Source organism: Schistocerca cancellata, chromosome 3 (assembly GCF_023864275.1).
Source record: "Schistocerca cancellata isolate TAMUIC-IGC-003103 chromosome 3, iqSchCanc2.1, whole genome shotgun sequence".
Lineage (NCBI taxonomy): Eukaryota > Metazoa > Arthropoda > Insecta > Orthoptera > Acrididae > Schistocerca > Schistocerca cancellata.
In genome coordinates this window covers 455501382-455573470 of record NC_064628.1, presented here as the reverse complement: position 1 = coordinate 455573470, position 72089 = coordinate 455501382, and positions in this window count along the sequence as shown.

The window sequence follows — 72089 nt, the reverse complement described above, 5'->3', positions numbered from 1 at the left end:
GATGAAACGACTGTGGAAGCATTACGGAAGGTGAGATGCACTATCGGCACAGCAACAGTGGTAGCATTAATGGAAGAAGTCTCGCCTGAAAAGGTGGGGATGCCTTGGACGAGGATGCAATCAATAAGACCCCAACGCCAGATGGATTATCAGTCGAGTTGTAGCGGACCATACGTGACTTCATGTTGCTCTTTTGGGTTACAATGCTCCATGAACTCATGTCCTCGGACAGACTTTGCTACCACTTTCGTCGAACGACTTCTTATACCGGTACACAAGCTACTGGGAGTGCAATTGGTCAATTACTATCGGCTACTTACAATGCTGAACGCCAGCTACAAGATCTTCGCCAGTCTTTTGACAGGCTGCATTAAGATGACATGGCCTTTTGGCAGCAGCAAGCGCAGATCCATGTCAACAGACAGACAGTGGTTCTAATACCCATTAAGAGTTCTCTATGACAAGGTTTCTCTCTTTCTATTTATATGCAATCGGCTCATGCCACTCCTCTGGGGTCTCAACTGGAGGCTGTCTGGCATCACCCTATGGGACATCATCTTATGCTGTAGGGCGCATGCCAACGACGTGTTTCTACTGGTTCATTCGATCGAGCGATGAGGGCAAGCTGTGGACAGTGTTCCAAACATCAACAAATCGGCGGCCCTGGATATTGCGTGTATATTCAGGCTGGGTGCAGTAGCCCTCCTTCCACCAGCTGCTGAACTGAGATATTTGGAAGACACATCTACGAACAACCTGTACAGAATTGTCGTGGCAAACCATCGATGGTTACTGCAGATTGTGACAAAATCTACTCCAAGGCTTGAACCAGCTGCAACGTATGGAATATCTGAACATCTACACGGCGTCAAAACTCAGTGACGTGGCACAGGTCCTCCTCCACCCTCCCCCCCTCCCCACCACCCGCTGGCGGCGATAGGTCGCACACTTCAGGCGGCTTATGGTTATTTCCTATCCACAGACACATGCTTAAAATACGATACTCCCCCCCCCCGCTCCCCCCCCCCCCCTCCTGCGTGACAGATGGCTGGTACTACTTAAGGTCTGGGCATGGGCATCTGCCCTCTGTATGAGAAATATATGGAAACAATGGATCAGTCAAAACACCTCCCTCACGGGGCGTCTATTTTAGGTTCGACGCCTGCTTCTCACATCCCAACTTTGGTACACATGACGACACAGCTCTCCCAAGTGTCAATATTCATTATCGAATACAGCTATGTGATCTCCCCGCGACGCGCCCAATGGAGGTAAGAGATTTTTACACCACCCTTCTGCAGGGGGTGTGCATACCGTCGTAGAAAGCAAGTACCGAGTGCGCGACCTCATATCAAGTCACTAACAAAAAGTATACTCCGAGACATCAGGTCCAAACTGTCAGATAAACGGACTCCCCCTTTGACCTGATTGTTGCCCCCTGGCCACCAATGAACATCGCTTCACATGAGTGTAGTCGTCCGCCGTAACGCGGCTAATGCGGAATATGTTAATGGTTCAAATGGCTCTGAGCACTATGGGACTTAACATCTGAGGTCATCAGTCCCCTAGAACTTAGAACTACTTAAACCTAACTAACCTAAGGACATCACACATATCAATGCCCGAGGCAGTATTCGAACCTGCGACCGTAGCAGTCGCGCGGTTCCAGACTGTAGCACCTAGAACCGCTTGGCCACTCCGGCCGGCGGAAGATCTTATCTTGTTACCCCTGCGTCATCTGACGTGATTGAACTTTGGTTATTTTGTGGTACATGCAAAATGCTCGTAACGCCATCCAACGCACACCGCGATGCTGTACACTCTTCACAAATTATTTATGCACTGTTTTCGTTATCTCCGTCCTCATTCGCAGCTGGGGAGTGCCAGGCTCAGTTAGAAGTTCCATGTAGCATCACATTGAATTGTAAGCAGCGAGGAAGGAAAGAGACTGGTTTATTCATGGAAAGTTGTATACAGAGGCATTTGAAAAGCAGAATGCGTCTGTTGTAGATCTTAGATGGCATCTTTGGAGATGGAAAACGCCAATGACACTGGACAAGAAAAATCAGATTCACCATTTGTTAAGATTCTTTTAGCTGAAGTAGCATAAGTAATGTGCAAATTCATTATTGTTCGTCCTCTTAAAAATGTTTCTGTAACATTAAGTCTTATAGGATTTCCATCTGCTTACGTTTACAAATTATAGTCATGTGATTACAAACTAATAAAAAGAACAAGAAATTAATACAAAATTTAAAATTATAGCGAGAACAGGGGGTAGCGTCTTTGGCTAGTAGTCGAAACGGCCTTGATCCCTGGTTCGAACCTGCTACTGCTACAATTGTGAATAAAAATCGCCAGCGATGGCAACCGAACACTTTCGCCATAATAAATCACCCTTGACCTACCAAAGGCCTTGTCAAAGAAGAGAGAGGAGTGGATAAAGGTTCACGGTGTGGTGTCACCGCCAGACACCGCACTTGCTAGGTGGTAGCCTTTAAATCGGCCGCGGTCCATTAGTATAAGTCGGACCCGCGTGTCGCCACTGTCAGCGATTGCAGACCGAGCGCCGCCACACGGCAGGTCTAGTCTAGAGAGACTCCCTAGCACTCGCCCCAGTGGTACAGCCGACTCTGCTAGCGATGGTTCACTGACTACAGACGCTCTCATTCGCAGAGACGACAGTTTAGCATAGCCTTCAGCTACGTCATTTGCCACGACCTAGCAAGGCGCCATATTCAGTTACTATACTGAACAGATAATATTGTGAGTCATGTACCGACAAGAGCGACGTTCATCATTAATGGATTAAAGTTAAGTATCAAACTAATGATATCCTCTTTCTGAATTCTAATTCCTTGTCATGTTCCAGACCTCACGTCAGTATAGTTCTTCCCTCCTCACACCAGCCTGCGTGAGCTAAAACGCGTGCATTTCGGCTCGCACTAGTAACACGGTGTTGGCCTTTCTGCCAACCCAACACACGGCACTGTCTTACCCTTTGGGATGTAAACTGCCCATAAAAGGAGGAAGATTCAGCAATGATCATTGGCATGAGAGCGCAGCTTATCGATAAGTGCATTGTCGTACCATTTCTGGAGCGACCGATATTATTTCCGGGTCGTCGTGTGTCTGGCAGTCAGTTGGAGACGGACCAGGAGTGCAGTCGGGTACGGAGCAGTGTCGGTGGACGAAGTCGGGGGAGTGAGTCGGCAGAGTCAGTCGGAAGGCAGACAGTCGCATGTTAGTCAGTCGGCTCTGAGTATCAGTCGCTTTTGGGTTGTAGACTGAGTCGGGTTCGTCGTTACTCGGCTGTTGGACGAGTTAGTAGTCAGTAGCAGGCAGGTCCCCACGGTACAAGTATGCCCCAGGACGGTGGTCGACGCAGACGGAAGGCCGTTGGTCGGTCAGTCGGCTGGTCGTCGGATGGCGACATGTGGTCTGCTGAGCACTGACACCAGTATCAGTCGGGGAAGAGTTGGCGGCCAGCAACGGTCGGGTCCGTATGGTGTGAGTATTCGCCGGGACCGCTATTGGCGAAAGTGGGCTGCATTTGGTCGTTTGCTCGGCCGGTCGTTTCAGTCGACGACGTTTTGGATCCTCAGAACGAACACCATTTTCCGAGTCGGGATGTAGTTGGACCATGTTGGATCGTTGGAACTGAGCAGCGACGTAGTCTCCACAGCGCGAAGCCAGGCTCGGGCTCTCGGCGGAGGACACGCGCTGTTGCATTTGGAGACGCTAGCTGTGTGAGCGACTTTTCGCTTTCTTCCGAAGCAGGATCCTCAAGTTGAGTAATTAGTTACCTGTTCTTAAAACTCGACTGTTGCGATTTGTTCGTTATTTGTGGATTCTTGTTTCCTCAGCCGTTGACGCGTGTGATAACAAATCGTGTGTTTTCTTGCGAAGAATCTGCAGCCTCCCGTAGTGACGTGACAGTTGTGACTTGTGTTTTCGGTATTCTTTTAAACTTGTCTTTAGTGGTGTTTGATGCCTTGATCTTGGTAAGGCCGAGTTGGAAGTTATTGGTGTCTTGGTTTCCTCTTCATCAGCCCATATTTTCCACTATCTGTGCAGTTGGATCTGACCATTGGAAATCGGTCAGGTTGTCGGTCGGTCGTGAACCGTCTCTAGGTTGTGTTGCCTTCCGATTAAAGGTTGTCGGTCTGGCTGCCTGTCTCACTTAAGCGTGCGTTAGTGGTACCTTCCCAGGCCGATCACTGGAACCTTCTGAGCACCGCTCCTTCTGTTTTACATAGTGATTTCCTTTTCAGTCTTAAGTACTCCGTGTGGCCTTCAGCCGAGTTTTAGTTTATTAAAATTGCAAGGCTTTTCTTCTTAGGCCTTAATCCTTAAAAAAAAGAAAAAGAAAATTGTTTCTTGTTTGGTATGTGTTCTTCAACCGAGTTTCACCCTTCAATATTAAAATTGAGAATTCGTTGTGTCTAAGCCTTAAGCTGTAAATTGGTTTCAAGTTGGTATGTGGCCTTCAGCTGAGTTTTCAGCCTTTTCAAATCAAAAGTTGAAATATTTTGTCCAGGCCTTAAGCCGTAAGAAATATTTTCTAGTTTTTATGTGGCCTTCGGCCGAGAGTTATGTGAAGCAGTTTAGGATAAAGCCTTTAGCCCATTTTAGTTGAAATTTAGAAGCTCTTCTCTTTAGGCCTTAAGCCATAATTGTTTTCTGCATAGTGTGGCCTTCAACCGAGTTTTAATCTCTCTCAAATTAAAAATTCAAAATCCTTGTCTTGCCCTTAAGTCGTAAGATAGTTATTCTTTATTCTTTAATATTAGGCCTTCGGCCGAGTTTTACACGAAATATTTTAAGATAAGGCCTTCAGCCTTTTCGAATTGGAAGCTCTTCTTCCTAGGCTTTAAGCCGTTAATTTTTTTGTTGATATGCGGCCTTCAGCCGAGTTTTCAGCCTATTTAGATTAAACATTGAAAATCTTTGTCTCGGGTTTAAGCCGTAACACTATTGTTGATTGATGTGAGGCCTTCAGCCGAGTTCTCCGGGAAAAATTTAAGCTAAGGCTTACAGCCTATTTATATTGAAGATAAAAATTTTTTTTTCTAAAGAATTGAAACCTTCAGAAGAACTCCTGTACCTGAATTACTTGCTTAGGCCTTATGCCTTCGATTTTCGATGTGACCTTCAGCCGATCTAAATTAAATCGAAGGAGGTCTTTCGTTAAAATCTTGAGAGTTTTGATTCTTGCTTGTATGATTGTGTGTTTAAAAAAAAAATGGTTCAAATGGCTCTGAGCACTATGGGACTCAACTGCTGTGGTCATAAGTCCCCTAAAACTTAGAACTACTTAAACCTAACTAACCTAAAGACACCACACACGTCCATGCCCAAGGCAGGATTCGAACCTGCGACCGTAGCGGTCGCGCGGTTCCAGACTGGAGCGCCCAGAACCGCTCGGCCACTCCGGCCGGCTTGTGTGTTTTAAGATGTTTATATGTTGAGCCCAATTGACAGTAACTTATTTTGGCCCCTTTCCACAAGTGTAACCGCATCCGCTCTGTCCTGCTAGCCCAGGGATTTCAGATTCATTATGAATAGGAAGGGCAGAGAGTGAGATACTGTGAACAATCTAGTGGTAGGGTTGTTTTCATCAGATTTGGCAGAAAACCAAAGCAGACAACAACCGTTCAGGTACACATACCTACCTCGCAAGCAAAAGACGAAGAGATAGAGAAAATAAATGAAGATATTGAGCAGGTAGTTCAGCACGTAAAGGGAGACAGAAAGCTAATAGTCATCCTATCTGAGTCATGCGTAAATACTCTATTTCATTCCGAAAAGCCCGGCAACTAACTGCCCCAGGGAGTCATTACAAGTGAGATCAAATTTTTCCAGAAGATAGTCACACTTGCTGTATTCAGTGCCAAAACTGATAGTAGACATAGCCACTTGCTATGACCAACGACACTTTTCGCAGCGCCCAACGCATAGAGCTATAAGGTGACGGATTGCTAACAAATGTTACGCTGTGCGGCATTTCAGATCCCATTTTCCAGTTACCCACCACCATTACCGGAACCACAATTCCAAACGCCAGCTACTAGTATATTTACCTACCAGATCTGCGTTTCGAAATCCTGCCCAAAGAAATCCTGACTTTTGTAAACGCTACGTTAAACCCAACTCTTCTGGCTACTCTGTACCAGATCATACCAGCAGAAAATGCTCGTGTAACGATGCAGTATCTACTCGATCACATAACAAAAAATCGGAACGAATGATCTACCGACTTGTAACCCTAGGGACTAGCATATCAGCCGTATGCGTAAGTTTGAGCAGAGTAAATTTTGTGAAGTGCCACCTCAGTCGTAGATTTGCTCAAATCTCTCCTTTACGTACCTTCAGCCTGTGAGTATACAGCAGTCATACCTGGACCAGTGAAGATGTGACTCAGCCACAGTGGTCAATAATAAAATGTGAAAGAAAAAAAGAGGGGAAAAAGCAAAGAGGGGGACAGAAATTCAGTGCTAAGCATCGTAGGGAGAGATACTGTATCTATTGTAAAATAAAAAGAAAAAGAAGGATACGCCAAATTATTATTCAAGCAATGGAGAAACGTTGATAAATGTGAGTCTGAGTTCTAGCCAGACTAACAAAACAGGAATCCGGAGGACCGGATTAATCGATGGAGGGAGGAAATGTAACGGCTCAGACATCGACAGCATCCGAAACAATGACGCAGTTACCGGTGGAGGTCTTGCCAGCTCAGCAGCGTTAACAGACATCGACGCTTGAGCGTGATGGAGTCACGCGAACTCCCATCGCAAGAGCGACCGAACTACCGATAACACAACATCAGGCCGCTGACCCCGCTCCAGATGTTTCGACGTGCCCGCAATACAGGGGCCTTCTGCAACTGTTAGCACGTGGAAGTGGAATTTAAGCCAACAGGATCAGCCCATCCTCGAGTGTTCACAGCTGGGCCGTCCGATGACGCACAGCTCGTGTTGGTCGTCGCCGCACCTATGACACTGCCTCCGCCGGGCGGCGAACCAGCGACCGCTGCTAGTAATTTCCAAGAATGATTGTCTGTCGAAATCGCAGGGTCCAAACGACACATATCGAACATGCGATTGTAAATCGATCATGCGACACTCGTCGCGGGCGTTATGAGTATGTTTACGGTGGTCTCTACAGCAACGACAAAAGAAGAGCGTTAAAAAAATACTTGTAATTACAGAGGAGACGACTTACCTTACTCATCGTCGGTGTCGTCGTTATATGAAAGTCTACGTGACGCGTAAGACACAGGGATAATTCCCTTTTTGCCATAGCCTGGGTAAACTCTGCCAATATCATGCAACATATCGGCAGGGTGTCACTTGCGTTAACTTTTCCCAGCAAAAGCACGTTGTGGAAATAGAGATATCGTACTGAAACAAGTACAGTTCGTGTCTTTGTACTGGACGCCCTTCTCTTTTAATTGAAGACTTCGCAAATTTCCATAGCCGCTCGATATTCTACGTTTGCACGCTAGCATCATCCAAAACCACGAACTCTATAGAGTGGCCGGCCGCTGTGGCCTAGCGGATCTAGGCGCTTCAGTCCGGAACCGCGCTGCTGCTACGGTCGCAGGTTCGAATCCTGCGTCGGGCATGGATGTGTGTGATGTCCTTAGGTTAGTTAGGTTTAACTAGTTGTAAGTCTAGGGGACTGATGACCTCAGATGTTAAGTCTCATAGTGCTCAGAGCCATTTGAACCATCTACAGAGTGGTTCACGAACTCGTGGTCGAATCCTTCAGCATTCAGAGTCTTGTAGGACTGAAACCCGTACCAGGCAGCATGAAGTCCTTTATCAGACTCCTCGTCTCGGGACAATACTCTCACAACGAAACAGCTCTGGGACTCTCTTTCTATTCCACTGAATACCTAAAGATGATCGATTTCACTCTTTGAAGGTTGTACACTCTGGTTCTTCCTTCTAGCTGTATGAGGTTCGCCCACTTCCACAACTTTACTCGCTCCACCATTTGGTACACTGTCTTTTGTCACTACCACGTAACAGACTTCTCTGCAAAACCCGCAATAGTCACACACGGCATTAGCAGACAACTCAGTTTCCGATGCTGTTGCTTGCAACGTGTAGTCTCGAATCCAGCAAGATAGAAGAATTGCGCTGGTCTGGATGGATGATTTGGAAGAGTCGAAACGCCGGACTCGGTGGCCGAGAAGCTCTAGGCGCTTCAGTCCGGAACCGCGCGACTGCTATGGTCACAGGTTCGAATCCTGACTCGGGCATGGATTTGTGTGATGTCCTTAGGCTAGTTAGGTTTAAGTAGTTCTAAGTTCTAGGGACTAACGACTGCAGATGTTAACTCTCATAGTGCTCAGATCCATTTGAACCATTTGAAGAGTCGAACCACGTATTCTGACTGACACTCGTTCGTTTTCCGCGCTGTCCGCAATGAAATTGAAACGGTATTTCAGTACGAAACTCCTCTTACGGAATTTTACACACTTCGCACCACCACAGTCCGTACAGTCCCTCCTTTTGTCGTCCTATAGTACTCCATATTTGCGAGATAAAGTCATACAATTTTCTACGCTGGATAAGCATGAAATTAGATTTTTCCAGGTGAGAGAATCCGCCCAAGAAATATCAGGAACACCAGACATCACACTCACTATCGACAGAAATCGTCTGGGTTTCCCAAGCAATTCACAAATAATTCGCGGAGGAATGTAATTTAGAGCAACTAAAGGAACGACGGAAAACAGTTAAAAATGACGATCACAAATGATTGATCATAAAGCCCGCCACAAAACTCGCATGATCGATTTTCAATCGCATGTTCGATATGTGTCGTTTGGACCCTGCGACTTCGACAGTCAATCATTCTTGGAAATTACCAGGGACGCTGCATCGCTACCCCGCGCCACCTCGCAGCCGTCAGCCCCCATCCGCCCGCACGCTTTGCTTTATTTATTTCATTATTTACACGTCAAGTTGTGTAGGACCAAACAGAGGAGCAAATCTCCAAGGTAATTGAACCTATCAGTACATAAATTACAACGTAAAAGTAATAACAGATAAAAATAAAATGTTTGTGGACCCAAAAAACGTCAAGCCACAGGTTTAAGCAAATACAATAAAGAATAAAACATAAGGATCATCTTTAGTTTTCAAGGAACTCCTCGACACAATAAAGTGAGTGTCCCATGAGGAAACTCTTCAGTTTCGATTTGAAAGCGCGTGGATTACGGCTAATATTTTTGAATTCTTCTGGTAGCTTACTGAAAATGGTGCAGCAGTATACTGCACATCTTTCTGCACAAGAGTTAAGGCAGTTCGATGCAAACGCAGGTATGACTTTTGCCGAGTATTAACTGAGCGAAAGTTGCTTACTCTTGGAAATAAGCTGATATTGTTAACAAGAAACGACATTCAAGAATATATATATTCTGATGCCAGTGTCAAAATACACAGACTAGTGAACAGGGTCGCGAACTTAAACCACTTATTGCGCGAACCGCCCGTTTCTGAGCCAAAAATATCCTTTTAGAATGGGAAGAGTTACCCCAAAATATAATACAATACGACATAAGCGAATGAAAATAAGCAAAGTAGACTAATATTCGTGTCAAACGATTACTTACTTCAGATACTTTTCGAATAGTAACCGGCCCTCCGCTGCCCCGTATGGGAAACGCCTGCGTCGGTACGCACATACCGGTGCGTACGCGCGTACCTGTGACCGGTGTGCTGCAGTCCGAGGATAACCTCACGGAGTTTGCAGTCTGTCTGTTTCGGATGTGCTGGACCATGTCTTCTCGTGTTCAGCAATAAAGTGTTCTACCATCTGATTGGCTACGTTCTTTTCCCGCTCCATCAACCTCCAATAGGGAATCACTCGCCCTCACCTATACTTCAGTAAAACCCTTTTGCAGAACGTCAGCTGTTAGTAACGAAATCTACGTGCGCAAACTGTATAGTATTGCATTCTGTATGCACTGCACTTACGGCATTGTGTATTTAGCATTTCAACTGTACTGAGACGCAGATTGTATGGAATGGTTTAACAAACAGTTGTATCAGATTACAGAGTGCATAAAAAAATACTTGTTGCCAAACAAGCAGATGTTTACTACTGTGGAAGAGGACGAGACATTTTGAACAACAGAAGTTTGAGACATTTGCAATGAATGCTTCAAGCAGGTTGATGTGAAGTGAAGAGATGACATTCATTTTACATGCAAATTTCGTTCAGCAGGAGATGATAGAAGATGTAATTTAAATTGTACACATAATTTTATGGTGTCTGCTGCATTTAAAAAATCTATCGAATTACGATGTGCGCTGTGCACTTTATAACGAAGTGCCTCTGTGAACGAGTGGAAGAAGTAACTAAAATAAATATGGGCTATGTACTGTATATGTGTGTGTGTGTGTGTGTGTGTGTGTGTGTGTGTGTGTGTGTGGTATTAGTTCTTTCCCATGCGTCCAAAGGAACAGGCCAGACAACATTTTGATTCAGTAGCCATTATGAATTAAGACGTAAAATGCAATGAGTAATGATGATAATGGCCATGGGGTCCTATATTATAAGTTGAAAATTTGGGTCTGACGGGAGGCAGTTTGAGTGACCACTGTGTCCGGGTGGTTTTGTGGACAGGGCATCTGCCTAGTAAGCAGGAGATCCGAGTCTGAAGCCGAGTCTAGCACAAAGTTTCAGCTTTCTCCACTGATTTCAATCACTGCCACTTTGCAGTCAGTGTCTTTAATTCCTTTGTGAGGAAAGATTCCCTAAATCTGTTGCAGTGAGCCATCGTAGTGACATAAAATTTTACTTTAAAGATTCTGTCAAATGTCTGGTATGCTATCTAGAAAAGTCTCATATTTAATACCCGAAGAGTTGAAAATAACAACAGCTTACTTTGATCAACTAGAAAGGCAGCATATAACTGACAGATCCGTTTGGGTTGGATTGGTTGTTTGGCTGATTTGGGGGAGGAGATCCAAACAGCCATTTTGTTGGAGGAACAGTTACTGCCAACTGACCCATTCAAAAATTTACTGATCAGTGAAACAACATTCAAAGTATCGGATTACCATAGATTGTGCGAAGTATGGCGTTTATTTGAATGCAAGACTTAGGAGATTACTCCAATTTATACTTGAAAACCGAAATTTTGCATTTGGCTCATGTGTTTGAAAAATTCTCCACACTGTGTTTCAAAACATATGAACTAGATCCGGCCCTGTAATGGGACATCAAGCGTCTTGACGTGGGAAGTGTTTCAGAAAGCTACTAATGCAAACTGCAACTTATTATGAACATAGAAGAAGTGCAATTTTTTGAGCGTGTCATCAGAGGTGGTATAGTTCACTGCTCACAGAAAAAACGTATTAGCAAACAAAATTTTCATAGCTGACTGTGACGAAATTGAGCTTTACATTAAATGCAGTGTATACTGATGCGCCAAAGAAACTGGTATAGGCAAGCGTATTCAAATACAGAGATACGTAAACAGGCAGAATACGGCGCTGCGGTCTGCAACGGCTATGTAAGATAAAAAGTGTCTGGCGCAGTTGTTAATCGGTTACTGCTGCTACAATGGTCGGTTATTAAGGTTTAAGTGAATCTGAACGTGGTGTTATAGTCGGAACACGAGCGATGGCACGCAGCATCTCCGAGGTAGCGATGAAGTGGGGATTTTCTCATACGACCATTTCACGAGTGTATCGTGAATATCGGGAATCCGGTAAAACATCAAATCTCCGATATCGATGCGGCCGGAAAAAGCTGCTGTGAACAGGGGCAAACGACAAATGAATAGAAACATTCAACGTGACAGAAGTGCAACACTCCCGCAAATTGCTGCAGGTTTCAATACTGGGCCATCAACAAGTGTCAGCGTGTGAACCATTCAACGAATCATCATCGATATTAGCTCTCGGAGCCGAAGCCTCATTCGTGTCTTGTACCTTTTATGACTGCAGGACACAAGGCTTTACGCCTCCCCTGGGCCCGTCAACATGGTTCTAAGCACTGTGGGACAAAACATCTGAGGTCATCAGTCCCCTAGACTTAGAACTACTTAAACCTAACTAACCTAAGAACATCACACACATCCATGCCCGAGGCAGGATTCGAACCTCCGACCGTAACAGCAGCGCGGTTCCGGACTGAAGCGCCTAGGACCGCTCGGCCACAGCGGCCGGAGGGCCCGTCAACACAGACAATGGACTGTTGATAACTGGAAACATGTCGACTGGTCGGACGAGTCTCGTTTCGAATTGTATCGAGCGGATGGTCGTGTATGGGTATGGAGACAACCTCATGAATCCATGGACCCTGCATGTCGCCAGGGGACTTAAGCTGGGGCGTGTGCACTTGGAATGATATGGGACCCCTGATACGTCTGGATATGACTCTGACAGGTGACATGTACGTAAGTATCCTGTCTGATCACCGGCATCCTTTCATATTCCGACAGATTTGGGAAGTTCCAGCGGGACAATGTGACACCCCAAACGTCCAGAATTGCTACAGAGTGGTTCCAGGAACACTTCTCATTTTAAACACTTGCGCTACCCACCATACCCCTCAGACATGAACATTATGGGGCATATATGGGATGCCTTGCCACGTGCTGTTCAGAAGAGATCTTCACCCTCGTCCTCTTATGGATTTATGGACAGCCCTGCAGGATTCATAGTGTCAGTTCCAGCTCGCGGGGCCCCCACACGATATTGAACAGGTCTACCAGTTTCTTGGGCTCTTCACTGTATACATCGATGTTAAGTCTACACAACTGATCAATGTTGGGACCTATCGCTCTCTGATTCAGCATGGATGTCATGGACGGATTTCATATAATGTCCATACCCTGAATCAGAGGTAAGATACATTGTAGAAGTGGGTCTCAAGTATCCAAAAAATTACCATGAACTTCACTCGTTTTTACCATTACGTCCAGAGAAAATTCTATCACCACATAGTATCAACAATTCAGGAGTGCCAAAGAAGCTCATTTCCACATTATACAGCAAGAAAAACTTGGAGGTTCATTATAGAAACTTAAATCAGCGTTTGGAGAACAATATTATTCTACACGAAATTCACTGGATAAGAACGATTTCGAAAATATACTTTAAACACATGAGTAGTAGTGTTTTCGGCTAAACTTTGCAAAGTGGGCGAAAAATGAGAGATGCGAAACAAGTAACGCCCAGGAAAGGTAAATATGAAGCTACTGCTTTTATTAAAAGACCGGATTTAAAGTGCAACGTCGTTTTTCCTGAAGTTTGATTGCAGTTAAATTATGTAGGCTTCATATCGTTTTGTAAACCTATAGTTACTGGAATGGCTATTTTAGATGTTTCCAAGACACTGCTTGTAGATTTTCTTGTTTCTATATGTTGAATAAGTTTGAGTCAAAAAATGTTAAAATGTTTTACACAGACACAAATAGCCTAATTATCAAATGTCATTAAAATTATATGCATGGGTGGCCTGATTCTGTAATTTATCCTGCTAATAACATTCACAGCATCCTACAAATCAATAAAAAGAAAGTTGGTTTGTTTAAAGATGTCTCGTGAAATTATTGCAAAATTCATGCTGAGAGAAAAAACGTATGCTCTCGAAATGGGGACACAATACGTAATGCATAGAGTGAATAGCCTAAAGTGCTCAGCGGGAAAAGAGATTAGCGTTGGTGATGACCAGAAATGTGTGTTAAATGATACTGAAACGTCGACTGTGCAGCATATAATTTGTTCTAAGGTGCACAAAATTACGGACAAAAATCAATGAAAATAAGCACGTAGGCATTAGATGATAAATAAGTGTTTCACACTTCTGTATAAGGATTGTACGTGTGCTTGCTTCACTATCACTTGAAGGATGATGATGGCGAGTTATTTTATTGTAAATAACGTACACACCCAAAAACTACAAAAAATGCTGCGTGTGTGTGTGTGTGTGTGTGTGTGTGTGTGTGTGTGCGTACCCTGAGTGCACGCATTTCAGTTATCTTTAACATAGCGTCTATTCAATTGAAGTTCATGTATTTTTTATACTTGAAAATATTTTATATCGTTGGACTTGAAGAAATTTTATGCAATTCAGAGACAACTATCTTTGAATGTGACGGCATTTGTGGCAATTTAAGTGAAGCTTATATAATTTTTAGTATGGAAATACTGCATTCCAAGCGGTTGGCTACCTCATTCCAGTACTACGTGTAAGTGGCTGCAGAGGGGAGGGGTGAAGTGAGAGGTGGAGAGGATACGAAGTATAACAAGGATGAGTTCACCATATGTCATTTTTAAATTTCCCCGCTGTTACCAGCATCCTGCATTTTTTAAATTTCCAACCACCACTACCTTGTATTTTCAAATTTCCGGCCATCCGTCGTCTTGATGCCGTCATACGTTCAAGGTCATTGATTATGTCATTGCTCTGCCATACAGACAACCTTCATGGCTCCTCACAGGCGCTAGTCACTTGGGAAATGTTTCCGAATGCCCACCGTTTCGAAAGGATAATCAATTCACAGTTTATATGCGAGGGCCCTTTTACCTACAGACATCTGTAAAAGTTATCTCGTGAATGATAATGTTATGCCAAATAAATTTTGATTCTCGGTCTTTAGAGGAAAGAAGGAAATGAAGTCTGTCGCAAAACTTACGACATAGCTCCTACGTGCATTCGCCATTTCGAGTAACAAAAACATGAACTTACTTGAAATTTTAACCAAATTAATGGAACATCCTGTGTCAAACGCGTGCCAATAAATGTGGCCAGACGCTTTTATTTTGTTTTCATTAAGAGTGTATCTTTTTATTATTTACATTCTAACACTAAAAATATAAAATTGCGTTTCTGTGGAATTCTGTGGCGTTTTGTGCGAGAAGCGTTCGTCGTCAAATGTCCTGAAGGTTATTAATGTATGGTAGCCTCACGTTCCAGTACTTCCCGTTTTGTTGTTGAATACTTCTGTGTCTTTCAGTTCCTGGTTTCGTGTTCTTACCCTTCAGGATATGTAGCGGACATTAGACATTCTGGCAACATTCATAGAGCACGCAAAGTTGAGTTTGTGGTTGTTAAAAATTTAATTAAACCTAAAAGATCTGCATACAGGAAAAATATCATTTATTTAATAAATTTTATATTTAGGGAATTTACAGAATTTCATATTCAGATGAAAGGTCCATACCGATATCGGTTTTATGCGTTTCTGCCATGCGTTTTGCCTGTGTTGCACATAGCAGCAAAATTGTCTACTTCACAACAGACGCGGAAGTATATATGTTTAATACAGTATTATTGAGCTAAATCCATATACGTGGCAATTTTGTTCTTTATGTTACCTATCAATATCGTTTACTGCAACACGGGTTAAGTACATTTAGAAGCACCATGAATCACCACCTACAGCTCCGTGGTGTAAATGTATCTGTCCACCAAAATATGTGGGAGTAAAATCCTGTCGACGCATCGTGAAAAGAATATGTAACGAAATGAATTAGAATCAGCGAGATCAAATGACTACATCAATAGGAAAGAAATCAGTGGAGGTGTAGTGACATGAAATGTCACCTCTGAAATCTGTTTAGATATTCTATATCTCTAATGTGATAAATATGTGGTGATAATTAAAATTTGGGTCAGGTGGGAATCAAATCAGGATTCTCAGTTCCCCCGACCGGTCTCCTTAACTATTTGGCTACATGACAACAGGGAAACTTCCCGCTTTACTAAAATTTTCATTACTAGTTATACTTTCACCTACAACTTTTGGACACTACTGCCAGAAAGGTTCTCCCACGGAGCACTTAAATTTCCCAGAAATCAATATTGCTCTGAGATAGAAGTAAGCTTTGCTCTGCAAACCTTTCTCTGGCCCTTCTTCATTATTAATAAAGCTTTTGTAAGCCCTTGAAAGTAAGAGGTATCTTTCGGATTGGGTTGTAATAATCTGTTGACTGGACAACTCGCTTTAATATCTTGAAGGTAGTAGGTGTGCAATACGGGAATCAAAAGGTTATTAACACCTTGCACAGATAGCAGACTACAATAATGGGAATCGAAGGACACGAAAAGGAAGCAGTGGTTGAGAAGTGAGAAGGCAGTAAGACAGGTTTGTAGTCACTCTCCTATGTTATTGTACTCTGTGCAAGCTGTGAAAGATGTGAAGGAGAAATTTTGAAAGGGAATTAACGTTCAGGGAGAGAAAAAGAAGAACTAGAGTTTTTCTTATGATGTTATAATTTAGGTTAGTCCGCCCCCGGTAGTTGAGTGGTCAGTGTGACAGAATGTCTATCCTAAGGGCCCGGGTTCGATTCCCGGCTGGGTCGGAGATTTTCTCAGCTCAGGGACTAGTTGTTTTGTTGTCCTAATCATCATCATTTCATCCCCATCATCCCCATCGACGCCGAAGTGGCGTCAAAATGAAAGACTTGCACCCAGCAAACTGTCTACCCGATGGGAGGCCCTAGTCACACGACATTTACATTTTATTTTGGTCAGAGATGGCAAAGAACTGGAAGAGGAGTTGATCGGTAGAAATAGTACCTTACAAAAGATTACAAGGTGTATATGTATAAATCTACTAGAATGTAGTCGAATAAAATCAGGCTGTGCTGAGGAAGTTAGTAAATAAGAAGCTATAGTAGTAGATTACTTTTGTTATTAGGACAGGCAAATAACTGTCGATGACCGAAGTGGAGATGACATATAATACAAGAGTGAGAAACTAAGAATCCCAGGTGGACACAAATATTGATTATCATGACATAGCATCGCTATATATATTTCAGCGAGGGCATTTAATGTTATTTAATCTTCAGAAAAGAATCTGAAAAAAAACTTTGTTAACATGTAATACGAATTTATATCTTAGGAAATTTTCTGAATGTATTTTATCTGAAATGTAGCCTTGTATGGAAGTGAAAAGTGGACAAAAACCGTTCGGGAGAAAGAAAATAGAAGCTTTTTAAACGTGGTATTACAGAAGAACGCTGAGTGTTTGCTGGGTTAATGGAATAACTAATGCGGACGTACTGAATCAAATTAGGGCGAATAGAAATTTACGGCACAACTTGACTAAGTAAAGAATAGGCTGATACGTCACATCCTGATGGATCAAAGAATTGTAATGGAGTGAAGAGTGGAGGGTTACACACTGTAGAGGGATACCAAGCTAGAAGTATAGTAAGCAGGTTGAGATGGATGTAGGTTACATTAGTTATTGACAGATAAAGAGGCTTGCTCAGGATAGATTAGTGTGGTGAGCTGCATCAAACTTTTCCTCAGACTGATGACCGTCACATCAACGGCGAATTTTATATTAGTATATTGTAGATTTACAATATTTATTGCCCGTCGAGGAGTATACAAGAAGTACAAATCGAGTTATTACTGTCGATGACACGGAAATATTTAACAAAAACCGATTTCTATGCAAAGGAGGAGGGCAAGGCGCAGTACATAAGAGTGTGTATCTTGGAAACAACTGAAATCAGTGCAGATAAGCGATACTGTGCACGTACAATTTCGATGTGGAGATAAGGAAGATACTGTTCACTAGATAGCTCCAGCCATAAATAAATTCATTTATTTCTATAACGTCTGTTTTTTTAGCAATAAGTGCTGAGGATGCAGATCAGGAACAAGTGTTCAGTACGGCGGTTCATGATGGGCTTTTCTTCTTTTTGATGCCGACTGGTGAAGAAATATTACCCATGGGTAATACACATGATGTTACCAGTATTTTCGGCTAAGGATGTTTGTAATGTATTGTATTGTATGGAACTGGGGGCCTAGAAACGACGGAGAGGCTTCGTCCCCGCCGTAGCCACAACAGGCTACAGCAGTCCACACACCCCACCGCCGCCCCACACCGAACCCAGGGTTATTGTGCGGTTCGGCCCCCAGTGGATCCCACGGCAAGGTCTCACACCTGACGAGTGTAGCTCCAATGTCTGCGTGGTAGAGTAATTATGGTGTATGCGTAAGTGGAGAAAGTGTTTGCGAAGCAATCGCCGACATAGTGTAACTGAGGCGGAATAAGGGGAACCAGCCGCATTCGCCGAGACAGATGGAACACCGCCTTAAAATCCATCCACACACTGGCTGGGATACCAGACCTCAACACTGATCCGCCGGGTGGATTTGTGCTGGGGACCGGCACGCCTTCCACCCGGAAAGCAGTGCGTTAGATCACATGGCTAACCTGTGGTCTAAGAATGTTTAGTATTCCGTGAAGCGTATCATACTAGTGTTACTAAATGACAGTCCCTCGCTATGTTTTTCTCTCTGCACCAGAAGGGTAATCTGCGGACCTACTCTAGGGGTTTCGATATAGTTTTCACTAATAGATAGATTCACGATGAAGGTATATAATCTATTGGTACTACTCGATGCAAGTTTTCCGGCTATAGATACTTAGAGCTATACGTGCGAAGCCATAGATGACTGGGGTGAACAACTGCTGCGGTGATGTGTACGAGCGAAAATACGACTGTTGAGCAAATGAAACTTTCTGGCAGATTAAAACTGTGTGCCCGACCGAGACTCGAACTCGGGACTCTTGCCTTTCGCGGGCAAGTGCTCTACCATCTGAGCTACCGAAGCACGACTCACGCCCGGTACTCACAGCTTTACTTCTGCCAGCATCTCGTCTCCTACCTTCCAAACTTTACAGAAGCTCTCCTGCGAACCTTGCAGAACTAGCACTCCTGAAAGAAAGGATATTGCGGAGAGCTTCTGTAAAGTTTGGAAGGTAGAAGACGAGATCTGGCAGAAGTAAATCTGTGAGTACCGGGCGTGAGTCGTTCTTTGGTAGCTCAGATGGTAGAACACTTGCCCGCGAAAGGCAAAGGTCCCAAGTTCGAGTCTCGGTCGGGCACACAGTTTTAATCTGCCAGGAAGTTTCATATCAGCGCAAACTTCGCTGAAGAATGAAAATCTCATTCTGGAAACATCCCCCAGGCTGTGGCTAAGCCATGTCTTCGCAATATCCTTTCTTTCAGGAGTGCTAGTTCTGCAAGGTTCGCAGGATAGCTTCTGTAAAGTTTGGAAGGTAGGAGACGAGATACTGGCAGAAGTAAAGCTGTGAGTACCGGGCGTGAGTCGTGTTTCGGTAGCTCAGATGGTAGAGCACTTCCCCGCGAAAGGCAAAGGTCCCGAGTTCGAGTCTCGGTCGGGCACACAGTTTTAATCTGCCAGGAAGTTTCATATCAGCGCAAACTTCGCTGAAGAATGAAAATCTCATTCTGGAAACATCCCCCAGGCTGTGGCTAAGCCATGTCTTCGCAATATCCTTTCTTTCAGGAGTGCTAGTTCTGCAAGGTTCGCAGGATAGCTTCTGTAAAGTTTGGAAGGTAGGAGACGAGATACTGGCAGAAGTAAAGCTGTGAGTACCGGGCGTGAGTCGTGCTTCGGTAGCTCAGATGGTAGAGCACTTCCCCGCGAAAGGCAAAGGTCCCGAGTCCGAGTCTCGGTCGGGCACACAGTTTTAATCTGCCAGGATGTTTCATATCAGCGCAAACTCCGCTGCAGAGTGAAAATCCCATTCTGTTGAGCAAATGACTGTCCAGCTAAACCAATGGGCTACCAACAATATCTCATCAACGACCGTTCAGTGAATGTTGCTGCATGTGCGCACCTGCAACAGGCTCCCAGTTCATACACCCGTGCTGGAAGCTGTTTATCGACGAGGAAGGCTGGGTTTGCACGCCTGTACCGCAACTGGACGTCTGCTGATTTGCGATAGGTGGCCATTTCAGGTGTCACGTTTCACGCTCCCTCGGACAGATGGCGTGAAATATGTGAAAGTAAAAATCCTACAACAATCGTCGGCAGGATGAGAGTGCGTTCATGTCTGGGAAATGTGTACTCTGGGTGTTATCGTCGTTCTGGAACGCACAATGGGCCAACACAAGTATGCATCTATGGTTGGGGACCATGTCCATCCTTATATGTATTTTCTTTTTCCTCTGCACGAGGCATCTACCAGTAGAACAATGCAACGTCTCACACAAATTTCGCTGTACATGCGCGGCTTGAAGAGCGCCAGGATGGGTTTATCGAACTCCCCAGGCCATCAAACTTCTCGGATTTAAACCAAATCGAGAAACTGTGTGACCACCACGATGGGACTGTTCGTGTCATCAGTCCTCAACCGAGAGACCTCGTACAGCTGGTCTCGACACTGTGGTGGGTCTCTTCCAGAAACTCATTGACTCTCGCAGCGACCCGTACTGCAAAAACGCATGCTTTCTCTGGCAAAACTGAAGCTAAGATAGTAGTCATTGTAATTGGGATCACAAGACAAAGCCACTCGGTGAAAAGTTTCAGATATTATAGGTAAGATATAGCAATATGAATGTAGGTTGTGCCTTTCCAGGCACTGGTACAAACCCACAGTTTTACGGAAAACAAGACGAAGCTCATGAAACTGTCAGCCGCAATTAACTTCAACAAGAGTTGCGTCTGAGAAAGTGATGCTCCTTATTATGCACAAGTGAGAATAAGAGGATGTAACGCAATATGACAGGAAATAAAACGATATAGGGAAGAACCATGGCTAAAGTTGGAACTTAAATATTTGTATCAAAAGGGTGACTGGGTTTTAAAAAGATTTATTTAGACCATTTACAGTTAAGTAAACACGTACACAGAGACAATTTTATTGTATTGTTGTTGAAGAGAAGATGCAAACTCCGATCAATAATCATAAATAGAAACGACACAGACAGAAAAAAAATCGCAACATCAAAAAATAATTAATGTACAGAAATGAAATTTCGGGAATTAATTTGACTAGGTAACACATTTAAGTGATTAATATTGCAATATCACAGGTTAGTGCATGTGTGAGATACGCGATTGCGAATGTTGAATTTTGGAACATTAATAACCGGTGCAACCGCCATACTGTTGAATACAAGCACGAAAACGTCCAAGTATCGTGTTGCACAGGTGCTAGATGTCAGTTTTTGGGATGGAGTTCCATGCCTGATGCACTTGGTCGGTCAATATTTGAACGGCTAATGCTGTTCGTGAATGACGCTGGAATTGTCGTCGGATGATGTCCCAAATGTGATCATCTAGTGGCAGATCCGGAGATCGAGGAGGCCAAGGTAGCACGTCGAAACCGGTAAGTGGGCTACTGTTATCCTGTTGGAAAACACCCCCTGGAATGCTGTTCATAAACTGCAGCATAACAGGTCGAATCACTAGATTGAAGTTCATTTTTGCAGTCGGGTAGGTGCTCATGCTGCTATACGAAATCGCCACCAGTATGTCTAACATGCAGTCAAAATGGTTCAAATGGCTCTGAGCACTCTGGGACTTAACTGCTGTGGTCATCAGTCCCCTAGAACTTAGAACTACTTAAACCTAACTAACCTAAGGACATCACGCACATCCATTCCCGACGCAGGATTCGGACCTGCGACCGTAGCGGTCACGCGGCTCCAGACTGTAGCGCCTAGAACCGCATGGCCACTCCGGCCGGCTAACATGCAGTCAGGTAGGTTGCAGGCCCTCAACTGACCTCCTTCTAACCAACACACGGCCATCACTGGCACCGAGGCAGTACCAGCTTCCATCAGAAAACACAACAGACCTCCACCTCGTCCTCCAGTGGTGGTGGTTTGTGTTAGTGGAATATACGCTGTAGGCCATATGGCTTGGAGCTGTCCTTGAAGTAATTGGTTTGGAACAGCTCGTTGTGTCACTGTGGTGCCAACTGCTGCTCAGTTGCTGTTGCAGATCCAGTACGATGCGGCAGTGCCATACGCCAGACACGATGGTCTTACCTCTCGGTAGTGCCAGGTGGCAGTCCGGAACGGATGTCCTTGCGACCCCACATTCTCGTGACCACCGCTGCCTACAATCATGTGCAGTGGCTACATTCCTGCCAAGTCTTTCTGCTATAGTGCAAAGAGAACAGCTCTGCTAAACGACCTCGTTCAAACTCAGTGAGATATCGATAACGACGTCTTTGTCACCTTAAAGGCATTCTTGAGTAACATCAGCTCTTCATGTACCATCTCAAAGGTAACTAACGCTCACGACCTTTACAGTGTGTATTTAAAGAAAACCTGATTTGGATTTGCATCCTCATAGTGGCACTACTAGGAACTGGCGCAAAATCTGAACAGACATCATCTTTCAGACGTAGATATTCGCCTACCAAATGTTATCTCGTACAGCTGATTCTGGTCTTGCGAATTTTTTCCATCTGTGGATCTACAGTCTAACATAGACAAGACTTACTGCACGGGGTATATTACACACTTAGTAGTCACATATTCTCTGATACAGTTGTAAATCATACAGGTATTGATTAAAGTACCGAAGAATTCGTGTTGTTAAAAATAGGAACAAGTATGTTATAAACAAAACATTACAAAACAAGGCTATTAAAAACATACTAGTAGTAGAAAAGAGAAGATTTAATGTTGCAAGATTAACTAAAATACAACAGTATTAGCTTTCTAGCAGAGTTGCTGAGCTACCTGTCAATCAGTATGCTAAGGATTTAGAAATAAGCAACGGAAAGTCAGTTGAGGAGGAGAAAGTAGGATGTAATATTAACGTGAAAATGAGAGAACACGAAGCATTAATTATTAAGGTGGACAATAGGAAACAGCCATGCTGTCTTGTATGCTGACCAATGCATTATGAAAATAAGGGCGCTTTTAGAACAACGACATCGTGTAGTTGGCCAATGACCCAACATGGGCATGCACTAAGCAGACCAGAGTGTGCTAAAGGCACATGTATCTCACTTTTGTGCTCAACCGAAGATCCATAAACAGAATTTCCAATTACGCCAAGTGTTAACCACTGTATATAGGGAATTATGCGTATAAGTTTATCTCCAAATTGAATGAAATTTTTGTCAGGAAGCATGTTTTCTAACAAAAATTTGCCATCCTCGATCCATATGATTTGGTGAATAAAATTAAATAAATTCTTGCCCCAGTAGGCTATAAACGGACTTTGCTGTACAAAAACGATACACACACTAATGTGCCATTAGAGGAAGCTATTATGCTGGATGAAAAAGACTTTCTCACAGTACAAATGTACTCGTATGTCACTGGGAGAAATAGATGAATTTGTAAGATTTCTTGAGCTGGTACTGTCATACAACTATGAGGGGTGATCAATAAGCAATGCAACACAATTTGGGTTTATTCAGGATTCCAGTACACTATATTATTCTACAATCTTTTGGATAAAATACGCTATTTTTCAACCTAATATTTTTTCAATGCGATGGCCTTATGCCATTTTACTGTGAGGGTCTGAATACCTTCTAGTTGGTGTCAGAGCCAAAGTCTTGGTACATCAATAACCTTCCCGTCATTGATGTTCTACTACGCGTGGAGTGAATACTTCGTTCGGCCAAACAGATGGAAACTGGAAGGTGTGACATCCGGGTCGTAGGGCGGACGAAGTTTTGTAACCTCCTCTCGGGCGCACAGCATTACCAACAGAGACGTCCAACTGAGCGGAAATGGTTTGATTGTGATCCGACCATAACCTCAAATCAAAGTGTCCACGCATTCCAACATTGCAGGTGTCACAGCTGTGTGCGTCCAGCTTGTTGCAATGATGTCAGACGCCTCGCCCACTGACTAATCATGTTTCTGTTCACTGCCGTCTCTACGTAAACATTCCGGAAGTGCATATAAATATACACTCCTGGAAATTGAAATAAGAACACCGTGAATTCATTGTCCCAGGAAGGGGAAACTTTATTGACACATTCCTGGGGTCAGATACATCACATGATCACACTGACAGAACCACAGGCACATAGACACAGGCAACAGAGCATGCACAATGTCGGCACTAGTACAGTGTATATCCACCTTTCGCAGCAATGCAGGCTGCTATTCTCCCATGGAGACGATCGTAGAGATGCTGGATGTAGTCCTGTGGAACGGCTTGCCATGCCATTTCCACCTGGCGCCTCAGTAGGACCAGCGTTCGTGCTGGACGTGCAGACAGCGTGAGACGACGCTTCATCCAGTCCCAAACATGCTCAATGGGGGACAGATCCGGAGATCTTGCTGGCCAGGGTAGTTGACTTACACCTTCTAGAGCACGTTGGGTGGCACGGTATACATGCGGACGTGCATTTTCCTGTTGGAACAGCAAGTTCCCTTGCCGGTCTAGGAATGGTAGAACGATGGGTTCGATGACGGTTTGGATGTACCGTGCACTATTCAGTGTCCCCTCGACGATCACCAGTGGTGTATGGCCAGTGTAGGAGATCGCTCCCCACACCATGATGCCAGGTGTTGGCCCTGTGTGCCTCGGTCGTATGCAGTCCTGATTGTGGCGCTCACCTGAACGGCGCCAAACACGCATACGACCATCATTGGCACCAAGGCAGAAGCGACTCTCATCGCTGAAGACGACACGTCTCCATTCGTCCCTCCATTCACGCCTGTCGCGACACCACTGGAGGCGGGCTGCACGATGTTGGGGCGTGAGCGGAAGACGACCTAACGGTGTGCGGGACCGTAGCCCAGCTTCATGGAGACGGTTGCGAATGGTCCTCGCCGATACCCCAGGAGCAACAGTGTCCCTAATTTGCTGGGAAGTGGCGGTGCGGTCCCCTACGGCACTGCGTAGGATCCTACGGTCTTGGCGTGCATCCGTGCGTCGCTGCGGTCCGGTCCCAGGTCGACGGGCACGTGCACCTTCCGCCGACCACTGGCGACAACATCGATGTACTGTGGAGACCTCACGCCCCACGTGTTGAGCAATTCGGCGGTACGTCCACCCGGCCTCCCGCATGCCCACTATACGCCCTCGCTCAAAGTCCGTCAACTGCACATACGGTTCACGTCCACGCTGTCGCGGCATGCTACCAGTGCTAAAGACTGCGATGGAGCTCCGTATGCCACGGCAAACTGGCTGACACTGACGGCGGCGGTGCACAAATGCTGCGCAGCTAGCGCCATTCGACGGCCAACACCGCGGTTCCTGGTGTGTCCGCTGTGCCGTGCGTGTGATCATTGCTTGTACAGCCCTCTCGCAGTGTCCGGAGCAAGTATGACGGGTCTGACACATTGGTGTCAATGTGTTCTTTTTTCCATTTCCAGGAGTGTATGTGATGCTATGATTTTCCGACAAAAGAACCTCAATGACAGCTCTGGGCTTGGAATGCACCTGCGGTACAGGCGCCATTTTGTTGGCTACGTATAGCTTCGCCACCTATCAGAAATTCATGAACCTATAGAGGCTGAAGCGCAAATATTCCACGATGTCCCACAAAAAATTCCACATTTTCCAACCCAACTCAACGCATTGTTATAGGTACAGAATGACGTTTTTCTATAGCGTGGTTAATAGGTTAATTAAAATTCCGTTACAATATGAAGAGAGATAGATAGAGAGAGAGAGAGAGAGAGAGAGAGAGAGAGAGTGTATGAGACGCGCTGAACGACATTACTTTTAATAATGGGTTCCAACCTAATGTTGTTGACAATTATACATGATAATCATGAGAAAGAATTATGGCTTGTTGAATGAAATCCCACTCGATCGGAATGCAACCAAACAAAAGATCTTTTCCAGCATATGATACATTAGCCCAATTTCAATAATAGTGGTCCAAGCATTCCACAATTTGAATGTTGGAATCGGTTTCAAGAATAATATCACGTTAGCCAAATTACTAACACATTCAACAGAACATTACGATCCATCTTTGAAATCGGGAGTGTATCAGGTAATCTGCAGTAATTGTGATTGCCTGTACATAATCCGCACAGGGATAACGTTAATAAGAGGTGTCACAAACATGCGGCCCTTACCACCATTAGATACTCTACATTTAAAGAACATATGCGGACTGAAAAGCAAGCATTTACAAGCGTATAAAATAGTCTTAAAGTATTATACATTGTACACAGAGGAGTCACCATAGATATTCTAGTGAGATTTAGAGCTCTACATTATTTTACAAAAGGAATCCACCAATTTATTTAGTGAACAGTCTGAATCGAAGAATGGGCAATTCTTTGATTGCTTTCGCAACTTCGTTTGAGATTAACACATAGAGGTATAGCGGTGTTTTCAGTATTCCTGACACTACTGTGACTTGACTTTGTGATGTACATTGCCAGGAACAATTTTAGCCACATCCTTATAATTGTAAACAAAGTATGTATAGTTTTTATCTTTCATTTTACTGCGTTGTATTATGTACTACATTTTGTACAAAGCACAATGTACTACATTGTGTTTTATGTCTAAGATGTTGATACTTGATATCGAACTAACATTATATTTTGACCCCTTATAATCGTACCCAGCCACAGATCACTGTTAAAATTCTCTGTCCTTGCACAAATTTTGAAAGCTTCGAGAGGCATAAGATATACAAAAGAATAACTCTTTATCTCATTGTTGTTGTCAATGGCTCAAAGTCTTGTCTATAAGTACATTCTTGCAGCTGAAATTTCGATTTTGTATGTTACTGATGACTAAATAACTGATGAAGATTTGCCTGTATTATTCTTGAATTTTATTCTTTGTCACATCTTTCAACATCACACCGTTTTTACGTTTTCTACATTAAAAAATCAATAATTACATTGTTTGTGACAAACTTAGAAAATTTCTACTTCCATCAGAGGCATGCCCACCACTACTTACATTCTGCGGGACTCTCATTATTCCAAAGAGCTTACAAAGAAAGAGTTTGCATAATTTCTTTACCTAAGAAGAATCTTTGCTGAAATATATCGCTATTTTGTTAACCAATCTAGGAATAATTTTAATAATTAGCATTAGATTGTGCAATTAACAATATGAATTTGAAGTATGAGACAAATTTTGTAATTTCAATTATTTTTAAAAGAAGAGTAATTATAACTGTTAGTTATAACATGTAGATTATAATACATTAATTTCTTTTTTAAGCAGTTTAGCCTGAAATATAATACATCATATATAAAATCACATGAATTCTTTTAGTGAAACAACTGAGATAATTTTAACCTATGCAGTAATCGATAGTATACATGGTGTCGGTTATAGCTATAAAAAACAAAAGGTAATGTTAGAGGAGGGTGATTCATTATATCCTTCAGTTCTGAATTACTTTAAAAACAGAAAAAAATTTTTTTGTACCTCTTGATTTCTATATGGACCTATTTATTGTATATTTGAGGAAAAATGAAATTTTCATACTTGATTTGAAAAATAAAAAGTTGTCCATTTAATTTGATAACAGACCAGGGAGATAGTTGTGGATGCGAAATAAGAAGTCAACAGTTAAACATTTTAAGCATTATGTATTTTGGAAAATCTGTACCAAAGTCTAATTTTTATAAAATTCAGAAATCAATACCTAATATCAGTAATTTTCAACTAATGATATTATCATACATAAGACAATAAGTAAGTTGAACATAAACAGATAAAAAAAATTTACAAGTTTTTCATATGAAAACCCACAAAGCAATTTGCATCCTATTTTAGGCAGAGGTTAACATCAAATTTTGAACAAATTTTTTTCCCTTGACACGGATGTGTTTTTGTATCTGCCTCTATCTTTGCACTGATCGACATTTGGGAGGTGGTTTCACATTCAAGATAATAATCTTGAAATGAAACTTCCTCCAATGCATATCCCGTGAGTACCTGCTGTGTGATCAACACTTTGCAGTTATTTTTTCACATCCTGTCTTTGTGTCTTGGCAGCTGGAATGTTGTCAAGATTATCTTCCGTCTGATGTACTGATATCCCTATCAGAAACATCTCGTTATAACAACTGCAGGGTCTCCGTAATGTGATTTGGATTTGTTCTTTACATTTCTCCAGAAGCTCTATAAATTAAAGTTTCATCCGCCTCACGCTGTGTTATTTATATTACAACAGAATTTAATCCCGCACGCAGTGGCAAAATCAGAAACGTTTCGTCTATCGGTTGGCAAAATGGAACACCAAGACATAATCCGTCTTACGATACGGAAGCGGAGAACGTCAGCAGCGCAACTAGTGGCCTGACAGTGGATTTTGTATACGGGAAAACATGAAGCGAAAATCCGTATTTTTAATTCGAAATATTTTTCATTAATACTTTATCAGAGTGCCTCGTAGTTTAACAATAAATAAAGTGCCTGGAAACCGAAAAGTTTTTGTGACCTTTCAAATTACATATTTGAGAAATTTCAGTCAAAGACCAAGATTAACCTCTGTGAAATTTTGTAAGTGCTGTTGTGGCTGACCTTTGACTGCAAAAGTATTTGTAAAACCCAATTCTGCATTTGACCGTTTCAAGTAGAAATAATTGCGCCTTGACATAAGCTAAAACATAAAATCATCTAACATGACATGTCACAAAGGCTGTTTTCTTGACGTTGTGTTCCTCACTACAACTTTTGCATATGTTGCACTCTACGAATTGCATTGTCAGTACGTCGTCCATGCTCTGTTTTATTTTTGCATGCATCTGTAAAATTGTATGAAATAAGTGATTACATATACGTTTTTGTATCATATGTAACAGGAGCTGGGATAGCCGTACAGCGCTCTGTAGACATTTGTTCCTGCCTGAGAATCCGTGTGTGAACTGTTACATTTCAAGGGGATGTAAGTACATTCTCCGTTCTTTACTATATCTTACTTTGTACATCCGTTTTTGTACTTCCTCGCATTTAATGGAGAATTCCATGTTAACAGATTCTAAAAGAATTGATATTCAACTTTATTCCGTCTTGTCACGGATAGAGTAGGCAACGTATTTCAGCTTTGAATTATGTTCCTTCTCACTAATTAGCATACATGGTCGTCTTACTGACCAAGCCATTCTTTCTTAGAAATGCTAAAAGTGCAAAAGTAGTTACTCAAATGCGCTCGCACGATGTTAACAGGTACTCCATGGAATGCACTTAGCAGAAATCAATGTCCTACGTTTGTTCTTCCCCTCCAATGAAAATTTAAAAGCAAATAACACATACTCTGATGCTCTCGTCGTTGGGTCTACTAGTGAATGCTGTATTACTAGAGATCACTTAATGCAATACCAGTAACTACGGTGGAAGTACGTTCACACTGTACCAAACAATCCCAACTACAAATTTGCCCTTTGACAGAATATTTTTGCTGTATAGTAATATCTGGCACAATAACTATGTACTCGGTCACTAATACTACAAAACATGTTCAGTGACAAGAAGCAACAATATTCAAAGCAGAAAAACATACTCATTCCGTGACAAGGTGTAAAAATGTTCAATTACAGTTGCATCAAAAGCTGCTTATGTGGAAATCACCATTAAACGCGAGAAAGCATAAAAATGGATGCAACGAAAATAGAGTAGAATACAAACAACAAACTTATAACACAATTAAATCGAGCAGTTCGCATACGGATTCGTAGCCAGGAGCAAATGTCCAAAGAACGCTATGCTATAAAACCAGCTAATGCTTTACGTGAAATTAAAACAAATATGAAATCATTTACACCACATTATATTACCGATGCAAGCAAATGTCAAGCAGATTACGAGCAATATATTCATAATGCGAATCAAAAAGAGTAGCACTCTTACCCGAAGGCGATTAGGAACTCTGTGCTATTAAACGAGCTTCAGTTTTGAATGAAACCATAACAAATATGGAAGACTTTAAATCACCCAATAAGAAACTGAGACGATGGACTGATAAACTTGCAGCGCTCCAAGTTGCGTGGCAGCGAAAGCGAACCCAGGTCGTGTTACTTGAAGTCTCCATATGAGCTTCATCCCCGTGGTTGGCACGACGGCGCTACACACGGTATAAGTTGATGGGTGAAGTGGGAGGGGGGGGGGGAGGTTGTTGCAAGCTACTTATTTCCAGTTAGGTAAATGAGAAATATAAAGTGATACTATTGCGTATGTCTCCGGTCGAGTTAGGCTTGTCGTCATATTCCTACAAAGTATGCGGTTCCTGACGTACCGTACTTCGCGTGTTACACCACACGATATGCGTGATATGTTGTTACTCAATTATCTCAGTTCCATATAGGCATACGTTTGCAAAGTAGTCCTGTCGTTGTGCACAGCGGCTTTGTAAATCATAGATTTATTGACACATTATTGCAGGGATGGTTACTTTAGTTCTTCTGGATACTTACTTCATGTCGTTTAATGTAAGAGTAATGTAATAAACAGCTACAGACTTTATGCTCCTGCATGCGGCGTATTAACTGCCTGAGGAATGTGTAATAACGTCAATGTCGCATGTTAATACGGTAGTGTCTTGCTTCCCGTAACTTTTGTTTTTTCGTGCCCGCTGCTAATTTCACATTAATGCATGCGAGTCTGTTTTACGTGTATTTTTCATATATTTCCAAATATAGGTATCACCTTTCACCTGTACCAGATGTTGTAGGATTTATTTTATGTATTTCCTGTATTGTCTAATGCCGTATTAGTTATTACGTGTCGTCTAAGGGCACTATGAGAATATATGGTTTCTTTTGCCTACCAGAACTAGCGTATTATTGTCTTTGGGTCATCGAACGACGCATATCAAGATGTGCTTAGATTTACAGAGTCTCTTACAATATCACAGAAACGGCGCTAGTTCTGCAAATTCTCCTGTTCCAACGTTTCGAGCTCGTATCAAACGGTCAAGTGGGCAAAATGACTGACATCGAACGAATGGAGATGCCACTGGTTAGATCGGAACAGGAACTACGTTGTTGGAAGTGATACATTTTTATGTGCTACTAAGCATTTGTCTCATAGGTAGCTGAATTAGGTTTGGCGTTAATTGCGTGATGTCTGGCTACTAGTTGTACCATGTTTAATGAGTTAACACACGGATTTAGGTCGTGAATCGAGTTTACCTTTCTTACATGCCTTTGTATCATGGGGAGGGCTGTACTAGGCATTTCTGACCGATGATATCACAAGGGTTTTGTCTTGTAACCCTAACTGGCAATGGATGCAGACTTCAATTTAGTTTTATGAAAGAGTACTTAGACAGCTTCTAGGAGTTTTTCTGTACACCGTGTTGTTGTTGTTCGCGTTGTATTTTTACGTTTAGTGTTCCTTTAAAGCCATGTTTTCACTTTTTACCTTTGCTAGACATAAAAAAACTGAGGTTCTTAGACAGTTACTGTACTTCTGGATCGAAATTTGTTTGTATGTTTGCACATATCGAGGGTGAGATCCTTTGTACTTGTTCATGACAGTTGACTAAAATATTCGTTATCTACGATTAAATACTGCCACTGAGCAGCAGGATTGTTTTGCAGCCGTTTGTAATTTACATTTAAGTTTGTTACTGGACTAAACTATGATTAATGTACGGTTTTTTTAATATAACTGATAACGAGATTTTCTTAAGTGATTGGATTTGTCACACTGTTTAAGTTAAGAGTACTTGGTAGCACATGTTGTGGCACTGCTTTTTACTTTAAGGATGACTGTTGCACTGTAAAAATTGATGTACATAGAAGTCTGATGACGGTCACCGAAACTGGCCGCATGTGAATAAAAAGCTAATCACATCACAGGTGGTGTTTCCATTAATTCTGATACGAATTAATTATGTTGTTACCTTAAAAGGTTTCTGGTTGTGTCAACTCTGTTTAAGTTACCTGTGGACCTATAGAACATCTACATTATTACGAGAGTCATGCAGTAAGTATGGAGAGTAACTAAGCCCATCGTCATGCAGATAAAAGAGTAATGTAAATATCCAACCTTCGCACTTTCCAGCAGTTCGTTACTTGAAGTGGTGAGAAATCACGTATTATGGTGATACGATCTTTATTCGGTGCAGTGCACCTAGGTTTGATTTTCTTACAGCTGGTTCACGAACAAAACATCCAACTGATATCCCAACTATTAATAAATATTGTCGGCAGGATTCATACTGGCGACTTATAAGAGAGAAGACATATATTGTAGTTAAAGAAACTGTTCCTATTCTGCTGATTTTGGCTTACAGTAGTTTTCCCATAAAAATTTATGTGACTGCTAAATTGCGTTCTCAAAAGGATTAATACGAAGAAGCAATATGGAATGCGACGGCGGCGTGAAGTTAGTATTGTGTGAAATATGTAATTGTTGGCAGGATTCTAGGGAAGTGCAGTGTGTCTCTGAGGCAAACCACAGAAACGGTGCTAGTTCTGCAAATACCCCTGTTCAGACGTTTCGAGATCATATCAAATGGTCAAGTAGGCGAAAATGACTGAAATCTGATTTAGCAGAACAGAGCGGATCAGGTTGTGGAAAGCGGCCCAGGCCAGTCACTGTTAGTTACACAAGAACACAGACACAACTTTATTCCTCAAACCAATGCACAGTTTTCTCTTTAAAACAACAAAGGTCAATTCACGGCTGAGGGCCCAAGTAACTTTCCCAGAATAAGTTTAAATGATTGTTTTTAAAACACCAGGATTTAGAGTAACGGCTGAAGGCGTTACTTAAGTAAAATTACAATATCTTCTCGGCTAAAGGCGGAAATAATATTTCACATGAGCTAAGGAAATACTTTAAATCCAAGCATTTACAAATTCCAGCTAAAGGCCATATTAAGGAAAATTTAAGTTAATTCTTCGGCTGAAAGCCCAATAAAAAAACTTTCTTTACATAATAAAAGAGGGAATTCGAGGATAAGCTTTTACACCGTACAATAGAAAAGCATCTTAAGAAAACTTGAAGTATCTTGTCGGCTGAAGGCCCAAACAATTACTCAAGAATAATTAAAGACCACCTTAACATAAACATTTATAGAACACGGCTGAAGGCCGTTTCAAGAATTCAAGATAATTAAAGAGAAACCTTATTGGCAAGGATCTACATATTAAAGCCACAAATTCTGAAGCAAACGCGGCTGTAAGCATAAATACAGAGCAACAAGAATTTTAAATGAAACACGGCTGAAGGCCTAATCTTAAAGTTGTTATGAAGTTCGGCTGAAGGCCAAACACGAAACACAAAACAGACAATATTAATACACTCCTGGAGGCCTGGGACAGAACTTGCGCCCAAATAAAATAACAATCACAAACAACAAACAGTGGTGCTCAGAAGTGTTCTAAGGGTCGGCATGGGGAGAAAACTCTAACCGCAGTTTAGGTGAGACAGCCAGGAGTGACACTAAACTATCGGGTGGCAACACGAACTAGGGATGGCTGAGGAACCAACCAACAACCTAATCAATTCCCTCTGTCCTAAACGACCAACTGGCTACTCCAGTACGCAAACAGCAATTATCTACTCAGTGGAAATCAAAGAAGCTACACACGGTTCCACGTAAACACACTTGCACAAGAACTAGAACAATCGTAAAAGCAATCACTGTGGAACCACAAGGACGAATCAGTTCGACACACAGAGAGTTTCCACAAGCGGTCGGCGACCAAATACACGTCGGCAACGGTCGGGAGAGTCTTGGCTGTTCGAAGCTGACAGCAGCTCCAACCCGACTCAACTCGATGTGCGTTCGGAATTCGGAGGCACGGCGACCCGGGCACATTGGCTCTGACCGAACCATCCAGAGGTAACTCTTGCCCACTGGCCACGAAATCTCTGCACAAGAAACGCACCGACCCACGTCCGGCAAGATGACAAAGTGACGAGGCCCAGAAACGGTCGAAAGCCCAAATACACGTCGCCCGATGAGACGACCAACCGAACGAACCAACGGTCGTCCCGCTCCAATCTCCTTTCGTTGGACAGTTAATGAGTGTCGCCAGCGGTCGGCGAACACTGGCTGTTCGCATCTCGCTGGCGCTCCGTCCCCGACTTCACTGCTGCTGCGCCCCGACTGAGCTCCCAACTGAACTCCAGACACACGACGACCCGAAAATACTAGCGGTCGCTCCAGAGATAGTACGACGGTGCACTTATCGATAAGCGCTGCTGCTGCCACTCACGGGCAAGCAAACGAGCAACTTAGTGACGCCAGTAAATCGAATTAAAAGAAAAACGAGGCGACAGAACCATAAAAACAAAATGACGAGCATTAAACGGCATGACCGCGAGCCGCGTACGTCTTAATGACAAACATCGAACGAATGGAGAGGCCAATGGTTGGATCGAAACAGGCTGGTATAGCCCTCACTAAAGGGTAACATAAGTGCTCGAAATCGTTGGAAGAAGGACGGCGCAGTTCTCTCGAAATTCTTTTCTACAAATTTAGAAAACCTCTGTTCGAAGAAAACTACGATCACTAGCACTACATTACTACCTTATATCTCGCGTCGGAACAATAAAAAAGATTTGGGTTTTGAATGGGTTAAGATGGATATCGATTGTATTGGTACAAAGTACCCTTGTCCATGCACTTCATAGTTACTTGTAGGTGTGGACGTAGCTCTGAGTTTCAATCACTTTCACTAAGATTCGGTATTAATTCCTAGACCTTGTGTTTGTTACGCAGTCTATCGATTTACCATCTACATTTAAGTGCCATTCTTCCTCTGGAAATTGAGGATTATAACATTTGACGCACTGACTGACTGTAATGTACTCGAGGTTTTATTTTGTTTTCATTGCAAATAGTCCTGTTGTTTAGTCAGTGACTATAATATTGCTGTTATCAGAAAAGAGAATTTTTTGCTCAATACCAGAACTGGTAGGAAGGTTACTAATATACAGAATATCAGGAGCTGTGCTGGTCATAATTTTCTTTCCTGAGCAACCTGCATTGTAAATCCATTTTGGTTATGTTAAGTTCACAATTAAAAGTGTAGCTTTTCTTGAGGTTCGTATTCACTCTGCTCTTCGTGCCCTAGATGTAACCGTATTCCAAATGATTCTAGCTCATTTAGTCGAATCTATGCTCAATAATATCAAAAACGTCAGATATGTAAAACTACGCCAGTGGCACTCTCATGGAGAGCACCAAGTACCACTTTGTAAATTCTGCTGTGGCTGAGTCCACATTTCTGTATCTTTGTAACTCATGCCATTGGTCAAAAACTGGCATTTTCAGCCCATGGCTGTGTACAAAATATAGGTTGACTCTTACATAGACGATAACAGCAATCAGCCACTTTTTACAATGCTATTTACTTATTTAAATGGCGCCATTACCGGTTTCGAACCGACAGATTCATCTTCAGACAGCTGGTTCACGTTTTAAATTAGCTTTCGCCTTTTGTTTCCCCAACTGACGAAATTACCTTGGGGTGGTGATATCTTACAACCAAAACAAGATGTGAGACAATGTCTTTTTCAATGTAATTGTGCTTCTCAACATTTTAAGTGATGTAAACAAATTATTAAAGGGAAGATGTTTCAGTTACTTATGATGAAAAATGAAGCCATCATATTCCAGTACAGACTGCTTATGACCTCGCAGCAGCGAAAACTGTGTGATGCACTTCGTTTATGTGTATGTATGCACATAATGTAAAGCATCACTCACACACTAAGAAGTTTCATCACTTGGAGGTATGTATACGAAGATAGCAATATTACAACCATAACAATGCCAAAGACTTCCACTCTCAGAGATATTTTGTTGTATACATGTATGCGGCAGTAGAAATTTACAAATTACCAATGTTACATTACTTACTATTTATACTCAAAGAGAACTGACTAAAATTAAGACAAACAAATAAAGCTGTTAGTTATAAAGTGTTACTGTAGTGATATTACGTAAATATTATGGTATACATGGGAACTAAAGTAGAAGATAAGGGCCAAATATGCATAAATAAATATTAAAACCATGGACATATTATGTAAATATTATAGCATACATTGAAAGTGCAGCAAATTGTTTTGGGGATGTGCATATATAAATAATAAATATTAAAACAGTGGACAGTTCATTGGTTCTTTTTTTTTTTACTTTACGGTGGAAAGCAGGTGTCTGAAATTTTGAAGAAAGGCTGCGTTGCCTAACTCGGTCTGTTCATTTAGGAGATTTTATGGTGGTTTGATTTCTGTACATGTATTTCAGTCTCCTCAACAAATTCATAAAGGTACCTTTCTCAGCATGTTGCAATACTTGTACATGGCCCTCAGTGTTTTTTATTCCATGACTGTTACTAGCTGTATGCATGGTAAATGAGGATTTTGAAATATTGTTAAAACGATGGCATCTATATGTTCTTTGAACGGAGCGTCAATGTTTCTTGCTTCTTCCAGTTTGTCCCATATAGTAAGAGGGGCAGCTTTGACAGCTGAGTTTGTACATGCGAGATTTTTTGTATGGAGTGGGGAGGGGGGGTTATTACTAAGTTGTGAACTGCTAACAGCTGGAGATTGTTTTTGTGCGGAAGTTTATTTTAATGTATGTGTTTTTAAATAGACTGCTTATTGTAGAGGATCTACTCTCTAAGAAAGATAGTTCAATATATTTTCTGCTGTTTTCTACTGTGCCTTGTTTATTTATGTATATCTGGCCCTTATCATATACTTTGGTTCCAAAGTATACCATAATATTTACGTAATATCACTGCAGTAACACTTTATAACCGACAGGTTTATGTGTTTGTCTTGATTTTAATCAGTTCTCTTTCAATGTAAATAGTTAGTAATGTAACATTGGTAATTTGTAAATTTCTACTGCCACATATATGTATACAACAAAATATCTCTGAGAGTGGAAGTCTTTGGCATTATTATGGTTGTAATATCGCTATCTTCCTACACATACCTCCAAGTGATGAAACTTCTTAGTGTGTGAGTGATGCTTTACATTATGTGCATACATGCACATAAAAAAGTGCATCACACAGTTTTCGCTGCTGCAAGGTCATAAGCAGTCTGCACTGGAATATAATGGCGCGTTTTTTCATCGAACTAACTGAAACATCTTCCCTTTAATAATTTTTTACTTCACTTAAAATCGTTGAGAGGCACAATTACATTTAAAAAGACATTGTCTCACATCTTGTTTTGGTTGTAAGATATCACCACCCCAAGGTAATTTCGTCAGTTGGGGAAACAACAGGCGGATGCTAATGTAAAACGTGAACCAGCTGTCTGAAGATGAATCTGTCGGTTCGAAACCGGAAATGGCGTTATTTAAATAAAAAATAGCATTGTAAAAAGTGACTGGTTGCTGTTATCCTCTACGTAAGACTAAGTTATACTTTAGAACTCAAACTGTAATGCAGTTTGAAGGATGTACTTACTCAATTAATTCAATAAGCATTTTTATTAATAGCCACTTGACTGTTGTTGTAAATAATTTATTTAACGTCCGCTTTCAAAGCCTAGAAGTCAAATCTTTATGTTAGATCTGTTAAATTAGAAATCTTTCGATAAAATTGTGATCAAATTATGGTTACCGTCAGTGGTGAGAAATAGAGTAAATTACGTACATGCTAAGTCATGACGTTAAACTTGTAATATGGACAGGACTGAACATTCTTTGTCGATGAGTAAGTGACACAATGAGGGTAATGCGGTCTCGCCATTATTGTAGGTTTTTCATTGTTTAATGTGCAAATAATTTGCTCTATTTCTTACTATTGACTGTAACTATAATTTGACCTCAATTGTAGCGAAGGTTTCTTTTAATTTAACAGATCTAACCTGAGGATGTGGCTTCTGGGTTACGAAACCGGTCGTTAAATAATTTACTTACAAGAGCAGCCAAGCGGTTGGTATTGAAGATATCAGCTTAGGCTGCGGCTGTCACTCATACAAGATGACGAGTAATACATTAAGCTCTCTTCAATTAGTAATTCAGAATAACGTGGGCAGGGAAATAGTCCTGTAGTCGTCTGAGTTTCCTGAATTTTCTTTGCTAAGCAGAGGTTCCAACCTTGCCTGTTTTAAATACTGATGTGAGTGACTCATTTATTATCTATTTTAAAGAAAAGTAATTAAGTAGAGTTCAGCACACAGATTGGTACTCTTCCTAGGCTTACTGAATTTTTATTTTTTCGTTTCTGTCCAGTTTTACTGACTTAACGCTGTTTGGTTGGTATTATCATCACTACACATAGTGATTAATTATGATGAGCCAAGATATCATGAGTAGTTCCCACCACGATAGCATATGCCACTTCATGCTGTTGTGAGCACAAGATGCAGCAAGACCAGTTTTTAAGCGAAGGATCATCCTAGCGAAGATACGGACCGCAGATGAAGAAATCCACTGATTTTAGATAATTTGGCAGAGAGCAGATTCTGGTGACCCTCCGCCTATGAAAGAACTTCTCGGAAATGCAGACCTAGTTAATGCATCTATTGCCGCTAAAGAAATATGTGCAGTACATCCATCACGCTAGGATCACATCACTTGATGAATTATCAAGGGTACATTTTCTATTAACAAGGGCAAAGTATATAATAAAAAATGTTTGCACTTTTCCGTATTTCAAAGTTACATTCCTGTGATTCGTGAACGAGGTCTCATAAGTAGACAATACTTTGTCTTCAAGTTTATTGTCTTGGAGGATACACTGACAGTATTCAAAACAATAGCGAAAGTAGCTGCCATGCCGTTCTTGAAGTAAAGATACTGCATATGGAACAGGTGATATTAATGTATTTTGAAGAAAACACAAAACGTTTCTTTGGCTTATACCGACATCTCCTCCTATTTGTCGTGGACTCGTGTGCGGATTTACTGCAGCAGCTGCAAGAATCACTACTTATTCAACTTCATTTCTAGCAGTCTGCATTCCTGCAGGAGCTTTTGTATTTGTGTAGAGTCATCAATCTTGTGACTGGTTTAATGCAGCCCGCCCTCTCTGGCGCTAACCTCTTCACCTCAGAGTTGCGTTTGCACACTGCGTACTCAATTACTTGTTTGATACATTCCAGTCTGTCTTCCTTTACAATTTTTACCCTCTAAAGCTACCTCTAGTTATTCCCCATGTCCTAACACATGTCGTATTATCCTGTCCCTTTTTCTCGTCACTGTTTTCCGTATATTCCTTTCTTCGTCCATTCTGCGAAGAACCTCCAAATTCATTACCTTATCAGTCCACTTACTTTTCTACATTCTTCTGTGGCGCCACATCTAAAACGCTTCGATTCTCTTCTGTTGCTCTTTTCCCATTCTCCGTGATTCAATGCCATAGAATTCTGTGCTACAAACGTACACTCTCAATGTTTTCTTCCTCAAAGTCAGCCTCTTATTTAATACTAGCAGACCTCTCCTTGCCAGGAATGCCCTCTTAGCCTGTGAGATTCTGCTTTTTATGTCCTCTGTGCTTCGTACGTCATGGGTTATTTTCCTTGCGAAGTAGCAGATTTCCTTAACTTCGTCTACTTCGTAATCACGAATTTTCATTGTAAATTTCTCATTGTGTTCGTTTCTGCTGCATCTTATTACCTTCGTCTTTTTACGGTTTACTTTCAGTGCATCTTCTATATTCATTAGACTCTTCATTCCCTCCAAAACATCCGGTAATTCTTCACTTTCTCTGAGGATAGCAATGTCATCGGTGAATCTTATCACAGGTATCCTTTCAGCCTCAATTTTAATCTCACTTTTGAACCTTTCTTTTATTTCGACCATTGCTTCTTCGATGTATAGATTTAACAGTAGGCGCAAAACTCTGCATTCCTATACTACACCTTTTTTAATCCAGATCTTCTTTCTTGGTCTTCCAGTCTTATCGTTGATCTTGGCTCTTGTGCACGCTGTACCTACATGACCCATCTTTCACTATATCTTATTCCTATTTTTCTCAGAATGTCTGACATTTTGCACTATTTTATACTGTTGAAAGCTTTTTGTAGGGCGACAAATCCTACGAGCGCATCTTGATTTTTCTTTAGCCCTGCTTCCATTACGAAGCGCAACATGGGCGCTGCCTCTGTGGTGCCTTTACCTTTCCTAAAGCAAAACTGATCGTCATGTAACAGATGATCAATTTTTTTTCCATTGTTCTGTATTTTATTCTTGTTAACCTCTGTGATGCATGGACTGTTAAACTGATTGTATGACAGTTTTTACGCTTGCCTGCCCTTGATATCTTTGGATTGTATGGATCAAATTTTCCCAAAAGGCTGATGGTGCGTCATCACTCTGATAGATTCTACACATCAACTTGAATAGTCCTTTGTTTGCCACTTCCGCCAATGATTTTAGAAACTCCAATGGAATGTTATGTATCCCTGCTGCTTAATTTCGTCTTACGTCTTCCGTAACCCTTTCTTCTATCCCTTCACCTGCAATCATCGAGCGAAGTTTAACAGAATCAGTAGAGTCTGCCTGCCGGCCGGTGTGGGCGCTTCAGTCTGGAACCGCGCGACCGTTACGGTCGTAGGTTGGAATCCTGCCTCGGGCATGGATGTGTGTGATGTCCTTAGGTTAGTTAGGTTTAAGTAGTTCTAAGTTCTAGGGGACTGATGACCTCAGATGTTAAGTCCCATAGTGCTGAGAGCCATTTGAACCAGAGCCATTTGATCCTTCTACTCAGTTTCATTTTATTACCGAGGGCAGCTAACCCTGTGACCGAACACACTGAACTACCGTGCCGACTCTTCTACGTTACTCTGCGTTGCACTTCATGTACACTACGGGCCATTAAAATTGCTACACCAAGAAGAAACGCAGACGATAAACGGGCGTTCATTGGACAAATATATTATACTAGAACTGACATGTGATTACATTTTCACGCAAATTGGGTGCATAGATCCCGAGAAATCAGCACCCAGAACAACCACCTCTGGCCGTAATAACGGCCTTGATACGCCTGGGCATTGAGTCCAACAGAGCTTGGATGGAGTGTACAGGTACTGCTGCCCATGCAGCTTCAACACGATACCACAGTTCATCAAGACAGGCGTACGTGACGAGCCAGTTGCTCGGTCACCATTAATCAGACGTTTTCAATTGGTGAGCGATCTGGAGAATGTGTTGGCCAGGGCAGCAGTCGAACATTTTCTGTATTCAGAAAGGCCCGTACAGGACCTGCAACATGCGGTCGTGCATTATCCTGCTGAAATATAGGGTTTCGCAGGGATCGAATGAAGGGTAGAGCCACGGGTCGTAACACATCTGAAATGTAACGTCCACTGTTCAAAGTGCCGTCAATGCGAACAAGAGGCGACCGAGACGTGTAAACAATGGCACCCCATACCATCATGCCGGGTGATACGCCAGTATGGCGATGACGAATACACGCTTCCAATGTGCGTTCACCTCGATGTCGCCAAACACGGATACGACCATCATGATGCTGTAAAAAGAATCTGGAGTCATCCGAAAAAATGACGTTTTGCCATTCGTACACCCAGGTTCGTCGTTGAGTACACCATTGCAGGCGCTCCTGTCTGTGATGCAGCATCAAGGGTAACCGCAGCAATGGTCTCCGAGCTGATAGTACCTGCTGCTGCAAACGTCGTCGATTGTTCGTGCAGATGGTTGTTGTCTTGCAAACGTCCCCATCTGTTGACTCAGGGATCGAGACGTGGCTACACGATCCGTTACAGCCATGCGAATAAGTGATAGGAGGCCGTTGGGATCTAGCACGGCGTTCCGTATTACCCTCCTGAACCCACCGATTCCATATTATGGTAACTGTCATTGGATCTCGATTATCGCGAGCAGCAATGTTGCGATACGATAAACCGCAATCGCGATAGGCTACAATCCGACCTTAATCAAAGTCGGAAACGTGATGGTACGCATTTCCCCTCCTTACACGAGGCATAACAACAACGTTTCACCGGGCAACGCCGGTCAACTGCTGTTTTTATATGAGATATCGGTTGGAAACTTTCCTCATGTCAGCACGATGTAGGTGTCGCCACCAGCGCCAGCCTTGTGTGAATGCTCTGAAAAGCTAATAATTTGCATATCACAGCATCTTCTTCATGTCTGTTAAATTTCGCGTCTGTAGCACGTCATCTTCGTGGTGTAGCAATTTTAATGACCAGTAGTGTACTTGCACGGTTCACTGTTTCTATTTTGCTTTTATTTCACAGTTCAGTACAGCTCCTTCCTGTTTTCGTGCTTTATCTGTACTCAGTTTTTGACTGGCTGTCCACTGGGCCATCTTACCTCTATACGATGAGGAGTCCACCTCGTAGGGTGCGCTACTAAATGATTTAAACGATAAGGAATGACAGTAGACGCTACTCCTCATAACAAACGGTAAGAAGCACAATGAGGTACGTTATAAGTACTACAATGAAAACAATGGCGACTAGGCCCAAACACCCGTAACTTGGTGATGAGTAATTATGGCCGCCTTACCCAGGTGGCACCAACGGCAGGCCGAAAGAGGACGACCGAGTGGCTGCGCTAGCCCGCGCTCGCTCGCTGCCACGGCGACATCAGCGCTGCGGGCGCCTCAGGCGGCGTCGCGTTGTCGCTGCAGCTCACGTCCCACGGCGGCGCGCCGTGTGTGCTGCGTGGGCGACTGGCAGCCGTCTCGCTCATTTGGGGCCGCAAACAGAGAGCGGGCGAGCAGCGGCCACAGCCAGCAGAGATGCCGCCGGCTTCGTCACAGCGAGCCCGTCTCACTGTGCAGGTGTTCGGCCACCCACATCCTATTCACTTGCTCTGGAAAAACGAAAAAGTATTGCGACACACCAAATTTCTGTTGAGTTGCTGAGACGGCGACCACTGCAATTGATTGTTTCGTAAAATTGATTGTGTCGAAAATTATTTGATTACCCGGTAGGGGAACTCGGGGCGGAACGGAAACTTAATGTTTAACAATTTCTATAAAATAGAAAGTGATAAAAAATCAACTTGTAGTATAAGCTAACGTACCTTATTTTAAAATCACTTAAACATTTTGCATTTTTTACAATTTTTCAAAGAAAGTCTTGCATACTTTCCGTTCCGCCCCACCCACGGGGCAGAATGAGATAAGGGTATTTTTTGTTAAATTGTTGCATAAACGTTGAATCTCAATTACGAATATCGTATTAAACTATGACAAAATGTTGTATAACAAGCAATTCAGACTAAGGAATGATTAATTTAAACAATTAAAAAGTTATTCTTCAAAATAAGAAAATATTTTAATGTCATTCCGAAAAATGTACAATGCTTAATAACCACCAAACTACTACCAGCCCTTTCGACAACAGTCACAAATCAGTATTTCCTCTTCATCTTCATTGTCTACGCCAGCACATGAATTGTGTGCCCACTCTGGCATGCGACCCAGCCCTCACTAGAAACGGAATAGAAGTCCCTACAGTAGACACACTCAGCATCTTCTCTCTCTGATTCTCTCTTGTCCGTCATCTTCTTCCTTTTATTTTTCTTAAGGCCTTTGATGTCCTCTGTTTTTTTTTTTTAGGTGTACAGTTTGATATTTTTGCCGTCCTCCTTTCTGTAGGCCCACTTTACGTGCGACGGCATTCGGCAGTTCCTTCTTATAAGGAGAATCTCTTAATACGACGGTTTTTCCTTTTCGTCTTGTAGTCCGCCGTGTATTTTGACAGATTAGTGGGATTGGAATGACAGCCTCGGGCGATATCTGGAAAAGCTGAGTTGTTCGGCGAACATAGCTGGTTAGGAGAGTCTGGTATCCATGAACATTCAGGCTGGGTTTGCTTTCTACTTGCACCAAAATACGACGGGGCAGAACAGGACACTATCCCATTCTCCTCGTGCCGTTCAGCTCAAAGAGCACTTTTGAGGTTAACAACTTTTATGGAGTGTAATAAGTGACGTATTTAAACGCATTAAATAACTATAGTATAACAAATGCCATGCATTTTAAGGGAATGTGTCATTTTATGGTATACAATTAACAATTAACACCAAACGTTAGAACAACGCAAGCGGTAACGTGGCGGACAACAATTCACTTAGATCTCGCACTTCAAACTATATCAAAATGGCTGCCCTCACTTCCCTTCCATTCGGAGAAATAGTTACATGCCCATACAACAGATTGCAACACTGTCCAGTCTAGGAAAGAGCAATTTGCCATTGTGCCCCGCTATCCCTTTCTGCCCCGAGTTCCCCTACCGTCACACTCATTTCTAACAAAATTGTCTGGCTGGTAGTAGCGATGACGGTTATGACTCAAGGAACCAGTTTTTGGTTATATCGTTTTCTTTTCAACGCCAGTTTAAACCGGAGTGTTAAAACTGCTCAAAATAACCGCACCTGAAATACCCGATTTTTCGGTTTTTTGTTTCTATTATCTTGCCTCTACTACATTTACATGATTACTCTGCAATTCACAGTTAAGTGCTTGCCAGTGGGTACATCGAACCACCTTCAAGCAATTTCCCTCCCGTTCCACTCTCGAACAGCGCGTGGGAAAAACGAACCCTTAGATCTCTCCGTTCAATCACTTATTTCTCTTATTTTACTATGATGATCATTCCTCCCTATGTAGGTGGGTGCCAACAAAGTATTTTCACATCCTGAGCAGAAATATGGTGTTTGAAATTACGTGAGAAGATCCTGCCTCAACGAAAAACGTCTTTGCTTCAATGGACGTACAAGCGTAACGTAGGCAGTTCATTTAGTAGACCTGTTACATTTTCTCAGTGTCCCGCCAATAAATCGTAATCTACGGTCTCCTTCACCCACAACATTAACTGAATGATCGTTCCAATTGTAATCCCTAAGTATTTAGTTGCATTTACAGTCTTAAGATTTGTGTGATTTGTCATGTAACTGAAATTTAGCAGATTACTATTGGTACTAATGTGATGACTTCACACTTTTCGTTATTAGGAGTCAACTGCCACTTTTCGCACCATGCAGTTATGTCATTTGTTTTGATTATCTGATGACTTTAGAAGACGGTAAATAACAATGTCACCTGCAACTAAAACAATCTACGAAAGCTACTCAGTTTCTCTCCTAAACTGAACTCTTATAATAACATAGATTAAAGTTAGATATAGTGCGAGTTAGTGAAGTTCGGAGGCAGGAGGAACAAGACTTCTGGTCAGGTGAATACAGGATTATAAATACAAAATCATACAGAGGTAATGCAGGAGTTGTTTTAATAATGAATGAAAAAATTGGAGCGCGAATAAGCTACTACTAACAGCATAGTGAACGCATTATTCTACCCAAGATAGACACAAAGCCCACGTCTACCACAGTTGTGCAAGTTTATACGCCAACTAGCTCCGCAGATGACGAAGAGATAGAAGGAATGTAGGCTGTGAAAGGAAATTATTCAGATAGTGAAGGGAGACAAAAATTTAATAGTCATGGGGGACCGGAATTCGATAGCAGTAAAAGGAAGAGAAGGACAAGTAGTAGGTGAATATGGAATGTGGGTAAGGAATGAAAGAGGAAGCCGCTTGGTAGAATTTTGCACAGAGCACAACTTAATCATAGCTAACACTTCGTTTGAGAATCATAAAATAAAGTTTTATACATGGAAGAGGTCTGGAGACACTGGAAGGTTTCAGATAGATAATGTAATGGTAAGACAGAGATTTAGGAACCAGGTTTTAAATTGTAAGACATTTACAGGGGCAGATGTGGGCTCTAACCACAATCTATTGGTTATGAGCTGTAGATAAACACTGAAGAAACTGCAAAAAAGTGGGAATTTTAGGTGATGGGACCCGGATAAACTGAATGAACCAGAGTTTGTAGAGAGTTCCAGCGAGAACATTAGGGAACGATTGGCAAGAACGGGGAAAAGAAATACAGTAGATGAAGAATGGGTAGCTTTGAGGGATGAAATAGTGAAGGCAGCAGAGGATCAAGACGTTGGCAGGCAAAAAAGTAGGTAAAAAGAAGAGATATTGAATGTAATCGATGAAAGGAGAAAATATAAAAATGTAGTAAATGAAGCAGTCAGGAATACAAAAGTCTCAAAAATGAGATCGACAGGAAGTGCTAAATGACTAAACAGGGATGGCTAGAGGACAAATGTAAGGATGTAGACTCATATATCACTAAGGGTAAGATAGACACTGCTTACAGAATAATTAAAGCAAAGAAGGGAAAGCAGAACGACGGAAAGAGTATATAGAGGGTCTACGCAATGTTATGGAGACAGAAGAGACTTAGATAAGACGAAGTGAGATATATGATACTGCACGAAGAATATGGCAGAGCAATGAAAGACCTAAGTGGAACTAAGACCCCTGGAGTAGACTACATTCCATTGGAACAACTGATAGCCTTTGCAGAGCCAGCCCTGCCAAAACTCTACCATCTGGTGAGCGATATGTATGAGACAGGCGAAATTCCTTTAGACTTCTAGAAGAATATAATAATTCCACTCTCAAAGAAATCAGGTGTTGACAGGTATCAAAATTACCGAACTGTCAGTTTAATAAGTCATGGTTGTAAAATACTAACACGAATTCATTACAAACGAGTTGAAAACGTAGAAGAAGCCGACCTTGGGGAAGACCGGTTTGGATTCCGCAGAAATGTTGGAACACGTGTGGAATTACTGACCCTACGACTTATCTACATCTACACGATTACTCTGCAATTCACATTTAAGTGCTTGGCAGAGGGTTCATCGAACCACAATCATACTATCTCTCTACCATCCCATTCCCGAACAGTGCGCGGGAAAAACGAACACCTAAACCTTTCTGTTCGAGCTCTGATTTCTCTTATTTTATTTTGATGATCATTCCTACCTATGTAGGTTGGGCTCAACAAAATATTTTCGCATTCGGCAGAGAAAGTTGGTGACTGAAATTTCGTAAATAGATCTCGCCGCGACGAAAAACGTCTTTGCTGTAATGACTTCCATCCCAATTCGCGTATCATATCTGCCACACTCTCTCCCCTATTACGTGATAATACAAAACGAGCTGCCCTTTTTTGCACCCTTTCGATGTCCTCCGTCAATCCCACCTGGTAAGGATCCCACACCTCGCAGCAATATTGTAACAGAGGACGAACGAGTGTAGTGTAAGCTGTCTCTTTAGTGGACTTGTTGCATCTTCTAAGTGTCCTGCCAATGAAACGCAACCTTTGGCTCGCCTTCCCCACAATATTATCTATGTGGTCTTTCCGATGAAGTTGTTCGTAATTTTAACACCCAGGTACTTAGTTGAACTGACAGCCTTGAGAATTGTACTGTTTATCGAGTAATCGAATTCCTACGGATTTCTTTTGGAACTCATGTGGATCACCTCACACTTTTCGTTATTTAGCGTCAACTGCCACCTGCCACACCATACAGCAATCTTTTCTAAATCGCTTTGCAACTGATACTGGTCTTCGGATGACCTTACTAGACTGGAAATTACACCATCATCTGCGAACAACCTAAGAACGGCTCAGATTGTCACCCAGGTCATTTATATAGATCAGGAACAGCAGAGGTCCCAGGACGCTTCCCTGGGGAACACCTGATATCACTTCAGTTTTACTCGATGATTTGCCGTCTATTACTACGAACTGCGACCTTCCTGACAGGAAATCACGAATCCAGTCGCACAACTGAGACGATACCGCATAGGCCCGCAGCTTGATTAGAAGTCGCTTGTGAGGAACGGTGTCAAACGCTTTCTGGAAATCTAGAAACACGGAATCAACTTGAGATCCCCTGTCGATAGCGGCCATTACTTCGTGCGAATAAAGAGCTAGCTGCGTTGCACAAGAACGATGTTTTCTGAAACCATGCTGATTACGTATCAATAGATCGTTCCCTTCGAGGTGATTCATAATGTTTGAATACGGTATATGCTCCAAAACCCTACTCCAAACCGACGTCAATGATATAGGTCTGTAGTTCGATGGATTACTCCTACTACCCTTCTTAAACACTGGTGCGACCTGCGCAATTTTCCAATCTGTAGGTACAGATCTATCGGTGAGCGAGCAGTTGTATATGATTGCTAAGTAGGGAGCTATTGTATCAGCGTAATCTGAAAGGAACCTAATCGGTATACAATCTGAACCTGAAGACTTGCCCGTATCAAGCGATTTGAGTTGCTTCGCAACCCCTAAGGTATCTACTTCTAAGAAACTCATGCTAGCAGCTGTTCGTGTTTCAAATTCTGGAATATTCCATACGTCTTCCCTGGTGAAGGAATTTCGGAAAACTGTGTTCAATAACTCCGCTTTAGCGGCGGTCATCGGTAACAGTACCATCGGCACCTCGCAGCGAAGGTATTGACCGCGTCTTGCCGCTTGTGTACTTTACATACGACCAGAATTTCTTCGGATTTTCTACCAAATTTCGAGACAGTTTTTCGCTGTGGAACCTATTAAAGGCATCTCGCATTGAAGTCCTTGCCAAATTTCGCGCGTCTGTAAATTTTAGCCAATCTTCGGGATTTCGCGTTCTTCTGAACTTCACATGCTTTTCCCGCTGCCTCTCCAACAGCGTTCGGACCTGTTTTGTGTACCACGGGGGATCACTTCCATCTCTTACCAATTTATGAGGTATGGATCTCTCAATTGCTGTTGCTTCTATATCTTTGAATTTGAGCCACATCTCGTCTACATTTGCATAGTCAGTTCGGAAGGAATGGAGATTGTCTCTTAGGAAGGCTTCTAGTGACACTTTATCCGCTTTTTTGAATAAAATTATTTTGCGTTTGTTTCTGGTGGATTTGGAAGAAACGGTATTGAGCCTAGCTACAACGACCTTGTGATCACTAATCTCTGAATCAGTCATGATGCTCTCTATCAGCTCTGGGCTGTTTGTGGCTAAGAGGTCAAGTGTGTTTTCGCAACCATTTACAATTTGCGTGGGTTCGTGGACTAACTGCTCGAAATAATTTTCGGAGAAAGCATTTAGGACAATCTCGGAAGATGTTTTCTGCCTACCACCGGTTTTGAACAAGTATTTTTGCCAACATATCGAGGGAAGGTTGAAGTCCCCACCAACTATAACCGTATGAGTGGGGTATTTATTTGTTACGAGACTCAAATTTTCTCTGAACTGTTCAGCAACTATATCATCGGAGTCTGGGGGTCGGTAGAAGGAGCCAATTATTAACTTACTTCGGCTGTTAAGTATAACCTCCACCCATACCAATTCGCACGGAGTATCTACTTCGACTTCACTACAAGATAAACGACTACTGACAGACACAAACACTCCACCACCAGTTCTGCCTAATCTATCTCTCCTGAACACCGTCTGAGACTTCGTAAAAATTTCACAACTACAACAATTTACAACTACAATTCCGACTGTTCCTTGATCCAAGCACGAACTGTATTTACCATGCACTCTTTGAGATTGCAGCCCACCCCGTACTTTCCCGAGGCCTTCTAACCTAAAAAACCGCCTAGTCCACGCCACACAGCCGCCGCTACCCGTGTAGCCGCCAGCTGAGTGTAGTGAACTCCTGACCTATTCAGCGGAATCCGAGACCCCACCACCCTATGGCGCAAGTCAAGGAATCTGCAGCCAACACGGTCGCAAAACCGCCTGAGCCTCTGATTCAGACCCTCCACCCGGCTCTGCACCAAAGGTCCGCAGTTGGTTCTGTCAACGATGCTGCAGATGGTGAGCTCTGCCTTCATCTCGTAAGCAAGACCGGCAGCCTTCACCAAATCAGATAGCTGCTGGAATCTAGAGAGAATTTCCACAGATCCAAAGCGACACACGTCATTAGTGCCGACATGTGCCACCACCTGCAGCTGGCTGCACCCTGTGCTCTTCATGGCATCCGGAAGGGCCCTTTCCACATCAGGAATGACTCCACCCTGAATGCACACGGAGTGTACACTGGATTTCTTCCCCTCCTTAGCCGCCATATCCCTAAGGGGCCCCATTACGCGCCTAACATTGGAGCTCCCAACTACCAATAAGCCCACCCTCTGTGATTGCCCGGACGTTGAAGGCTGAGAATCATCCTCTGAAACAGGGCAGGCAGCTGCATCTGGCTCAGCCAGAGACAGTGCCCGAAACCTGTTTGTCAGACGCACCGGGGAACCTTTCTGATCAATCTCCGGGGACGTCTTTCGCTGCCTGCCACGCCTTGGAACGACCTCTCAATCAACCACAGGCGAGGGCTCAGCCCCACTGCGGGCAGCAACCGGGGAAACCACAGCGGCAGACCGATCTGGGGACAGACGGGACGAGGTTGACATCCCCGTGATACCTAAGTCCGGCTCCCCACAGTGGTGCCCATTGGCAACAGCCTCAAGCTGCGCGACCGAAGTCAGCGCCGCTTGCAGCTGTGAGCGAAGGGATGCCAACTCAGCCCTCATCCGAACACAGTAATCACAGTCCCTGTCCATTCTAATCGATGTTGAACAACAGTTACTGAAACACGAGTCAGTGCAAAGAATGTATTAACTAACCTGTACAAACGACTGGGCTACAATCTGCCTGAATTTACGATTACAGTAGCTAAAACTCGAAATTACACCTCCTATACGAAACTCACATGCAATTTAAGTAAGAATCTACGAAGTAAACACTAAAGCGCGATGCTACAACTCTCAAATACTATAATACGCACGAAATGTATGAATGAAACAATGCAAGTACCCAAAAACACGCAAAGGAATTAAGAATTAAACTATGTAACAAATGAGTAAGCTAGGGGTATATGACTTGCTGCTGCAGCTGCTTGTCCAACGGCGGCAGGAAGCACACTCATCTATCTTAGAAGTTAGATTAAGGAATGCCAAACGTACGTTTCTGTCATTTGTAGACTTAGAGAAAGCTGTTGAAAATGTTGACTGAAATACTCTCTTTCAAATTCTGAGGGTGGCAGGGGTCAAATACAGGGAGGGGAAGGTTATTAAGGTTATTTACAATTTGTATAGAAACCAAATAACAGTTGTAAGAGTTGAGGGGGATGAAATGGGAACAATTGTTGGGAAGGGAGTGAGATACGGTTGTAGCCTATCTCCGATGTCATTCAGTCTGTATATTCAGCAAGCAGTAAAGGAAACAAAAGAAAAATTGGGAGTAGGAATTAAAATCCACAGAGAACAAATTAAAACTTTAAGGTTTGCCGATGACATTGTAATTTTCTCAGAGACAGCAAAGGACTTGAAAGAGCAGTCGAACGGAATGGACAGTGGCTTGAAATGTGGATGTAAGATGAAAATCAACAAAAACAAACCTAGGGTAATGGAATGTAGTCGAATTAAATCAGGTGTTGCTGAGGGAATTGCTTTAGTAAAATTTGGAAATTTGTGGTATAGTCTTGTGGGACCAGACTGCTGAGGTCATCAAATTCAAACGTGTGTGAAATCTTATGGGGCTTAACTGCTACGATCATCAGTCCCTAAGCTTACACACTACTTAACCTAAATTATCCTAAGGACAAACACACACACCCATGCCCGAGGGAGAACTCGAACCTCCGACGGGGTTGGGGTGGAGGGGGGAAGGGGGGGGTGGAGCCGCGCGGACCGTGTCAAGACACCTGAGACCATGCGGCTACCCCGCTTCGGCTAGATTAGGAAATGAGACGCTTGAAGTAGTAGATGAGTTTTGCTATTTGGGGAGCAAAATAACTGATGATGGTCAAAGTAGAGAGGATATATAACATGTAGATTGGCAATGGAAAATAAAGCGTTTCTGAAGAAGAGAAATTTGTTGACATCGGGTATAAATTTACCTGTCAGGAAGTCTGTTCTGAAAGTATTTGCTTGGGGTGGAGCCATGAATGGAAGTGAAACATGGGCGATTAATAATTTAGAGAAGAAGATAATAGAAGCTTTCGAAATGTGGTGCTACAGAAGAATGCTGAAGCTTAGATGGGTAGATCACATAATTAATGAGGAGGTTTTGAATATAATTGGGGAGGGGAGAAATTTGTGGCAGAAATTGACTAGAAGAAAGGATCGGTTGGTAGGACATATTCTAAGGCATCAAAGGATCACCAATTTATTATCGGATGGCAGCGTGGAGGGTAAAAGTTGTAGAGGGAGACCAAGAGATGAATACACTGAACAGATTCAGATGGATGTAGGTTGCAGTAGTTACTTGGGGATGAAGCAGCTTGCACAGGGTAGAGTAGCATGGAGATCTGCGTCAAACTAGTCTCTGGACTGAAGATCACAATAACAACAAACCCATATGGTAGCATTTTGTTATAATAGGGGAAGATGTGGTACCGAGTCAAATGCATCTACCTGATTGCTTTAATCCATAGCTTTCGGTATGTCATGTTGGAGAAGTGTGAGTTGGGTTTCGCATTATCGAGGTTTTCGGAATCCATGCTGATAGGCATGGAGGAGGACATTTTTTTAGATACAGCTCATTATGTTTGAGCTCACGATATGTTCCAAGATTCTACAAAAAATCAATGTCAAAAATGCTGGACGGCAATATTGTGGATCACTTCTACTACCCTTCTTGTATAAGGGTGTGACGTATGTTTTTTTTTCAGCTTCTGGACACTTTTTTTGTTCGAAGGCTGTACAGTAGATTAAAGTTAAAAGAGGTGCTACCAGCCGCAGAGTCAGTTTCAAATTCTATAGGGATTCCGTTGGACACTGCAGCTTCTTTAAATTCTAAGGAGTTCAGTTGTTTCTCAATACCACTGACTCGAACACGTATTTCACTCTTCTTTTCAGTGGTACGAGGATTAAATTGCTGCAGTTATCATGGGTTACCTTTTGTAAATGAAAATATAAAAACGGTGTTAAGAATTTCATCTTTTGCTTTGACACCCTCGGTTTCAGTCCCTCTCTCATTCGTGAGTCACTGGGCACTAAGTTTGGTGCCAATCATAACCTTTACATACGACCGCAACTTCTTTGGGCTTTGTGAAAGATCATTTGACAACATTCAGTTATGATAGTCACTGAAGGCTTCGTGCATTGCCCTCTTGACAGCCAAATGCGAGTATTCAGCATCTGCCTGTCTATTTCCCTTATCTTGTTTTATGCTAGGATTTCTGGGCACAGATTTTATTTGGAACCCGGCTTTAATTCTTAGGTAGTAGACGGTCGTGCTATTCCATTTTAAGACCTTGGACCTTTTGAAGTATTTACAGAACATTGAGCTCCTCTTTTACTTTACTGTTGATGAAGATGATCATATTTGATCTGTGGTGCATCCAAATGCGTGTTTATCAGCACCTGTAGAAACTCCTCGTCCACGGACTCACCATACTCGAGCTAGTGAGGAAGCTATTCTGGAGGTCATACACCAACACTCTCAGCTAAGTACCCGTAGCGTAGCAAGGCAGCTGCGTGTCTCGCAACTTACAGTAGTTAAGTTGCTACACGAACATGGGCTGCACCCCTATCATTACGCTTTCACGCAACAATTGCATCCTGCAGATCGCCATCAGCGAAAACATTCCTGTGAATGGTTCCACCAACAACAAGAAGCAAATGTTAACTTCGTGAACACCGTAACATGGTCGGGTGAAGCAGCATTCACTCGTGAGGGTGTCTTCAATATGCACAATGCCGACCATTGGTGTGAGGTTAACCTGCAGGTCACTCGCAACCGTGGATATCAAGTTCGCTGTGGTATCAATATCTGAGCCAGAATATTGGGCGACAGGTATTTGGGTTCCTACATGTGGCGTGACTGGTTTATTGCACGAAGGTCTCATACATTCCACTCAAACTATCTGCCTGATGCACTGGAAGATGTTCCACCACACGTTCGGTAGAGGATATGGTTCCAACATGATGTGCACCTACACGCTCTGTAGTTAATGTGCGACAGTATTTGGGCAGAACACTTCCAGGGAAATGGCTCGGGCTTGGAGGTCCAGTTGTATAGCCACCGCGTTCACCTGACCTAAATCCTTTGGATTTCTTCCTGGTGGGGACACCTGAAGGAGTACGTGTACTCTAATCCGCCGGAAATTGTGGAAGAATTGGTAGCACGTGTTCATGCTGCTCTTGTTACTGTGGACGCAGCTTTGGTGCGGAGGGTCCAGAGAGACATGATCCGGCGAGTTGCGCTATGTTTGGACGTGCAGGGACGTCGCTTTCAGTATCTGTTGTTCTGAGGACAAAGCATTCTATTGTGAAGGTCATGCGGTCATAAATATGAACATTATTATTGTCACCGTTTGCTAATGTGCGACATCTGAGCACTCATTTACATGTAATATAAATGACAAGTAGATGTTGTGTTATTTCGTGTATGGGTATTGAAAGAAACTTTAATTCTACAAAATTGATGTGCACAACGTGAACGTATACGCAATGCAACTGCGTCGTAACGCGATTTTCTTCCAAACAGTGCATGGGTACATGTTTACGCTATGCAACCTACCAAGTACTACGCTCATGTGTGTAGTGTACCGGCGACACGTCGGTTAGCTGTGTAGTATATGGTGTTAATTGTGTTCGTACAGGTACTGCTCACAATGCCACACGTCTACAGTAATGAGGAATATGCAGATACGGTGTATGTTTATGGCTTCTCCGACGGTAGTGCACCTCTGCAAGAGAAGAATACCACAAGCGCTTTCCGACTCGACGATTACCTGATCGCAGGGTATTTACCCAAATGTTTATCACTTTGCGTGCAACAGGCTCTGTTCCAAGTAGACATTTTTAGTCCAAGCGTGCACGACAACAATCTTTGCAAGAACAGGAAGAAATTACCGCAAGTGTTGAGCGAAGTCCCTGTACGAGCATACGAAGAATGTTTCTGCGTATGTATGTCCCACAGACACGTGTATGGGAAACATTACATGCGGAAAACTAACCATTTCACATAGAGCGTGCCCAAAATCTTCACGTTGGCGACAATGCCCAACGACTTCAATTGTATCACTGAGTAATTGAGAATAGTCATTTGCTTCCATACAAACTATTCACTGACGAAGCCCAGTTTTCACAACATGGAATAAACAACACACGCAATAATCATCTATGGTCACGGGAAAATACACACGCTTCAGTGGATAGCAATTTCCAAGATCATTTTGCCATAAATGTTTGGTGCGGCATGATCTGTAACCTTTTGATAGGTCAATTTATTATCTATCAGCGGTTGACGGGAGAAAGGTAACTGCATTTTTGGAAAATTCATTTGTGGAACTATTGGAAGACGTTCCTGTAGCCAGGTGAACTGGGATGTACTTTCAACATAACGGTGCCCCTCCACATGTTACCTTACGTGTGAGGGACCATCTCAACCGCACCTACCCTAATCCCCGGATTGGCCGGGGCGGTGCTATTAACTGGCGTCCAAGATCACCTGACCTTACACGTTTAGATTTCTGTTTACTGGGTTGGATGAAATCAGAGGGGCGCAAAATGAAGGTAAATACACGAGATGAACTGCTTCGTCGCATCATGGACGCTGCTGAACTGATTAGGAACCAACCACAGCCAACTGAACAAGCAACGCCGGCCAGTGTGGTCGAGCGATTCTAGGCGCTTCAGTCTGGAACTGCGCGACCGCTACGGTCGCAGGTTCGAATCCTGCCTCGGGCATGGATGTGTGTGATGTCCTTAGGTTAGTTAGGTTTAAGTAGTTCCAAGTTCTAGGGGACTGATGACCTCAGATGTTAAGTCCCATAGCGCTCAGGACCATTTTTTGAACAAGCAACACAACATGTTGTCGCTAGAGAACAAAAGTACAATGACGTTCATGGTGGGATATTCGAACCTGTTCTGTGAACTGTACAACATCTGTACGATAAGTGTTAAAGCCGTTTGTAAAAGACGTGGAACGTCTTTTTCAACTGAATACATGTAACATGCATGTTGTAATGCATTATGTACTAAATGCAAAGTAAATAAACATTATGTAAAGATGTGTGACATAACTGTACTTCTCTGTAACATTGTTTTCAAGAAAATCACGTTGCGGTCCAGTTGTATTGCGTATACGTTCAGGTTGTGCACATCACTTTTGCTGAATTAAAGTTCCTTTCAATACCCATATCTCCCTAACGAAGCATTTGCGGACCTATGTTCATATAACATTTTTTGTTCAGAGTTAGTTATACTATCACTGTGTAAAATACTGACCTTTCCTCTCCAAACACCCTACGTCCCATTTATCTTGACCACTCTAAATAACTGTACAGATGCAAATTACAAAATACGTCAAGCAAATATTCTTTAGCCGTCAGGGGGACATCAATCAGCATGATTGCCTTCGTGGTAGCTTTGTTTTTTCACAAAGATATGAACAGCGGTATTACTTTTCTAAATGGCACAATGTATTTTTTATTCGTTAATTATTCCCTCTCCTAAAGACCTATTCAAAAACGTATCACAGTGTACCATTCACTGAAACACAACGTTAGTAATTACATAACACAACATTGACGTTGACGCTCTCAGTGCTGGCGCAGGTACTCGGGGTAATGGAACACATCCACGTGCTGAGGTTGACAGAGAACAAGTGTAAACATAAGTAGAATGCACACCTGTCATTCCGCCAACCATCGCCAATTGAAGAGTTGTGTGAGTAGAATGTACACCAACGAAGAGAGAGTAGAAATACTACTCATCTATGGGGAATGTAAGTTAGCGGAAACGTAATTACAGTATTGTTTTCTTATGTACGGGTACATTTAGTACAGTAGTTTAGTCATTTTAAAAACTGTTGTGTATATTGGGCATACATTAAACGCTATCCTTCCTACAAATTGCATCGACATAGCGCTTCTTTCATTGTTGTTGTTGAAGGTAGGCGAAATGCTACGCAGGCAGCGGAATTGTACAGAGAGCGGCATCCGCACAAGAGCCCACCTTCCCGACGGATGTTCTCTCGTCTTGTTGCGACGCTTCAGCAAACGGGAAATTTCAACCCACGACAACGCAGTCGTCGTAGCACTCGCACAGACGAAGCTGCTGAAGTTACTGTTCTCGCTTCCGTTGTTATGAATCCACATGTGAGCACACGACAGCTTGAACACGAGATCGACATTGCTAAACCAGTCTACATCCTATTCTTACAAGTCACCCGTTCCATTCTTACCATGTACACCTACATCAAGAATTGCATGGGAATGATTTCCATAGTCGTGAACAGTTCCGTCAGTGGGCACAGCAGCAAATCCTCGCCAACCCGAACTTCATCTCCAATCTTCTGTTTACTGAAGAATGTTCCTTCTGAAAGAAAGGACCGGTAAATACACGGAACATTCATTATTGGTCAGCGACAAATTACGATGGCTTAGACAGGTGGAACATCTGCGTCAATTGAGAGTTAACGTCTGGTGTGGGATGCTTGGTACTACAATTATTGGCCCTTATTTGATCAATGGCAGTGTAAACGGCAAAGCGCGTGCCAACTTTCTCAGACAATTTTTTCCTCCTCTTCTGGATGAAGTGCCGCTAAGAATGCTTATGTGGTATCAATACGATGGATGTCCAGCGCATAATGCCTTGAGTGCACGCCGTGTTCTGAACCGAAGGTATCCTGCCAGATAGATTGGTCGAGGAGGAACAGTTACTTGGCCTGCTAGGTCTCCTGATTTAAATCCTCTAGACTTTTTTCTTTGGGGGTGCATTAAAGACGTTGTCTATCGCGATATTCCAACAACTCCAGGGGACATTGAGGAATGTATCGTGCTTGCTTGTTAGTCTCTTCAGCAGGCAACACCGGAAGCAGTAAATAATTCTTTCATTCAACGAATCCACTAGTGTATCGGTGTCCATCGTAAGAGCAGATATTTTTATTGATGAATCACTATGATGTATTGAACAACATTATATCAGTATTTATATCATTTACGGACTCATAATTATACATTATAGCCATTACAAGTCTTCTCTTGCCATTACAAGTCTTAGGTTGCTTAGTACCTGGAGTACATGTGGCAAGAGCGAACCATTAATACCTATCCTCCACAGCGTAGCAGCTCAGATATTGAATTTTGGACGCCTGGACGCAAAACGATTGTTCCATACTGACAGGTGCAGTCCCTGGAATGGCGCAGTATGACCATGCAGAAAACATTGGGTCGAAAACTTTGTGACCTGTTTTGGGAAAGACCTTTCGATACTGAGAGAAACAGCAAGAAACTGCTACGTGTATGTATTAAGATAACACATATAAAAATATCTGCACTTATACCCCTTAAACTATATATATAGGTGACATTTCAATGAACCCAGAAGTTCACATGCAGCCGAATCCGACACGTGGTTGTAGGCGTTTCTTCTACCTACACAGACATAAAACGATCATCTCGCAGGCAACCAACATTTAAATGCTGTGTAGTCTTCCGTTATATTCAGACTGTAGGCGGAATTGCTTGTGCCTATTTTGTGCGACAGCATTAAAATACTAACATGTGGTATCCCCCATTTCAAATTTACAAGTTCTGCGCGTCCCTGTCGTGGTGCTGCAATTTTGGTGGCTGAGAATGTAGTATACGAGTATGCTGCAGTTATAATCCGTGTTCCAATGCCAGTTATATGTATCTTGAGGACGACACAAATCTATGGTTCAGTGTATGGCAACAGGCCCTTGCGACCGAACCGCTGAATCTTTCCATCAGTAAATGGGGTATGTTCTCCACTGACTCGGTTGTTTTAACCCCCTCCACTGACGGAATGACCCACTTCCCAATTCCGTATGTATAAAACCAATACGGACTTGTAGCTGTCACGCCTTTGCGCTTACTGCTACGTATTTTAACTGTAAATAGCTCAGTCCCAATGGTAAGAGGCGGTAGTGAATTCACGTAGTTAATATTTGAATCCAGCACAGCTGCCGCAAGCTCAGCTCACTTTTACTCCACTCCTACCCTCGCCATTGCACCACATTAACTAGGTGCTACGTGGACCTTGCTAAATTCACTTGCGTATACATTTTTGACCGTTACTCGCCAGTATTTACCTAATGATTAGTACACTCCTAACCGGACTATTTTCCTAAGAGCTGTGATGATTGAACGGGTTCGATCCACAGCCTACAGTGCCCTACAGTTCACACGGTAACACTGCCTACCTGACCCACTTAACTTGGTAGTGAGCTTATGTATCCAATCACCACTGCTGGCAGCAGTGGATAATCCTATCAGCACGACGAGAGCAGCAGACTTACCGTCGAATCCTCCTGAAAATACTTATAACTACGGTCGCCAGCTCTGAAGGAGCAAAAGAATAAATCAATTTTTGGGCTCGTTTCAAAGTGAAATGACTTGAGTTGAATTTAAACTTAATTCTGAATATTACTATTTCTGATCATTCTAGATGATTCTACAAAGCAAATACTCTCTCAATTTCTGTGAGGTGGCTTGGTAATTACTACCAAGACAGGTTATGCAACTTCGGTTAACAAAATTCTATCCTTCAACTTATTTAATGATTTTGGATATTACTCTTTGGACCATTGATACAGAATTAGTTAAGTGACTTTACTTGAAAGGTTGCTCAGAAAAATTTAAGTAACTGTAAATAGGCGACTCATTCTGGTGTGATCATTGCTCTTTTCAACATTCTTATACGCTAAAGTATTCTACAACCAAAAGAATTGTAAATGAAAGAGGCGATGGTGGCCTCAGTCTGATTTCACTATACTATGGTTGAGGTTACTACACTTTACAATGAACAACATGCATCGTAATTTTACTCATTACTATATTCTGTCCTCTGCACTTGCATAAAAGAAAACTGGTATTCTCCTTTTACATGTATACAAAGTTCGACTTAACAATTGCAAGCAGTCTTGCCTTGGGTAGACGTGTCGGTGCTGGTGGTGAGATGCATGTGGCTAACGCAGCTCTTCAAGCCTCATGCCCTTAATGGCGGCTGGAACTATGAGCTGTAGCACTCGTATAAGCTACTGCACGTCCGCCATAAAATCTGGGCACAGGAACTCTTACAATCAGCCCCAGTGGCATAGAGGCGGCTTCAACAACCATTCGTCGCGTTTTCCTCCAAAAAGGCGACGATATTCGCCTCTTCGCTGTTGCACAATCACTTTTGCGTGAGCATAGTTACGCACGTCCGATCACGTCAACACTCCCCAGGCGATTCCCTTGTTCAGTCCCTATGTCTCCAGCTACCCCTAGCTACGCTCGTATCACCAAGAGTGGGGGCGTTCCCCTACCACCTTTTTACCGAAATCATTTAGTATTTAAGAATATTTATATTTATTACCCTGGAGTTCATACCAGTCATAATGATTTACTACTAGCGCTTTACAACATTAAATTATACAGTAATAACTTATAATTACCAAGAAAAAGAATACATTTGACTCTGAGAGCTTAGTGCGTTGTCTGACAGCGCTAATTCCCAGTTTCGCCAATAGATGGCATCAGGGTGCACTCCCTGGCAGTCTCACACAAGCGCGCCCGTTTCCGACGCGCGGGCTCCAAATTACTGTCAGCCCACCATCATTTCAGTTCCGTTACACATGCCCCACTTCTTATTGAAGTATCTTACAGTGATAATCCAATAAGAAGTCTCTCCTATAATGAATCTGAAATGTTCGATAAGCTTTTTACCAAGGGTTTTCCCTTTCTTACTGATACACCTCGATACTTATATTACATATTTAAAATTAAACACCAATTCTTTCTCTCTTTCCTGCTAAACATTACATAAATGATTTACATATATTCTTTCCAATTTTCTTACTTCTAAACACAGTACACTTTAAACATCTTTTTTTTTTTTTTACGAAGTTTTAAATACACTTCTTTTATCTCAGGCAAGTAAAACACACGTTATGCGCCTATTACTTTGTAGCCCATCCTTTTCACTTTACCTCCTCACTTTTCTACCTCTTCCACAACACTTATTTACACATCTATTAAGGCTTTCTTAGAAGCTCAGGCTTTCCCAGTCCGTTTAGTCTCTACTTAAACTAGAAGTTTCATTAGAATACTGCAATATATTTTAGTGAGCATTTACCTTTCACATAGAACAAAAGAAACACAACTATTTACATATTGGTTTACTTTAATATTTATTTATATATTTATTTTCAATCTGGTAGAATTCGTGGTTCATACCTTTTGAGATCCACTATGTTTCTTACTCCCAGGCGTTTGCCTGTTAATGGGTACTCTAAATAATAAGCATTCACATTGGGTGTGGACACTATTTTAAATGGTCCATTGTATATATATTTAAATTTGCTGATCTCGTTATTAATTTCACTTGACTTTTCATGTGTTTTTACAAGAACGAGATCACCTATTTTGAATTTGGGATTCCTTACTTTTTCGTCGTGACGACGAATTCTCGCATCTGCTTGTTTTCTCATCTTGTCTTTTACTAAGTTCTTTTTACTATCATAATCTAATTCAACTCTATTTGGAAATTCTAGTAGGTCTTCTACTAGACTTTTACGTCTTGTCTTTTTCAGGATTTCTTCTGGAGTAAATCCAGTGCTCTCGTTTGTTAATGAATTCATGACTTCTTCGAATTCACTCACATACATGCCCCACTTCTTGTGGTTACTATGGCAGTACGTCCTAAATAACCGACCTATCTCACGCATATATCTTTCTGCTGGATTGCTTGATGGGTGATAAGCTGAGATATGTACCACTTCTACCTGTTTCTCAGTTATCCCATCCTTCCACATTTTTGAGCAAAACTGAACACCATTATCTGATAGTATTCTCTTTGGCTTCCCTACTTTCACAAAATAATCACACACCATTTTATCATACATTGCTCTGGCAGTAGCTTTTCTCAAGGGATATAGCTTTATATACTTTGAGAAAAGTTCAACTGCTACAAATATGTACACAAACCCCCCATGGTTTTCGGTAATGGTCCAAAGATATCTACTGCTACTATTTCTAATACTTCATCAGGTTTTATTGATTGCATGGGCCCTTGATTAGTTGCATTTGTTACTTTCGCCTTTTGGCATAGATCACAAGATCTTATCCTCTGTGCTACCCTTCGTGCCATGTTGTTAAAGGTAATGCATTCATCTAACTTATCGGTACACTTCTGTGCACCACAATGGCCATATGCCAAGTGAACATAATGTATCAGCACTTCAGTGTGTTGTTCCGGCCAACATACTCTCCACTTCCCTGGATTATTTAATCTTTGAAGATACAGTACACCTTTATGTATTTTATATGAAGCCCTTATGTTAGTTGCGTCCGGATTGTCAAACTTGACCTTTACCGACTTGAGTGCATCATCATCACTTTGATATCTTCGCATATTCCGACATATTTCCCTAATTTTTTCTCTTCCTTCCGCTTTTTTGAAGTAATTCACCTCAAAAACATCTTCCCTATTCTTTACACTTTCTAGTGTCTCACATCCTTCCAGTAATCTCGACAAAGCATCCGGTACTGCATGTTCTTTCCCTTTAACATACTTGATCTCTATGCCAAATTGTTGTAAAAACAGCGCCCATCCGGTCAACCTGTTATGTAACAATCTGCAGTCCTTCAAAAATATTAAAGCTTTGTGGTCTGTACGGACCACAGTCTTATGTCCCCATAAGAAAAGTTGAAATTTCCTAAAACCCCATACTACAGCTAAAGCCTCCTTCTCTGAAGTTGTATAGTTTCTTTCGTACTTAGACATGGTTCTACTCGCAAATGCTATTTGTCTATGAGTTTTTTCCCCATCTATCATTACCTCCTGAAATATGGATACTCCCAATCCATAATCTGAACTATCTGTTGCCATGTGGAATGGTTCACACAGGTCAGGGTGCCATAACTTTATGTTTTTAGCCAAATTGTCTTTTAGCCGGTTGAATGCTGTTTCACATTCCTCAGTCCATATATACACACTGTTCTTCTTAAGTAGGTTGTTCAGATGTGGGCTATTGAACACTTGATCATCCACATACTTACGATAAAAGGAACAAAGTCCTATAAACGACTTTAGTTGTTTTTTATTCTTGGGAGCCGGACAATTTCTTATTGCTTTGACTTTGTTGGGATCCTTTTCAATTCCCTCTGGTGTTACTATGTGACCTAAAAACTTTATTTCTTTCTTCACAAACTCGCATTTTTTCAGGTTCAGGGTCATTCCTCCTTTAATTAAAGCTTTGAGCACCCTGTTGCATAACTCCATGTGCTCTTCCCATGTCCTTGTAGCAATTAACAGATCATCTACATAAACCGTGATTAGCGAACTAAGTTCACTCCCTAAAATTTTGTCTAAAGCCCGAATGAACACTGAAACGGAAGTATTTAGGCCAAATGGTACCACTGTGTAATGGTAGCATTTGCCATTGAATAAAAATGCCGTGTACTTCCTAGACTCCTCACTTAATGGGATTTGCCAGTATCCTGCCGTTAGGTCTAAACTAGTCATGTACTTTACACCATTAAACTTCTGCAATAAATTATCTATGTTCTCTGGACGATCCAACTCCCTCTTCACTACTTTATTCAGAGTACGAGCATCTATCACTATTCGTACACTTCCATCCTTCTTACCTACTATCACCAATGGGTTATTATATGGGCTAGAACTCTGTTCAATGACCCCACATGAAACCATTTTATCTATTTCTTTTTGAACTGCTTCTTTCTTAGACAAGGGTACATTATATGGTGGTTTAAAGAAAGGTTCATGCTCCTCTACCTCCATGCAGTACTCATAATTTATCACTCGTCCCGGTTTTTCCAAAAATACCTCCTGATTTTCTTTCAGAATTTGCCATAGATCCTTCCTTTGGGCATCAGATAGTCCTTCCGTTTTATCCACTACATTTCGAAGGAGTGTCTCCTTATTTCCATCTTCAACTATCTGCCTCACCAGAAACCAATCGAATTTTTGACCTATTCCTGAATCATGATCATCTCTAAATTCTACCCATCTCAGCTGGTTCTCTTCCATTACTCTAGATGATTCAAATGGTATTTCTAATACCGCACTATCAACTTTACAAACTATTATCCCTTTGTCACAATCTATAATTAATTTTTGTTTTATTAACCAGTCAATGCCTAAAATGATCTCGGCACTGAGCTCTGGAACTACTAAAAATGCATTAGAAAATAGCTTGTTTTTTATCTTAAATTCCATCATCACTTGATGTTTAACAGGTTTACTACATTTCCCTGTCGCCCCTATCACTTTAACACCTGTTACTGGCATCATGACTACTCCTCGTTGCTCTTTAATCATCTCAATAAATGCGTGCGAAATAGCACTTATTTGAGCACCCGTATCCAACAATACATATAAATCGTACCCACATACATTAATAGGTAGGATTGTTTGCATCCTATTGTCCTCTTTCATACTTTCTTTATCTTCCCATAATAAATCCTTTTCCACCGCCAAGTCTTGCCATATTATTTTTCCGGTTTTTATACTGACCATTCCATCCGGAGGTTTCTTTCTCCTTTTCATCCTAAATTCTTTCACCACTTTTTCCAATAGTCCTTCGTCTAGGCTCTTTAATGCCATCGCGTTCTCATTCGAATCTGTCATGCCTGAACTCTCGGTTGCGGAATCGGAAACTTCCTCTATTTCTTTTTCTCCCTGGATGCTTTCTGATGATTCTGACGATAATTCCTCCTCCTTAGGAATATGACCTTCTTCGGGTTCAAATAATTCTCGCAAATTATAATCCATTTCAATACTTTCCCTTTGTTGGATAGTGCATTCGTCACTCTTACTTTCATTATTTTCCCCTACTAATGGAATTCCAGTCTCACTCAACTCATTTGCTTCAGTACTACAGGGATCACAACACTCTTTCTCTTGGTTAGATACACTTTCTCTAATTTCTTTAAAAGAATCTTCATCACAGTCATGTACTCTTGCTGTCACTAGGTACACATCATAATCGGTATGGCTCTCTAACACTGTCATATTCGGGTCCAAATTAATCACTTGAGTGGAAGATCTTTCTAATTGTGCTGGCTGGCTTTGGAGCTGATGTATATATTCTGCATACGAAGCAATTTCTGAATCGGCATGCGTCTCTGCACTATGCCCCTTTTTCTTATCCACCCTTTCCTCTTTAATTACTTCTCGATGCGATTCGTCGACTATTCGTACGAACCTTTTACCATAAGTCACATCACTCCTCCCTTGCCCCTGCCTCTCTGCACAGTTGCCATCCCTACCGACAAACAACGCCTTCTCTGACTCTTCCTTCATCAATTCGTCACTCTGACCGCGAATTGTACTTATTTCATTCACGTGAGCCTTCACATCCGACCGATATTCTTTTCCTACTTCATTTCCCTTAATAATTCCTCCCTGCTCTCTCTCCTCTGTTTGTATCCCTGCATTATACTTCGCAAAGTTTCGTTTATGTAACTGCTCTTCAGGCGAACGACGCACTATCCTACTATAGTACTGCCTACTCCGATCTTCCCTATATTTGGGCCATTTCTTTCTTTCCGCGCGCGTTAGGCCCTTGACCTGCGCGGTATTTAGTTTTCCTGATTTTGATAATGCATCCTGTTTCCCTGATAGTGTCCTCTCCCTCGCTGAGAGTTACCTTCTTGACCTCTTCCTCTCATCATGTTAATTTGCGGTTCATTCCTACCACCTTTTACTATTCCATTCTGATTTTTGAAACCTCGAAACTCTCTAGTTTCACGCCACCTATCTTCATTCTCGATTTTTTCTAAAAATTCATCGAATGTTCGATGAGTGCCTCCTACATAACGCTTTGAATCGTCAGGTAGCTTTTTCCACAACTCCCACACTATCTCCGATTCTGATCTACGATCTTTAAGATACTCCAAACGATTGAACCATCCTTCACAGTATTCTTTCATGAGCCCACGCCCATGTTCTGGCATTCTGGCGACAACGAATTCTCTCCACAACCTATCTCTCTGTTGTGTGCTCCAGAATTCCTCAAGGAACTTTTCTTTGAAGTCTGTAAACTTCAAATTGTCGATATCCAAATTCAATCCCCAACGTTTAGCTTGACCTGCTAAAGCGTCTATTACTAAATTAATTTTTTCTTTATCCGACATGTCTGTTGGTAAGACACGTTAAAAATTTTTTATAAAATCCATTGGATGCCATCCACCTTGTTTCTTTTGAGGATCATATTTTTCCTCCCTACTCAGTATTTCCGATTTTTGAATTACCAATGGGATACCACTACAGTTAAGAAACGTCTGATTCTGAACTTGCTGACTTAATAGATTTATCTCATTACGCAGTGTATTTTCCTGCTCCTGCACACATGCATCAAAACTCAACATGGTATTGCGCAGTGTTTCAATATCAGCTGCCGTTTCTTTAACAATCTCTTTCTTTAGAACTGGTACTATCACCTGTAATTTACTTTCAATTATAGGTTCTAATTTTTCACTAACCAAAGGTTCCACTGATTTCTCAATTCTCTGAATTTCGGTATCAAATCTTTTCTCTATTTCTGTGACTTTTCTCTGAACATTTGTTATTTCAGCCCTAATGCTATTTACTGATTTGTTTACCTCTGTGATACGTTGGCTTTGCGTATTCAAAATATCTAAATTGGCTTTTATTTTACCAGATAGGTTTTCATCCAATTGGGATATATGACTAGCCATTTCTGCTTTCAAACTAGCATTCCCTTCTTGAATTTGCGCCATCATCCTATTTAACAAACTTGTTAATTCCATATCCTCTCCCTTGTGACTTGCATCCACAGATACATTGGGTTCACTTTTCACTACCTTTGGTTTCACTTCCCGTTCCTCCTGTCTTATGGGTGTGGATTCATCTATAAGATTTTCCAACCCTACAACAGTATCTATGGTCCCTAATTCTGGGTCTGACATTGTAATGTTTTCGTCTTGCTTGTTACTATTCGACTCCATCTTATGCTGCTGTATTTCGTGCCTAATAGAAATGTTTATTAAACCAAGTATTACTTGTTTAACTCCTCCCATTGGACTTTCTTTTGCTGCTTTGCAGGTTGTCGTCTTGAACTTACCAATTGTGGTATATTTGTCTACAACAGAATTTTAAATTTAAAATTTTCTTGAAACTACAAGTTTATATAAAACACTTTTATTGCAGCCATTATTCTACAAACTTGGTTAGTCCTGTCACGGTCGCCACATGCGACCGAACTGCTGAATCTTTCCATCAGTAAATGGGGTATGTTCTCCACTGACTCGGTTGTTTTAACCCCCTCCACTGACGGAATGACCCACTTCCCAATTCCGTATGTATAAAACCAATACGGACTTGTAGCTGTCACGTCTTTGCGCTTACTGCTACGTATTTTAACTGTAAATAGCTAAGACCCAATGGTAAGAAGCGGTAGTGAATTCACGTAGTTAATATTTGAATCCAGCACAGCTGCCGCAAGCTCAGCTCACTTTTACTCCACTCCTACCCTCGCCATTGCACCACATTAACTAGGTGCTACGTGGACCTTGCTAAATTCACTTGCGTATACATTTTTGACCGTTACTCGCCAGTATTTACCTAATGATTAGTACACTCCTAACCGGACTATTTTCCTAAGAGCTGTGATGATTGAACGCGTTCGATCCACGGCCTACAGTGCCCTACAGTTCACACGGTAACACTGCCTACCTGACCCACTTAACTTGGTAGTGAGCTTATGTATCCAATCACCACTGCTGGCAGCAGTGGATAATCCTATCAGCACGACGAGAGCAGCAGACTTACCGTCGAATCCTCCTGAAAATACTTATAACTACGGTCGCCAGCTCTGAAGGAGCAAAAGAATGAATCAATTTTTGGGCTCGTTTCAAAGTGAAATGACTTGAGTTGAATTTAAACTTAATTCTGAATATTACTATTTCTGATCATTCTAGATGATTCTACAAAGCAAATACTCTCTTAATTTCTGTGAGGTGGCTTGGTAATTACTACCAAGACAGGTTATGCAACTTCGGTTAACAAAATTCTATCCTTCAACTTATTTAATGATTTTGGATATTACTCTTTGGACCATTGATACAGAATTAGTTAAGTGACTTTACTTGAAAAGTTGCTCAGAAAAATTTAAGTAACTGTAAATAGGCGACTCATTCTGGTGTGATCATTGCTCTTTTCAACATTCTTATACGCTAAAGTATTCTACAACCAAAAGAATTGTAAATGAAAGAGGTGATGGTGGCCTCAGTCTGATTTCACTATACTATGGTTGAGGTTACTACACTTTACAATGAACAACATGCATCGTAATTTTACTCATTACTATATTCTGTCCTCTGCACTTGCATAAAAGAAAACTGGTATTCTCCTTTTACATGTACACAAAGTTCGACTTAACAATTGCAAGCAGTCTTGCCTTGGGTAGACGTGTCGGTGCTGGTGGTGAGATGCATGTGGCTAACGCAGCTCTTCAAGCCTCATGCCCTTAATGGCGGCTGGAACTATGAGCTGTAGCACTCGTATAAGCTACTGCACGTCCGCCATAAAATCTGGGCACAGGAACTCTTACAATCAGCCCCAGTGGCATAGAGGCGGCTTCAACAACCATTCGTCGCGTTTTCCTCCAAAAAGGCGACGATATTCGCCTCTTCGCTGTTGCACAATCACTTTTGCGTGAGCACAGTTACGCACGTCCGATCACGTCAACACTCCCCAGGCCATTCCCTTGTTCAGTCCCTATGTCTTCACCTACCCCTAGCTACGCTCGTATCACCAAGAGTGGGGGCGTTCCCAGACCTTTTTACCGAAATCATTTAGTATTTAAGAACATTTATATTTATTACCCTGGAGTTCATACCAGTCATAATGATTTACTACTAGCGCTTTACAACATTAAATTATACAGTAATAACTTATAATTACCAAGAAAAAGAATACATTTGACTCTGAGAGCTTAGTGCGTTGTCTGACAGCGCTAATTCCCAGTTTCGCCAATAGATGGCATCAGGGTGCACTCCCTGGCAGTCTCACACAAGCGCGCCCGTTTCCGACGCGCGGGCTCCAAATTACTGTCAGCCCACCATCATTTCAGTTCCATTATACCCTCCATATATGCCTTCACTGTATTTAGCAAAGCTTTGTAACATATTGAAACGTTTATTCGTTATGGGTCACAAGAGTTTATGCAGAGAATAGACACACTGCGTAACTGCCAGTTGTATACGTCCTGCAAATCAAAGTTATGCATAATTCATTAAAGAAGATTTTATAACTGAGAATACGCCTCTCTCGTTCAGAAGTTATTCAGGATCGCTAAATGAAACAGAAACCCATCAGGATTGCTGTTTCGGTGAGCTTGGAACATAGATTAACAGTCATGATACAGAACTGCAAGCACACTCCACTGACACATTCCAGTGACTGGAGGACGGAAAACAAGTAGGCGGTGACTGTTGGCGGTCATGCGGCGCCCGCAGCGCCTCACTCGGATGTGTGGAGAGTCACTGGCGTGGGCGCTGGCTGCGAGAGCCTCGCGGGACTGTCGCCCTCCAGGGGCGTGCGGAAGTTGAAGAATGGCTCTGGAAGTCACGTTACAGCCCTAGAGAACAGTGGTGGAAAGCAGACTCTTATGGGACTTACGTTAATAATTAAACAATGGAGATAGCGAGAAAATCATATATATGCTGGAATCCACTACTTCAAGGAAAAAAAAGTGAAGAGAAGAGAAGAGAGAGAGAGAGAGAGAGAGAGAGAGAGAGAGGGAGAGAGGGTCATATCTGTTAAGTTACAAGGGCGCCCGTACCCGGGGGCATGGTGGGTAGGTCCACCCCCATCCCCTCTAGCTCTCAGGGAAAGGAAAAAAAAATGCAGTGTAGGTAAGACGTTTACCTTTCAAGAAAATGATTAAGAAGTTCGTATTACGCGGGTTTTCAACATGGTCGGAACTGGAACTTTTTTATAGCTACTTACAGTATGCTATTTGTCTTTCCAAATGTTAAAAATACCCCATGGTCACAGATCTAGCCTCCCCCATTCGCCCCCCTCCCCAACCAAAAAACAAACTACCGTATGGGCGCCCTTGCTATTTGGGAACTATAAGGCTAAGGGTTTATCAACGCAACTTCTATGCAATATATAACGCAATAAATATGAACCCAGTGTTGTGGTATATAACGTGGGCTCATGGTACAGAAATTCACGCACTTCGTCGAAGGACACGCGTTTTTTCAAAGTCGTACCTCAGGCAGATGGTCCTCGACCCATTTTCTTGCTCCAAAAGACGCTAGTGGTAGCGGAAAGTCGTGCGTTAAATAAAGCATTGCTGCGGCCAACTCCTGATTGTGCCTACGATTTTTGAGGGTTGCTCTACATTCACTTTCGTACGCGTGCGTAGGCCTAGACTCACGGAGGAGTTTACTGACAGTGCAGTGCTTATAATGGAGGTCGCAAAGCACTAATATTTACGTATATGATGTTCGCAACAAAAGGTTATAATATTCGTTATAAGAGACGAGAAACATATGAAACAATTGTCGGAGATCGATAGGGGATATATGGAAGTAGAAGAAAGAAAGAAAGTATGTAACCCATTGTAGTATTATTCACTTATAACTCTTAAAAGCAATATAGCAATAACAACTTCATAAGTACATTAATGCTAGTCACTTTGACTAAACAGTAAGTGGCTATTATGAGGTACATTTGACAAGTAATTAGGTGCATAATGAAAACAATATAAACAGTTTTTAGAATGTTATGTACATCTCATTTAGTGGCGAAACTAACTCAGTTACAGTATCTACATGCAGCTATTCTGCTACGGAACTGACCCATGACTTGAATATGCCGCAAAATTTTCTCGTGCATCTATTTCCCTTACACTTACCCTTCTTCCACAAGGCGGTACACATTCTAAAGAATATAATAGTGTGTCTTTCAACTCGAAGCCATTCCGTTTACTGACGAAGTTCTGTGACAAATAACATCTTTTGATTATGGAATTTGCAAACCTTACACGAACATCAAGAGTACGGTGAAAAATGCTCCACTTATTGCTAATATTCCAAACGCACATTCTAAAAATCGTTAGGTTCTGCTGAGCCGATAATTAAAAATTTGTTTCCCTATTTTAGCATTTTTATTGGATAAAACCACATTACGTTTTGACACAGCGCAAAACTTCAACAGGTACAAAGACACACGGAATTGGTTGGGATTCCTTGTGAAGTGGTTGTGGGAAACGTAAATTGAGGTTGCTTGAATAGTGTAACTATCTTTCAATACATTTGAATCACCATCCTTACAAACGCACCGACATCGATGTATGTGAAACAATAACAAGTATCCATTACAGCCATTACTACTAGGAACAAGTACGTTTCGTGATTAAAAAAGGCACTGAAACTGTGCGATTGCTATGTAATATCAATGTATTTAACGTCTATTGCTCTCACGCAGTGTGGAAAATTAGCTCTTAATTCAAACTGAGCACTGATATTTCCAATTTTCAGTTGTTGGCGGTTTTTATATACTCTACACGTAATTCCCATATTGTTTCAGAAGTGACCTTCACAATATCTGCTATGATCTGAAGTCCAATAATATATTCGGAACACAAAAATCGAAAGCAACATCCAGTGGCTAAGTATCTGAAAAGAAAAGATTGTCAGTCATTATAAATAATATTTTGTATTATCGGTTTAGTTTTGACGACTGCGTCAGATATTAACGCCATTAAAAGCAGGTTTGTTATGCCGTCTAGCCATGTTGTGTTACCGTAACGAAGCTGCTTTAGCTAGCACTAGAAAAATTTCTTACTATTCAAAGAATTGTGTACTTTCACATTATCAATGTCTAATTGTGTAATGAAATTAGCGAGCAATGTACTTCAGGAAACGACTTGCAGAAGAAGTGGAGGAATCTGAAGGAGGCGTACAGTGAAATGTACGAAACATGCAGCCTCCGTAGGGGCTGCAGTGTCTAAGAGACCATATATATTTCATAAACAAATGATCTTCCTCTGTACAACAACGGAACATTGAAGGTCACTGGACGGTATATGTTTTGTGCGTGTCTTATTAGAAAGAATAGTTTTTCTTTCGGTACATGCTGTAACATGAAGGAAACAGTATACGAGGATGGACTTCCCAACAAGAAAATGGATCCTACCTATATTAAACTACATCCTCAAGTGCCGCCACAGCAGGAGCTAGAGTTTCTCCTGCAGTCAGCAGCCAAAGCAAAAAAAGGAGAAAAGTGAACAGCTTTGAAAAAGGTCTGTTACGGATTCTTGAACAAGTTGAAATTACCTGCCGGCCGGAGTGGCCGAGCGGTTCTAGGCGCTACAGTCTGGAACCGCGAGACCGCTACGGTCGCAGGTTCGATTCCTGCCTCGGGCATGGATGTGTGTCATATCCTTAGGTTAGTTATGTTTAAGTAGTTCTAAGTCCTATGGGACTAATGACGTCAGATGTTAAGTCCCATAGTGCTCAGAGCCATTTGAACCATTTTTTAAAATTACCTCTCACAAATCTGAATCCAACAATCTAGGTAGAAGGTTTCCATATCGTTATTGCCAACATTTACAGAACGAAACAGG